Source organism: Talpa occidentalis, unplaced genomic scaffold (assembly GCF_014898055.3).
Source record: "Talpa occidentalis isolate TD23 unplaced genomic scaffold, MPIMG_talOcc4v2.1 talOcc4.12, whole genome shotgun sequence".
NCBI classification, from domain to species: Eukaryota; Metazoa; Chordata; class Mammalia; order Eulipotyphla; family Talpidae; genus Talpa; species Talpa occidentalis.
In genome coordinates, this window is record NW_023601212.1 from 44,109,055 (window position 1) to 44,181,143 (window position 72,089).

A 72,089-nucleotide genomic window follows, 5' to 3' on the forward strand; every position below is an offset into this window, starting at 1 on the left:
GGCCCCGGGCTGTGTGCTGGTGCTGGTCTCCTCCCCGGGGGCGGGGTCTCTCTTCAATGGCGCCCGGAGCCGTTCGCTCACCTCCGTGGCGGATCCTGCGGGTTCTCCACAGCTCCCGTTCACGGGGTGTGGTGGCTGCAATAGTTCCTTTCCACTCACAGTCCCGCTTGCTGCGTCCTTTGTTCTTGTTGGTTGTTTTGGTTTGTTGTTTTCCTCCTCTCTGCCGGTCGGAGAGTGCCGCCTCTGTGGGCGGGGGAGGGGAGCAGGGTTCTCCTGAGATTAGGTTATAAAAGTCTATAGTTTCTATATTGCGTGTAGTTGTACAAATGGTCAAAGATCATACCTATGTACTGGTTCCCATGTTATTTATTTCTTCACAGCAGGATAGGGCCACTAGCTTGATGCCCATGGGTGCCAAACTCAAATTCTTTTACAACCAACTGCTTATATATAACCCCAAATAAGCCTATGTTTACTTATTTTGAGCCTGTCTGCTTTGCATACCCCAAGAAAATATCCATAAGACAAACCCTACAGCTATAAACATTTCAAATTATGCTGCATTTTAGAACTCACTGATCCAACAACTCCCACCTTGACTGAATACATCACCTAGACACGCAAGCCCCTTTACCTGTCCCCTAAGAGCTATCTTTTTCACTTCCTCTTCTAAATGGTGGTCTCATGCTGTCTCTGGAAGGCCTCAGGCTCTTAGGGACTCCCATCACTTTGCAAACCAGTCCCTATGAAAATTGCTGTGAAATTCTGCCATCTCAATATTTTGATTTTTACTTGATTGGACTGAAGGACCCTCATCTCAGATGCGTGATAAGCATGGTCCCAGGGTAGAAAGCAGGAAAACACAGGTGATGGGAATAATGACTGGTAAGTTCCTGCCTCTTTTAGTTCATGTCTAAACATGAGATTAAATTGTAAAATCTGGTGATTAAAATTGATCTTCTTTCCCAATGAACTTGAAAACATGTGGACATTTCAATTCTGAAAATGTAAGAGAAATCGACCTTGCTATGTTTAGTATACAGCTCTCTGTATCTGTGTCCCACATAGGGAGAATATGTAGTAACAGTTCTAGAGACTTTTTACTTTATTTTATTTTTAATGTAGGGGATACATTTAAGTAAAGCTCCTTAGTAAAATAGCGCTTCATGTGTCACATCAGATAAATTAACAGAAGGAATACATTGTGAGAAAAGCATTACTGGGTGATTTTGTCCCTGTCTGATGTTATAGACTGTAATCACACAAACCTAGATGGCATAGCCTGCCACACATCTATGTATTATAGCCTATTAGGACCACCATCGAATGTGCAGTCTGTTGTTCACCAAAACATTGTTAAGCAACACATGACTGTATATATACAACAGAATATTATTCTGCCATGAAAAAGAAGTGAATATAGCCTTGTGACAACATGGATGGCCGTTGTGGGCATTAGGTTAAGTAATATAAAAAAAAGGCAAAAACAAATACTGTATGATATCACTTATATGTAGAATATAAAAAAGCCAAACTCATTAAAACAAAGAGTACAATGGTGGTTATTAGAGGCTTGGGCTGAGGACATGTGGGGTGGCATTGGAGAGATGTTATTTAAAGTAATAAACTTGTAACTATTAGCTCAATAGGTCCTGGAGATCTAACACACAGCTTAGTGGTGATATTCAACAATATTGAATTAACTTCAAAATTGCTAAGAGGCTAGATCTTAATTGTTCTAACCACAAAAAAGAAATAAATATGTGATATAATAGAAGTGTTAGCCCTATTGTGCTATGGTGGTAATTATATTGCAAGATTAAATACATCAAATCAACATAATGTATATCTAAAATTTATATGATGTTATTATGTCTCAATTTAGGGTAAGTGGTTTTCAGGCTTTTCTACCCTCTGGCCATTAGGATTGCCCTGCCTGATGGGCACCTGCATTTTGTTACACTTATGTATTCAGTTGCACTGTTTACTTCTGTGGGCCATGGCTGCAGTATTGATGTATTCACCAAGAGAAGCAGAGGCAGGAGAGAACAGGAGAGGAAAGGAGAAAGAATGCTAGAGAGCCCAGAGTGAAGACTTGCTGGGGCTTGGAGGCCTGCTGGCCTCCTGGCCCCCCAGTACCCCTGCCTACTATGTATCTGTTTGCTGCACTACGTGTAAAAGTTCAATAAAAGCCTGAAAAAGCCACCGAGGGCTCTAGGACTCTCCTTTACCCCGCATAGGGTAAATAATTGTCAGGCTTTTCTGCCCTCCTGCCATTAGGATTGATGATGGATCCCTGTGGTCCTGAATGCATGCCTGATGACAGGACCCTGGAGTAGGGTATGGGCATATGTAGGTGGGTATAGCTGGTCTAATACTGGGCTTATAAGGGCAGCGTCACAGGGACACCAACAGAGCAAAAGAGTGAAAGAGAAGACCTGCAGAGCAGCAGAGGCCACCAGAGAACGCCAGAGAACCCAGAAACAGTGATGACTTGCCGGGGGCTGGGAGACCAGCCTGCCTACTGGCGGCATCCCCGCCCCCCACCTCTGCCAGCCATGTACCTGGTAAATCCCAATAAAAGCCTGCGAAAGCCACTGAGGACTCCAGGACTCCTCCTTCACCCGTCTGTTTGAATCATAGAGATCCTGCTCAGTGCTCATCCTGCCTCTACTCTTGGTCTGCTCGTATCAGAGAGAACCCAGCTCTGTGCCCATCTTGACACTACGTCAATATAAAAGTTTTTCATAGAGGACATTGTAAAGATGTTTTTACCTTTGAGGGCCTATGATAAATCTAGACTTTTGGTTAAGCAAGGTTGGCACTTTACTAGCATTCATTAATTGCAAGTTACTTTTGGAAGAAAAAGAGAATACAGACTAGGTCCATTTATTGTAACATGAGAGAAAATAAACTTGATTCCTGAAAGGAGGTGAGGAAGAAATTAATACCCTCACTCTTTTTTTTTTTTACCAATTCTATTCGTTGCATTACTATTGAAAGATTATATTTAAATCAAGAGCATGAAAAGACTAACATTTATATAATACTATTATTGCCAAGTACTTTTTCATTGTCTCATAGCTAATCCTCCCTGTCATGTAAGGTTGGTATATTATTATCCCTGTTTCACAGGTGGGGAATTAAAATCTATAATGGTTAATAATTTACATAAGACCACATAACTGGTTCTAGTAAGATACCACCGTATACTGGTTTATTTCAACTTTTAAAACCATCTATTGGTTTGTAAATCCAATTGTTAACAAAATTTATTTTCTTATATTCATTAAACATTGTCCTCCCCTAAGTTGTCATTTTTAAAACCCTGAAGTTCATATATGTCCTTCATAAAATCCTGTCTGCAGCCTTTAGAATATATATACCAGTGAATGAAAATTACTCTAAAGAATCTATCAGCTGCTATGAGAGTTGTCTACTTCAGGTTTCTTCAATCATATTTAATTCAGCATCTGGAAATCTTAACTAGACTGGGTAGAGAGGACTGGAGTCTGAATCTAGTTACTTTGGCACCAAAAATGGCACAGAAAAAGAATATATTAATGACTAAAATCTATTTTAAAAGGTTTCATATTCTTTAGCAATTTGTCTACTAATGGGATGGCAATTCTTCTGAATTAGGTTGAATTTCAGGTCTCAATGTTTTTTATCCAGGTGTGAACTTAGCTTTAACTGCCTTTTGAATGGTTTTGCCTGAATCAGCTGCACATACCAGACAACGTTAAATTGCAGGATATATTTTTACTCAAGAACTTATATATGTGTATATATATATTTTTACAAGTACGTTGTTAAAGCATACACCTAGAATAAGTTACATCAGTTTTTTTATTAGACAATTTCTTTTTTTTTAAGATTTATTTATTTATTTATTTTATAATAAATTTTTTTTATATTCCCCCATACAATTGCAAACGCCCCATTCTGACCCCAATCCTTCCCCTCCCACCCCCACCCCCCAAAAGTGTCTCTGGTTCATAGTTTTTTGTTGATTTTGATTTTCACTTTCTTATATTCATTTTCCTGGTCCCTTATTTAAGTTTTCTAGATTCCTGCTATGAGTGAGACCATCCGGTATTTTTCTTTTTCTTTTTGGCTTATTTCGCTGAGCATGATCCCTTCCAGCGCCATCCATGTGGCTGCAAATTGCATGTGTTTATCTTTTTTGAATGCTGAGTAATATTCCATGGTATATATGTACCACATCTTCTTGATCCAGTCATCTACTTTTGGGCATTTGGGTTGTTTCCAAAGCTTAGCTATTGTAAACAGTGCTGCTATAAACATAGGGGTGCAGGTGCTCTTTGGAATTGATGTTTCTGTGTCCTTTGGGTAAATACCTAGGAGTGGAATTGCTGGAGCATATGGAAGCTCTATGTTTAGTAGGTCCAGAAATCTCCACACAGCTCTCCATAGTGGTTGGACCAGTGTGCACTCCCACCAACAGTGCAGAAGAGTTCCTTTTTCTCCACATCCTCGCCAACATTTGTTGTTGCTAGTTTTTTGAATATGTGCCATTCTCACTGGTGTGAGATGGTATCTCATGGTAGTTTTGATTTGCATTTCCCTGATGACAAGTGATGTTGAACATTTTTTCATATGTCTGTTGGCCATTTGCATTTCCTCTTCAGAGAAGTTTCTTTTTAGCTCTTCTGCCCATTTTTTGACTGGATTATTTTCTTTGTTGTTGCTGAGTCTCATCAGCTCTTTGCAGATTTTTGTGATCAGTCCTTTATCATTAGTGTTGGGTGCAAAAATGTTCTCCCAGTTGGTGGGGTTTCTCTTTGTTTTTGTTATTGTCTCTTTTGCTGTGCAGAAGCTCTTTAATTTGATGTAGTCCCAGCTGTTTATCTTTGCCTTCACTATCACTGCTTTGGGTGATGTGTCTGTAAAGATGTCTTTGATGTGCAAATCCCGTAGTGTTTCGCCTATATTTCCTTCTATGTATTTTATGGTTTCAGACAATTTCTTTATAATATATTTCTATATGTGCTTGGGAAATCTAACATTTGCATTCAAAAATTTTATCTCCAGTTATTTTTGCAAACAATTTTTTAATTAAAAGTGCATATTTTACAGCACAAGGTATCCCTAAGAGCCTCTGTTATTCTGAATGCTTGCTTAATTAGCATATTTTTGTTTCCACCAGGGTATGTCAATTAAGAGGATTCTATCACATTATCATCTTGTTTATATTCTATATATTATTTCTATAATCAACTCATAAGCATTCTTGATTTCCTAACTTTCAGAAGATTCTTGTCTATATAAGGATATTAGCTCATTGACATATATTTCCTCCTAGTGGAATTTTTTCTCTCCATTATAGTTTTTTTAATGTAGTTGCCTTCTCTCTTAGGTAAATTGAAGTGATAGAATGGAGTGCCAATATATTTTGAGGTCTGGTATCTTCTAAGTTACCACACAAATGATAGCACATAAATTGAAGAAAATCTCAATTATAAACAGGTGAAAATATTTGATTAGGGTCTAAGTGTTTTTTATTTGTAGCCTTTGTTCTATAATTGACTTACTCTGTGATTTAATTTCAATTTCCTTATGCTTCTGGGGCATTACTAATCCCAATCATTCATTGCCTCCTTGGAGAGAATTTTGTTTTTCTCTAACTACCCTGTGTATGAGACTCTTGGAACCTTGGCAAGAATGCCTATTTCCCTCAATTAAAATGTTATGTTTATAATTTTAATATTAGCAGCCTAAGTGGGACCTTCACTAAGAAGAAAATAACATTGACTGAGCAGCTCCTGTGAGCCAAGTCTGAACCAGTAAAATTTATGTTTATTAACTCATTATGAATTGGACAAAAGACATTTGAAGTGAAGCAATGAACAAAAGGAGGTTAAAGTGACATTAACAAAATAAATCTTGGTGACAAATGACAGAAGAATATTAAAGTTGGTTTTTTTTAAATAACTATAACTGAATTTAGCAGTCATGCTTGTGGGGATAGTAATAATGTGTGAATGTTCAATTCACATAGAAATGGGGAAGAGGGACATAGCTCACCCATGGAGAACTTTGGAGCAGGTAGGAATACAGGATTTTTTTTAACTTTTCTAAATATATTTAATTTCAGGCTTATTGCTTGTTTTTTGTGACTCCAGGTTAAGGAAAGAAATTTCTATTTTGCTGGCTAAGTGATCATCACCATAACTTCAGTAAGACGGTGTGCTCTAAACCAGGAGAGCATACAGGGTATAATCTTGGCTCAAGAAAAAAGTACGTGAACAATTCACAAATCATCCAATTTGTTCAATGTCATTATATCTCAATTCAGTCATTTATTTAATATATTGTCCTTTTGATGAAGAAAAACCCTAAATATACAAAAGTAATCACACTAATGCATAAAACTACTCTTAGGCTAAAACCTCTTTATAAATATGAATAATGATTTGTATTTATAGTGAATCTTTATGACTTCATATTCAAGATATAGATATATATCATATATATGACTATAAATAAATATATATATATGATTATAAATAAAAGACAGCATTTCTGCCACCTGAGCCCATAGTCCTCCACCAACGTTCATTGTCACACTAGAATTTAAGGCAAACAAATGAAATGGTGTCAAATGAGAATTTTCCTTAAAAAAGAAAAAAATGGATTTTGAAGTCATGCTCTTTATAAATATGTATTAGCTCTTCATAATACATTAAGTAATCTGACAGAACCATGGGGTAAATGTAAATTAGAAATTGTAATTGGAACTTTTAATAAACTCCTCTTAGTAACAGGGAGATCAATCAGTCAAATAGACAATTCTATAACAATACTTTTCAACAAAAAGAGGAAGTCCTGACTGAATTGCTTCCCTCAAATAATTTTGAGGTAGACTTTCCTGTTCATTCAAAAAATACTCCAACATCTGCTTGTTCATTCAAACACTTAAGGAATAGTTTATTGAAAAGTGAAAAAAAATTCTGCCACAAGGAAGCAATTTCATCTTTTGCTTGGACAGGAATTCTTGCCTAAATTCAAAAAGTGGGGATCAGCAGCTCCATTGAAATTAATTTCTCACTGAAAAATCCAAACCTATTCCTGAATCTTTGGCTTCAATTTGACAATTTTTCTATGAATAACAACTCACATACATATTTTTCTTTGCCCAAACAGCAAAATCAGTGTTACCAAGCTTTGCAGATGTTCCATTTCTGAACAGAGTATCAAGAATTTCCTTTCGGTTAAAAATTTTAATGGCAGAGGAAATTCAGTGCATTTTGAGGATTCTAAAAGGAGTTCTCCAAATGCTTTTTTTTATGTCATCCAAGTGCATGTAAGCTGAAAGAGAGAAGTTGACTGCACAGAGATTTCAGTAGTTTCATGTTGCTGCATGCTTATGAGGAAAGGCCACATCACTAATTCTTCATGACCTTCTGTGATATATTGGACAACTAATAAGTGTTTCTAGAGTGGATAGTATCATTTACCATAGTACCAATGAACAATAATCTACAAGCCAGCTTATCCATTGCATGGGCTCATGGTTGTATCAAGGTCTCTTTAATTGTGAGTAGCTCTGTTACATCATTGGGAATGGAATGTGCAGTCTTGTAAGAAGCTTCAAAAGAAGGGCCTGTTTCAGGACAGCTTTATAGAAGGATCTTTAAAACACACCATCATCTCATGAGAGATACCAATTCTGTGTGATATAGTCTTTGGTTGGACACTTCTGAGCAGCATTTTCTGGCTCAATGACAAAAAAAGTTGGCCATTCTATAAACTGGTGGGTTTTTTTTAAATTAATTAACTGAATTTTTTTTATTACATCATTGTAGTACCCATAGTTCTCCTGCCACTGTATAATCAATCTATGAACCATTACCCCACACAGAAGTAGTGGTTCAGTATGTCTATAAAATATATTCACGGTCTCTTTACAAATAAAATTCTCTATAGTCTTAAGATTTGAAAATATTGCCTTACATTTCTGTGATGGGTCTTAATTAGGTAAGAATGATAAGGAATAATTTTCTCTGAGATCCCATGGTTGCATTAGGTCCCAGTTGGTGGACATTTCTTTTTGACTTGAATCACATTGTGCAACTACAACAAATTATCTGAGAATTTATCACAACAAACAGTTTATTGCACAGTTTTTAAAAAATGACTACAGTCCTTTGTGTTCATCCCTCCCCTGCTTTACTCTCCCTTCTACCCCCTCCTTTGCTCTATGCCTCAATTCTATGATCAGCTTGTTATAAACTGGTGTTTTATGACTAATCAGCTTTTTTGTTTAATATTTTTTTATGCATACAAGAGCTGGGGTGTAGGCCAGGGGTATGGTGTGTGAAAAGATTCACCAGAGGCAGAATGGGGAGCAGAACAGGTGGATTGATTTCTATTGTTTTATCTATTCCATAATGAGATAATATAAAAATTCAAACTATGGTAATCAATTATCAGATTGAAGGAGTTATAGGTTACATTTCCACTGCTGAGGGGGGCAGTGGACCAGACAGGAGAGGTCTGCTGAGCCATGTGGGTAACCTCCCTGGCCTGGGAACAAACTTGTGCTGCAATGGTTGGTGATAGCTTGATAGTGCTGTGTCTTTAACCTCTGTGCCACCAGGGCGGCCTGAGAAAATTACTTTTTAAAAAGTGTAAGTGATCTAAAGGATGTTTAACTTATTAAGATTTTTAATCTAATAAACTGGATCAGCTGTTCGCAAGTCTCCAAAACCTAATGTTTTTTTTCTTTACAGTTAATATCATGATTCCATTTTACAGATTCTTTTATATACTGTCAGGTGCTGCATAATCTTGTCCAGCTGATTAAACAAAGGCATCCTTGAAAAGCTTAATTTAGGTCACACAAGAACACCTGTTCACATCTCTGTTCCATATTCATTGTAAGTTCTATGCACTAGAGCTCACATATCAAAGGAAAATAATTAAAAAAACTAATCACACTAAAATTAAATACGTGAACTAATATGTATTGCAGCTCAGGGTGTAAATTTATAGATACTTTCTGGAATAGAGTTTTGCAATATATTTTCAAACTTTTAAAAATCATATATAGTTTTATCCAGTAATTAAATTTGCAAAGTTGTAAATATGTGGAGGAAAGCACAATGTTGTCACTCTCCCACCATCTTGCAGATTCCACATTTGTCCTTGATTATTTTGAATGGAGCAGTTTATAATAGATGTCATGATTATCAATACAAGGGTTAGGTTTTAATATGATTATAGTGCTATGAAATTTAAAATGTTGTGGTCATGTTGTAAATCACTTTCCAAAATTATTCACTAGAAATAATATATTTCATTATAAGCCCAGGGCTTTTGAAATGAAAGGCAACCATCATTCTTTAGCAAAACTGATTACTTTGTCATCTTATTTTAGTGTGTTTATTTATTAAAGCCAAAGTTTAATTAGCAAATTCACTGAGTTTCTTATATCTGTTGTAAAGTAAAACCTTTCCTTAGCAACTTTGTTATTAAAATAGTAAGTCAGAGAAGCTCTCGGCTTGTCAAAATTCTACAATCTATGCTTGAGAAATGTAAGCATAATTTCCTCTACTATCTGAAATGTTGACTAATAATAACAGGATCTCATTTCAAACAAATAATTAAAGTCTATAATAAGAGAGTAAACATAACCCTAATTAGTGACTTTGCTGATGGCTATTGCTTGTTTAAGGCATTAATCCAAGTTCATTGTTTAGTCTGTCATACTACTAACCTATATGGAATAAGAATTCATTGATTCAATTTTAAGGTTCTTTGTGATAATGTTTTACTGGATCTTTGAGGACGTAACTGATGATTCTGTTCTGCATTCTGGCTGCATCTTCTGTAATTTCATCTTTGGCTGGTGCTGGGAAAACTGGGTCGCTACATGCAAAAGAATGAAGCTTGACCACTACCTCACACCATACACAAAAATCAACTCAAAATGGATTAAAGAACTAGACATAAGACCTGAAACCATAAAATACATAGAAGGAAATATAGGCGAAACACTACGGGATTTGCACATCAAAGACATCTTTACAGACACATCACCCAAAGCAGTGATAGTGAAGACAAAAATAAACAGCTGGGACTACATCAAATGAAAGAGCTTCTGCACAGCAAAAGAGACAATAACAAAAACAAAGAGAAACCCCACCAACTGGGAGGACATTTTTGCACCCAACACTAATGATAAAGGACTGATCACAAAAATCTGCAAAGAGCTGATGAGACTCAGCAACAACAAAGAAAATAATCCAGTCAAAAAATGGGCAGAAGAGCTAAAAAGAAACTTCTCTGAAGAGGAAATGCAAATGGCCAACAGACATATGAAAAAATGTTCAACATCACTTGTCATCAGGGAAATGCAAATTCAAACTACCATGAGATACCATCTCACACCAGTGAGAATGGCACATATTAAAAAAACTAGCAACAACAAATGTTGGCGAGGGTGTGGAGAAAAAGGAACTCTTCTGCACTGTTGGTGGGAGTGCAAACTGGTCCAACCACTATGGAGAGCTGTGTGGAGATTTCTGGACCTACTAAACATAGAGCTTCCATATGATCCAGCAATTCCACTCCTTGGTATTTACCCAAAGGACACAGAAACATCAATTCCAAAGAACACCTGCACCCTTATGTTTATAGCAGCACTGTTTACAATAGCTAAGCTTTGGAAACAACCCAAATGCCCAAAAATAGATGACTGGATCAAGAAGATGTGGTACATATATACCATGGAATATTACTCAGCATTCAAAAAAGATAAACACATGCAATTTGCAGCAACATGGATGGCGCTGGAAGGGATCATGCTCAGCGAAATAAGCCAAAAAGAAAAAGAAAAATACCGGATGGTCTCACTCATAGCAGGAATCTAGAAAACTTAAATAAGGGACCCGGAAAATGAATATAAGAAAGTGAAAATCAAAATCAACAAAAAACTATGAACCAGAGACACTTTTTGGGGGGTGGGGGGCGGGAAGGGAAGGATTGGGGTCAGAATGGGGCTTTTGCATTTGTATGGGGGAATATAAAAATAAAATTTATTATTTAAAAAAAATGTGAAAATGTCTCTGAGAACAAAAGGAAATAAATTAAAAGGTAAAGAGATTCAGGCAAAAAAAATTCATGTAGGATGCAGGAATAATGGTTCATTGTAAAAATTATTTGATCCCTTGTAAAAGCAAAAATAATGGAGTAGACGCAATATTTAAAAGTGACTGTATAATTGCTTACTGAAAAGAAGTGACTAAATTTAAATACTGAAAAAGATCACCATGTACTTGGGGAAAACATCCTGAAACACATGATGCTATACAAAGTAATACAATTATTAGACATTAAACTTAAAAAAAAAAGACTAAGTTATGAAAGAAAGAACGCTGTACACTCCTCAATTTCTCAATAACACATTAAAAGCAATTTAAAGAGGTGCCAAGCATTTTATCGTAAGCTAAGTTCTTAAAGTATCAAGTATATAGGAAAACAGTATTAAATATACAAGAAATCAGGGAATACTGTACTCAAGAGGTATTCCAATGTTAGGGGAGAAACTTTATCAAAAGAAGAAATTGGTAAATGCTACAATAAGAAAAACAAGTAAGCTTGGGCACATGAGGATACAATTTTAGTGTAAGCTTCTTAATTTTTAACATAAAAATGATAAATTAATAAATGTTTTTTGTTTAAACTGTTTTTTCCACAATACTAGAAATTAATTCTAAAATTTAAACTAAAAATATGAAAAAAATAGAATGCCAGTACAACACAGAAGAAACTGGGTGGGGGTAGTATTGAAGGGGCTTTAGCACTACTAGACTTTGAACATATTGTAAATAATCAATTTAAAAACATGTACAATGGCCACATGGGTACACAGAGATCCTTGGGATGCAAAAGTAAGTTTAGACAGAGAGCTCGTTGAAACACATTTAGTGTTTTTTTAAAAGGTTTATTTATTTATGCATACCAAAACTGGGGTACAAGCCAGAGGTGTGGGAGGGTGGAGGATTCACCAGAGAGAGTGTGGAACAGAACAGGCAGACTGAAATACACTGCTGAGGGGAGCAAGGGGCAAGATAGAGGTCTGCTGTCCCGTGTAGGTTGCTCCCTGGCCTGCGGGGGATTGAACTTGCCCTGCATTAGCTGCAGATAGCTTCATAGGTGCGTCTTAACCCCTTGTGCCACCAGGGAGGCCCCAGACATTTAGTGTTTGTGAAGAAAAATATTCAAAACACTAGAGAAAAGATATACTTTTAAATAAATCACCAGCAGTACTCTGGGTAACTATTTAGAAAAAGAAAAAAAAGTAGCTGTACCTCACATAAACAGTTAAAAATAGACTCAAAATGGATAGCATGTCAAAATGTGAAAATGAAATAACACCAATCCTTGAAGAAAATATGCATGATTTCTTTTATAACCTGGGCATGCAATAAAGAAAAGCAATAAATTTGACTAACAAAAAAAAATGCCTGGAAAAACACAGTAAAATAAATAAATGGCAAATTGAAAATATGTATGTGCAATGTAGAAAAGTTTAAGCTTTCAATTAAAATCAAAACTCAAATCACAGGTACAAATGACTCTCATACGACCAACCAACCAACCAAAAAACAAACAAAAACAAAACCTACACTCAGTTCCTCTTAAAACAAGAGAAAAACAAAATTACAATATGATAATCTTTCTATCAATTAGCTTGAGAACATATTGAAACACACTTTATGTGACCTTGTGAGTAAACAGGGATCCTCTTATGCTGCTGGGATATTAAAATGGTATTCTTCTTTGTACCAAGTATATATGTATTTTTCCATTCACTCAATAATTCTTTCAGTAAGTAAATTCTATCAGTTTAAGTCATCAAATAACAACAAGAAACTAAAACAAGGCAAAAACAACAAAAGTTATGCATAATGTGAACTTCTTTGAAATTATTTATAATGACAAATACTGGCAGTATCATTATTTCTTATACAAAGTTTGGTTGACTAATTTATGGTACATCCCCTTCCCAATGGATTAATATGTATCTTTTAAAAAGCAAAAGAAACATTGTTAATTGTGTGTGTGTAGAGAGAGAGAAAAATAACTTACTGCTATAGGAGTGAAAAATTATGAGACTGGCATATGAGATATGATAATTGATATAGATGATAAAAAAGGTAGATAGGCATGTGGATAAATGGATATATACATTTGTATCTACATTTATTTTTATAGCTAGAAAAGGGTGAACAAATGAGTTGTTGATATTTATGCATTTTAAACTATAAAAATAATAATTTCATGTGGTTCAAAATAAATATAAAGAGCACTCCTATACCCATCTCCTAGTACACTGATATTTTGTAAGTCAAAAAGTCAATTATTGATAGTCTTATATGTTTTCACCTGTGTCATTCATTCAACTTTTCTGAAGGTATGAATTTTTTTTCTAATAAAATATTTATCAATATAATAAGAACAAAATACATTTTTCTCAAAAATATTCTTAAATATAAAGTAAGGAAATAAAGAGGGAAGAAGAAATAACATTTTTTAAGTATCCACTGTGTCCCAGGAGCTCTCATTACATGTAAGGAAATGGATTCAGAGGAATTAAGAGACTCTTGAAAGTTTCCATAGTTTGAAAGTTCATGCAGTTATTATGTCACAGGAAACTTTCCATAGTCATGAAATAAAACTATCCTTTAATAATCTTTTTAATGCAGACTGGAAATTAAAGTGCTTGATGATAAAAGCATAAAAATGAAGTCACCTTAGGGAATTTCTGCACTGTCATCTAAAACCTAATGCATATTAGCTATAGAATATCTTTTTAAATGTTTTTTGAAATTCTTTCATGCAATTCATTTTTTAAAGGATGATATTAATTGGTATTCAATATATTTTTAACATTTAAAACAATGCTTAACATTTATGAGATGACTATTTATTATTACTTCATCAATAAAGTCCTTTACTGATGAACTTTCCTCTGTGAAATGTCCTGTGTGCTTATGCATATAGTCTGCCTTCCCAGCCCTTTCTCTCCTCATACCTACGACACTCAAAGTACATTTTGTTGGCTTCCAGTCAGAAAGGCAATCTGCTGATGGCACAGTATTATTTACTATCTGGCTATTCTTCCAAGACTTAAGAGAGTTGTTTCTTTGCTATTTTCAAATACAGTTTTATAACATCAAAACAGGATCTTCTAGTAATAAAAAAAAAGGCTGCTATTCATGTAGAATCTAAGGTGTCAAACAGAATATAATGCCGGATTATTTACTACCAGTATATATATTTAAGGTTCTAGAAAGCCCTCTCTTTGTGTACATGTGACTCACACATGGATGTGTAATAGGAAATAACACAGAAAGAAGGAAGCAGGTTATACCAGCCTGAACCAGACATAGGCTTTTCAGCACTTCTCCATTCTTGGTGTTAACAGACTCTACTGAAATTGTCTAAGTTAATAAAAAGTGTAAATTATGTAAAGTGATCCCTTTTTTAAAAGGTGTTTATATAAAAGCAACAAATGCAATAAGAGATCTATTTTGAATGGGGTAAACTTCATGCTAATTTTGATTCCTTAAATAGAAAATAATGAACATAATGAAAATTTGAAATTTGAGTGATAATGTAAACTAGGTCGATATGGAAACACATGATGCAGAAAGGCAGAAGAATGTCAAGATTGAAAAGAAATACCTGTGCATGAAATGTTAAAGGAATGACTCTGTAAACATGGAGAAAGTGAGGCACAGAAATCTTGAAGTTTTATCTGCTTGAAAGGAAAACCTCAATATTTCTTTTGGTAGAAGGAATGAAGGAGAATGTATCTGAATTGAAAGCACTAGGATAATAGCACAAATAACAATATTTGACATATCAAGCCGTTCTAAAAAAACAATTAAGTTATTTCAGGATTAATAAAAATACAACCATTTAGTTTCATTCAATTGGCTTTGTTCAAGAAGCACTTGCCTGTGCAGTCCATTCTGTTATTAAAACTCTTCTGTTTTACAACACTGATACTTCTAGAGTGGCCTTGGGGGAAACCTGGTTAGTTTCACTAATCTCTCCTTTGTTGGAGATTTTGGAGATTTTTTTGAATTCTGTTATATTTTTGTTTTTGTTTGTTTTGTTGCTTTGATGGACTGATCCAGAATTGTCTTACAGGGCCTATTTTAAAATTTTAAATATTCCCTTGCATTATTCACTTTGTCTGCAGCATCTAAGTCATTCTTATTTGTAAGGGATATTCTTCCCACTCCAGACTTTCAATGGTGATGACTCAATCCTAGAATAATAATATGCAAGGCTTCCTAAATTCTAAGATTGATTGATTGATTGATTGTTTTTTTATTTATGCAATAGCAGGAGTATAGGCCACAGGTGAAAGAAGGTGAGAGGATTCACCAGAGACAGAGTGGGGAGTAGAACAGGCAGAAGGACGGAAGCATATTGCTGAGGGGAGCAGCGGGCGAGGCAGGAGAGGTCTGTGCTGTGTGGGAATCTCCATGGCTGGCCGGGAATTGAACCAGCGCTGCAGAGGCTGTGGACAGCTTCACAGCGCTGAGCTTAACCTGCTGCGCCACCGGGGAGGCCCGGCTTCCTAAATTCTAATGTAATTAATTATTACAAGAAGCAATTCTTTTTTCCTAAAAGAAATGTCAGAAATAATGCAGGTTTTGTTTTTCCTCATTAGCTTCCATCCAGTACTAGGGGATCAGTTCTAGGGAGATAGCAGATACCTGAGGCATTCAATAAAATCTGACAAGGCTCCAGTTTTGGTTTCTGATGAAGCAGGATCTGTGTAAGCCATCTCTTTTTTTTTTTTTTTAATAATAAATTTTATTGTTATATTCCCCATACAATTGCAGCCCCCCCATTCTGACCCCAATCCCTCCCCTCCCGCCCCCGCCCCCCAAAAAAGTGTCTCTGGTTCATAGTTTTTTGTTGATTTTGATTTTCACTTTCTTATAGTTATTCATTTTCCTGGTCCCTTATTAAAGTTTTTTAATGAAATGATCAACAATTCTATTTGATTTCTAGGCACACTTTTTTATTCTTTCTTTCATAGTCTCTGTTTCCCCTCTTTTGCCATTAATTTGCCTTCCATGAGTTGTGTAATCTTGACTCTTAAATATTTATTCTTTATCTCTTTCAAGTAAGAACTCTGTACCCATTGTTTCAATAAATTCTCTTTGCTGACAGCTACACAGGAAACTGGAGCTCAGATATTGCTCCTTTTTGCTATTATACACATCTGTCTACATATATCTGTTTAAAAACAAGACAGGATTTTAGCAAAAATATACCCAAGAATATAAACATTCTACAGAACTTATCGTCTGAATTAATATGATTTGTTATCAGCATAATTTGACTTTTGAAAAATATACTTGACTAAGAAGAGAAATTTTATTGTTCATTCCAGGAAACTTTTGGAAGACCTATCAGCTCTTCAGTAGAAAGCTCGGAGAGCAGATTATTCCTCAAAACTCTGAATCTCTGTTGCAATATCCTCATTTTGCTATGTTTACCAATCACTACTAAATTATGATTTTTATCCAGTTCTAACTAAGTCTTGAGTTCTTCCACCCACATCTTAATCCTTGAATTGACTTACTTTAAAACTATTTAAAAAAATCTCATAAACATACCAGCTTTGCCTTTTTTCCCTAAGATGCTACTTAGGCCCTGAGATACTGCTCTCCTTGAGCATAGTAAGCAATAAATTTAGCTTTGTACCATAACATGTTGTTTTCATGCTATATGGAGGATACATATATCATTAGAAAATATCAATGGAAGAGTATTTCTCCTCTGAGAAGCTTCTGCTCCTTTTCATTCTTTATTACAGTTCTACCAATGGAAGATTTCAATTCAATTTAAGATTACCCAGCTTGCTTCATGAATTTGAAGTAATGTACTAATTGATATGTTCATATATATATTATTTATATATAATTTATAGATATATATATCTATAAATAATTCCAGATCACAGTAATTAAAATCGTACTCTTCCATTATAGAGCTAAGAATTTTACCTTGCTTAAATTATTTAAATATTTAATCATTAATCTTTATTTTCTTTTAAACTGTCATGCTGTTTAAACTGTCAGAGCTTCCTATTTGTCTTCTATTAATTAATGATACTGGTGTTAACATTCACCAATAGCTGGATGGAAGAGAAACCATTTTTGCCCACTACTTTCCCTATCTATATCCACACAATCTTCAGCTCCTGTCACTTCCTTTTTAAGAAACATAATTTTGACCTTTTTCCAATTTTACAGTAGCTTCTATAAATTTTATCCCATCTAGTTATAATAAATCCTTAGTTTCTCCTCCCTTGCTTTAGAAATTATTTTCAGTAAAATTAATGCCATTAATAAGAAACAAAATTTAATGTTAATTTAAATATATAAAAATCAAATATTTTACTGTTTAAAAGGTTAATAAGAACAAGCATACAATTTGATTAGGAATAACACAATAGATTTAGATGCTGGTGGTATCAATAATATGTATGGACAGATCCTGGTACATATAAAAAGTTAAAAAATGTTGCGGATTAAATACATAAAATTACTTAGTGAAAGTCAAGAATTGAAGCTGTATTGCACATTTTTATCCAACTATATTTTTATTTATTTATGCATACCAGAGCTGGGGTATAGGCCAGCAGTGTGTGTATATGGGGTGGGAGGGGCAGGTAGAGAGGATTCACTAGAGACAGAGTGGGGAGCAGAAAAGGCAGATTGATTGAAATACACTGCTGAGGGGAGCAGCAGTGAGACAGGAGAGGTCTGCTGCATCATTTGGTTTAGCTCCCTGGCCAAAGATCGAACTCATGCTGCAGTGCCTGCATATAGCTTCATACTGTTGAGACTTCATCCCTTGGGCCACCAGGCAGGCCCTGTCTACTCAAATGTTTACAATCTTTTTCCTCCTTATTAAGAAAGCCCAGATTTTTTTGTGTGTTAACAAATATTGACTTGGAATAAAGGTGTTCCTTTGAAGTTAGTTCTTGGCCGTGGGACTAAATTTCTTTCTTCCTTTTTTTTTAATTGAGGTAACATTCGTTTACATCACTGAATATGATTAAAAAGCACAGGTTCACATCTCTTCAGTTGTATGCTATCATACCAAGTCCATCACCAAAGTACAAACAACACTCTATCATGAGTCACTGGGCCGTCTTCACCCTTCCTGTCATCGTCACCTCTTTAGTCTCAGCACTGCACTTAGAAGCCAACGGTTTGTTTTGGTTTAGTTTTGTCTGTTCTTTTGCTTTTCTTCTTTATATTTTGCATATAAATGAAATCATACATTATTTGTCTTTCTCTTTCTGAATGTTTTCTTAGCATAATCCTGTCCAATCCCATCCATGTTGTTGCAAATGGCAATATTTTATTTTTTTATAGCTCAGTTAATGTCCCATTGTGTGTGTGTGTGTATACATATATACATATACATATATACCACATCTTCTTCATCCACTTGCCAGTCATTGAGCACTTAAGTTGTTACCATATCTTGGCTATTAAAAAGTGCTGCAATGAACATAGGTATGCATATACCTTTTTGGATTAGTTTTTCATATTCTTTGGATAAGTGCCCAACTATTGAATTCCTAGGTACTTACAATTTGGAATTTTTTTTATTCAGAAGATATTCAATAAATATTTGTCTAATTTCTTTGCAGCATATAAATAACTATTTTCATTTTGTTCTTGACATTTTCTAGCTATTTACTTATCTGATAAATATGTTTATTTTGAAAACTTCTGTCCCTGAAATTCAGATAACTTCCTTCTAGACAGTTCATAAGTTTTGCCATCAGTTAATTCAAACATCATTTAAGCTAGATTAGAGTATATGTGCTATTGTGGAAATCATGTTTTTCATGATAATAATACAACTATATCAATACTTGAAATGAGATTCCATGCTGAGCATGAAATTAGCTTATACCACAAAGGAATGATTCAGCAAATGTTCAATATCAAAAATCTGAAAGCATAAAAAGTAATATAAATTTCTCCCAGGTAAGAGAGAAAAACATTTTCATTTTGTGGAAATCTACTTATAATTTGGACTCCATCTGTATACTTATTTTGAATGATTAATATGATCACTTCTTTTACTGTTGGTTAAAACAATCTTGCAAGTAACATTTTCTAAGGTATTCAGTCCCCATGAAATTGCTGTTACTGTATGTAAAAATGTACCTTACAAAAAAAATCAGTAAATTTTCTTCTTTTTAATTATACTTTTTCTTTTGGAATCTAAAGAAAGGTCATGATACAATGGAAATAGAAGCAGATGGTGGAAGTCCAGCAAGGGTAGAAGTTCCAAACAAATTAACTACTTTGCACATTATTTCCCATATCTATAAAATCATAGGATTAGAGTAGATAATACCAAACTTCCCTTCTATGTCTAAAATTATGTAATTCTAACTTAAATATTTAAGATTATTAGGAAATCTTTGAAAAATACAGAAACACACTACGTTCTATAAAAATAGGTAATCAATCGGGAAGCCATTTTTATAGTTCAGTCTTTTTTAAAGACAACTTTAAAATATTAACAAAACTTAATTAAGGTACAATTGATACACTGTAAAATACTCATATCTTAAGTCTTCAGAATGATGAAAGTGGACAAATGTATGCCTCTTATATTATTAACATAACCCCCTAAGTCATTCCAAGCAACCCCCCAAAAAATCTCTGATGCTTTTCTCCAATCTCTCCTTCTACCTACCAATCCAGAGGCAACAACCATTCCATTGTTCTGATTACTACCACCATTTGTTAGTTTTGCCTGCTTGTAAACTTTGTTTGTATGAAATAATAAGTATTTGGCTCATTACAACACTCTAACATTAATTCATGCTACTAAATGTATTAGTGTATTGTTCTTTTGTGTTAATGAATAGTTACCCATTTTATGAATTTACATGGTTTGTAAATTCAATTTACAGATTGAGGTATTTGAGTTATTTCCAGTGTTAAGCTATTATGATTAAGTTGTTATAGAAATTCATTTAAAAGTCTTTTTGTGGACAAGAACACTTATTTTCTTTGGTTATATACCTCAGTAGAATCACTGAGTAAAAAGAGAGGCTTATTTACCTTTGAAACTGCCAAAAAGCTTTTACAAAACACTGAACAATTTTACATTTCCTCCAGCAGTGTATGAAAAATGCAGTTGCTCTGCCACCTCACCAATTTTAAATTTTATCCATGTGGATGCTTTGGAGTTTTAAATTGCATGGCCATGCTGATTAATATTAATCATCTTTTCTCATTTGATGGTCATCCATTCATATTCATGCATTCATGCATACACATGTTCAGGTTTTTTTGTTTATTTATCGATAAATTTGAGTATTTAAAAATTTTACTAATGAAAGATGAATTAAGCAAATGAAAGGACAAATCACAGAAGAAAGCATTTGCAATACATACATTACATATAGCAATATGTATATATCTATATAAATTTTCTTCTCTAGAATATATAAATAATCCCTACAAATTAATATGAATATGTAATTGGTTATATATAATATAACCAAATTAATATGAAAGTAATATACATTAAATGGGCAAAGTAGTCTTTTAAGATATCATTTTGGATAGGCCTTCACTAAAAAGAGGTTTTCAGTGATTAAAAAGTTAGTTGAAAAATAGAAAGATGCTGGGCCTCCCTGGTGGCACAAGGGGTTAAGACGCAACCTATGAAGCTATCCGCAGCCACTGCAGCACCAGTTCGATCCCTGGTCAGGGAGCAACCCACGTGGTGAGGCAGATCTCTCCTGGCTTTCCTGCTCCTCTCCTCAGCATTGTATATCAGTTCTGCTCCCCACTCTGTCTCTGGTGAATCCTCTCACACCCCATACTTCTGGCAGGTACCCCAGTTCTTGTATGCATAAATAAATCTTTAAAAAAGAAAAATAGAAAGATGCTTAGCTTATTTCTATGATTGATATATTTAGTCTCCACTTTACCTCCATTTCATCTTTCATATGTTATCTAAAAATTAACAGATATCAAAAAATTCCCATACATGCTTCTTACCTTTCATTTTGCATTGCATCTTTCACAGAGCAAAATATTTTAGTGAAGTCCAACTTATCAATACTTTTCTTTTTTCTTAAAGATTTATTTATGCATACAAGAACTGGGGTACAGATCAGAGGCACCAGGAAGAGTGAAAGAATTCACCAGAGACAGTGTGGGGATCAGAACAAGCAGATGGACAAACACACTGCTGAGGGGAGCAGCAGGCAGGGTAGGAGAGGTTTGCCACGCCATGTGGGTTTCTCCCTGGCAGGCCTGGGAATCGAACCCACACTGCAGAGGCTGTGGACAGCTTCACAGCACAGTGCTCAACCAACTGCGCCACTGGGGAGGCCCTCAATATTTTCCTTTTATAAAGTGTGTAAGCAAGTTTCATCTACTTCAGGGTAGTATTTATTTTACATTATTTTAAAAAAATTATTTATTTATTTATTTATTTATTTATTTGTTTATTTATGCAAACAAGAGCTGGGGTACAGGCCAGAGATGAGGGTGTGAGATGTTTCACCAGAGACAGAGTGGGGAACAAAACAGGCAGACTGGCTGAAATACACTGCTGAGGGGAGCAGCGAGCAAGATAGGAGAGGTCTGCTGTGCCATGTGGGTTGCTCCCTAGCTGGCCGGGGATCGAACTGGTGCTGCAGAGGCTGCAGATTGCTTCATAGTGTGGTGCTTAACCCCTTGCGCTACCAGGGTGGCCCTCATTTTACATTTTTCCAAAATGTTTTACAGATTTATTTTTTAATTTGTACCTATGATCTATGTATCTCTTATTTCTAAGTATTTTCATTTTGCTTTTATAAATGTTATTTTTAAATATCATGTTATAATTGCTTTCAACAGAATGTAAAAATAAAATGGAATTTGTTTCTATCAAACTTGTATTCTGCAACCTTGCTAAATTTAACTATTAGTGTTTCATGATTTTTTAATAAATCATCATAGTTTTGCAAATGTACACGTCTTATTTTAATACAATAACTATGCTTTTTTGTTCCATTATGGTATTATCTACATCTTCAAATCAAATATGATATGCCTGAATATCTATTTTTCTTGTGAAGCTGTCTGCAGCCTCTGCAGTACCGGTTGGATAAGAAAACACATTTGCATAATTTTACTTCACAGAGTTCTTGATAGTCAGAATAATATTACTTCAAAGTGGTGATTTGAGGAAACTAATACACTAATACAACAGAAAATTAATATAGATTTTCAAACCTGAAATTGGAGTGGTGCTATAACACATACCTAAAATGTGGAAGTCACTTTGAGCAGAAACTAAAAGACTTAAAAAACATTATAGAAAAAGCCTAGATTGCCTTGAATAAACCACTAATAGACTATTAATAGAAATAGAGTTTCCTTTGAAGTGTGGCTTCGGTAGCAAATCTCTGTAAATCATATTCAATTCTAGCTTTCTTTTCTATTTTCAACTTTTTATTCTGCAAAATCTTACACAAATAATTGAAACTAGTTTAATAAATTCCATACTTGCATCGCCCAACCTGAACAATTATTAACAGAGGGCCAATTTTGCTTTATCAATATGTACCCCATGGTCCCTGCTACACATCCTAGGCCTAGATCATTTCATCCATGATACTTTAGTATGCACTATAAAGATGGGAATTTTTTCGTCGCATGCCTGTCATCACACCTAAAATAATTTGTACTTATTATCTAAATATGATAAATCAGTATATGTTATACCATTCCAGATTACAGCACAGTGGGTTTTATATAAAAAGCAATCAAGGTTATTAGAAAGAAAAGACTTGTTAAATTTTAAAACTTGTTATATGACTATATTATATTTAAAACCATGGGGTTAATATTATAACCTCCAAATATACTTTCTTGTTATAAGACAAGGTTTACATTTTAAAATCAATTGACAATCAATTTTGAAGCTGAAGTCATATCAATTCATGTTCAGACTACGTATTAACGAGTTTTTCAAAATATCTATTTCCTTTGTGTCTTGGTAAAGAATATGTAGTTGATTTCATTCTGCAGATAAGAAAACTGAAGTTCAGAGAAATATTTGAGATGAGTCATAAATGTGTGCGCCCTGACATCAGCGCCCTTTCTAGGTCACTGTGATAGGTTTTTTCCTATGCAACTGTGATGTGAATTTTAATCCAGTGTTTCAACTACATATATCATGGTGCCAAATACCACCAGAGAGAAATAAACAATTGCTATAATTTCAAAATCAATTATTCTGAGGTGAAAACAAGATTCTTCATTTTATTCCTTCCCTTCTAGCATTTTTTTCTCAAAAATAAAAAATAAGGAGATGCTACCTAAGTCTCCTATCATCTAGAATTGTGACATTTCCACCTAGTCTGCAGTAAGTACTGTGTGGATGAGTTTGTCCTTCTCTTCACCATGAAGTATTTTTTTTCAAAAATTTATTTATTTATTCATGCATACAAGAACCAGGGCACAGGCCAGATGTGCAGGAAGGTGAGAGGATTCACCAGAGACAGAGCAGGGAACAGAACAGGCAGACTGACTGAAATACACTGCTGAGGGTTGCTGCGGGCGAGAGAGGAGAGGTTTGCTGCACCATGTGAGTATATCCCTGGCCTGCCAGGATAGAACCTGTGCTGCAGAAGCTGCAGGCAGCTTCACAGCGCTGCGCTTAACTGCCTGCGCCACCAGGGAGGCCCACCATGGAGTGTTTTTGCTGACAGAATTAGCTCTGATGTACTATCAAGGAGTTGTCATATTCTCTCAATTATATTTCTTCAATATCTTACCTACACAACCCCTATGTCACCGAATTTATTCTCTCTCTATACATAAACAAATATGCAAAAGAAAGCATTAATTGTTATGTAGTATATAAAAGTGATTCACTGTCCATGAGATTTTGAAAAGAAAGTATAAATGTGCATAAATTATTACAAAAGAAAACAATGAAAAAAGAAATTGGAATTAAAAGGTTTCTAATAAATATTCCAGGAAGGAATATACCAGGGGTAGAAGTGTAGAGACATCTCTTGTGAGCATTGGCAAGTGAATACAAGGGGAGATTAGAATTTAAGTGGTAGATTATAGACATATAAAAATATATATATATATATACAATCTTCTTTCTCTTATCCTTATCCTGGTTATGCCATGTTTGTATCTTTACTTCCTCTGCTAGATCTTTGACATTGAAATCATATGATTTAGAGTCATGCTAATAACTGATATCAAATGACAATTTTGAAACAGGAAGGGTTCTAAAGAAGGGACAGGGCAGGACTCAGGACAAAATTTTCCAGTTCCCACAGACTGGTAAATAAGAGGATAAACAAACCTGATGATGAATCTAGACCTGGATACCAGCTGCTGTATATTTCCTTGGCTCATTGATTTTACTACTAAATTTCCCCAGCCTCAGCATTGCTGAGCATTCTCTTACAATTTAATAAAGTTGGCTGCTATGAAAGAAAAGAGTTGCAGATGTTGAGGCTACACCAGTTCAATAATAAATGGGCATTAGTAAAGTCCACTTTCCTTGCTTTTTAAGACAATGAAGTTCAATTCCTTTGTTCTCAAACCCTAGTCCTAAAACCTATACAGACCCCTAAGACAGTCTCTCATGCCTAGGCAGGTCTCCCTGGAGGTCTCTTTCTTACTCTTTCGATAATCAATAAACATTGACTCCTTCCCTGCCCCCTCCAGTGTCAGTGGAATTTTCTCTTAAATCTTAACCAGAGAGTCTCAAGAGCCCTTTCTTGCCTTGGGAACAGGTCTCCTCAATCCATCTCCAATTTCCAGCTGTGAAGTGGACAATTACTGGGTCACTCCCAGCTCATCCACCTGTGTTGTTGCAGAGTGGAATGGGGTTGGGGACCCTGGATGCTCTCTCTTGTCCTATAACACTGTTAACCTATTATATTTTATTCTTGGCACCGAGTATAAGTTTGTTGATCAGAGTTCACAACAGCAAGAGCTATTTTCTACTAGCTGTTTTCTACTACATTCATTTTCTACTATATTTAGCGCTATATAGCTGTCTTTCTCTGTTATAACTACGAAGTCAACCCCTTATTCATAAAATACTTCAATGTACATTAAAATTCAAATAACTTCACCAAGTTCAGTGTTTATTTTTAGCACATTCTTTGACAATTGTGGAGAGAATTGTTTAACGCAGTCTTTGTTTCTAGATTAATTAATGGATCTATAAGCCACTATACCATATGCCAAAAACTTTTCTCAAATTTGGAGAGGGAGAAAATAGATTATATAAATAATATACATTCCTTGCAGAAAGCCTATAGTCTGGCATTCTCAGAAATTTTCAGCTCTAGTGCAATGCAATTCTTTAACTTTCACAGCACAATGTGAGCACTTATTCTATCTTTGCTTCTCCATTTTGATAACAATTTAAGTAAAAATATGCCAACATGCATGCCATTTACAATAGACACAATATGAACACATAGAACAAGGTAACAAAATATAAAACTGAAACTTATAAATAGATTTATGTAACTTCATCTAACATAAATCTTTTTTAGAATCTATTATTTAAGGTTCAGTTTTTTTTTTGTTTTTTGAAGTTTTATTTATTTATACAAGAACTGGGATACAGGCCAGAGCTGCGGGAGGGTGAGAAGATTCAACAGAGACAGAGCGGGGAGTAGAACAGGCAGATGGACTGAAAACTGTTGAGGGGAGCAGTGGGCAAGACAGGAGAGGTCTGAAGTGCCATGTGGGCATCTCCCTTGCTGGCTGGGAATCGAACCCGTGCTGCAGAGGCTGCAGCCAGCTTTACAGTGCTGTGCTCTACCCGCAGCGCCACAGGGGAGGCCCTATTGAAGGTTCAGTTTTTTTTTTTTTAAGATTTATTTATTCATTTATACAAGCACTGGGCACAGTCAGAAGCGCGGGAAGGCGAGAGAACTCACTAGAGCCAGAGCGGGGAGCAGAGCAGGCAGAAGGACCGAAGTACACTGTTGAGAGGAGCAGCGGGCGGCAGGAGAGGTCTGCGCGCCATGCGGGATCCTCCTCCGGTGGCCTGGGAGCAGCTGGGGATTGAACCGGCGCTGCAGAGGCTGTGGGCAGCTTCGCTAACCCAGCGCTCAACCGCTGCGCCACGGGGGAGGCCCTTGAAGGTTCAGTTTTAACGAGATTAATATTTAAAGGGAGTAGTTTTATGCTAATTCCTAGGCAAATAAAACATTCACTTCTTTGTAGAGTTAATTTTAATTTGTTTAACCTAATAGTTTCATCGTGTGTTGTCTGATGGAATAACCAGTGATGAATATTAAGACTATGACACTTTTAAATGGATGATAAATCTTCAATTTAAGAATTACAAAAATGCAGTTTAGTATTCATAATATGGGATTAATTCAGATTTCATGTTATAAAGACAGATGAATATTTTGTGTATAATCAGTTAATTTCAAGGATTTTTTGTTTGATTCTATTAAACAGTATTAGTTACTTACAACTTTAATTACAAAGACAGCTTTGATTTTTCTTCGTTGGAAATTCAAATGGCAGGCTACAAGGGTCATTATTAAACAATTGTTCCATAAACGATGATTCTCATAGCACTGACCTTGGTAACCTAGAGACATATCAAATCAGACAACTTATGATGGAGTCACTTTATTTGACCTAAGTTTAAAAACTGTCTTCTGCACCAGAAGGGAAGTGAAATATTATTAGAATAATAAAGAATGTTAAAAAATAAAGTTCCCTCTTAAAATTATGTCTATTAGTAAGCTTTCCACATGAATATACCTGAAAAATTAGGACTCTGTGTTGAGAAGGTGAAGACTTGAGGGTGGATAGTATCATTTGAACAATGGATCTGGGATTTGAGAATAATTTTGATTCCCCCTCCCAAACCCCATATTATCATTAGAATGCTAAATTAGAACTAAATTTAAAAAGAAGTCAAACAATAATTTTTATGTTAATAAAGGGTATTACTTCAAGGCAAACAATAAAATTTTTCTAAGGAAAATAAAAAATTCAAAGGTCAATTTTAATGGTTTACAGCTGGTTGGAAAAGAGGATTAGGAATATCAAAATAACCTGACAAATGCTTTCTGAACCATAATTTTTTCTTAAGTTCTTTTTTCATACACTATTTTTTCTTAAGTTCTTTCTCTCCACTTGAGAATCATTGCCCCAGTCCTACCATCTAATTTTTAATTTTCTTTATGTAACACCTGCTAAAATATAACTTTCTTCTCATTAGCCATCTATTGACAAAAAAATACTTTTAGTCAAATTTCAATATATCAAAAAGCTTTTCCTAATGAGAAACTGAAATCTTACCTCAGTTCCTTCTGTCCTTGATCCTAATTCAGTCATGTATACCCCTAGAATTATTCCACTGCTATTCCATTACTGTTATGTTTGAAAGCATTTACCTGTTCTTTACAGCTTCTCAATGAAAACTCTACTTTGGATTCATATTCAAGAGGTGGTTGACAAATCATTAATATCCAGTATAAGGACAATTTGAATGCTTATTTTTTTAGGTAAGGCTATTCACCTATTGATGTGAAGAAGATAAAATCAGGTATCTTTTAATGACAATTTCAGAATCTAAATTGCATCCTGAGTGAATCATCAGTGTAACAGTAAGAACTTTCATATATCTTTAAACAAATACATTATGGGATATTAAAATACTAGGCAAGCATCTGATATAGAATTAAACTGCAAAGAGCTATCAGTTATACTTAATTATCAATGAAATGGCTGAGGTAGTTACGTCATTCACAATGAGTTGGTACAAAAGAATAATCTCCTTGTAGAGCAATGGCTACTTTGTCAGCAGGAAGATTTTTCAGAAATGCCCAATTTCCCCATATCAAACAAGGAAAATGTACAACCTATGAAACATATAAGTAATATATAATACATAATAATATATGATATTCAATGTTCTTTAAAGTGTTTTGATATCTAGTACTAGATATTAAAAATATAAATCTAAAATATTATAAACATATCTTGGGAAAAATAAGCATTCCATTGTATAAAAATACAAATTTAATTAAAAATATGTAAACACAGAAATAATAATTATTTATGTGTGTATATGACTGAAAAATGTTACTTTTGTCAAAAAAGAAAACAGAAAAGAAGAATAATGGTTGCCTTTCCCACCATCTAAAACTTGTACTATAGCATGTAAAGCATTCTGTAATTAACTCGCAAATCACTTTTTCAGCTTCATCTCCACGTTTGAGACACAGTTCATAATGTCTCTTCTTTTGTGAAAGTTTTTACAAAGTTCCCCAAGCATCAGAAGTCCTACTCTTCTATGATCTCATAGATTCCATTATTCATAGCATAATTTTTTTTCCCATGAGGCTGAGATTACCTCAAAAGCAGGGAATATATATCATTTATCTGTTTTGCAGTGTAATACACGCTGCCTGATACATGTTAGGACCTGGACTTAGAGATTTTTATGTTGACACATCATTTTACCATTGTCTTTAAAATAACTCTTACTCTTGACCAAGTCCTTTACCCTTTATGGACACGCTCATTCAAGCAATAAGAAGACAGTAAGATAAAAATGATTTAGATTTTGGAATAAGAGTGTATTAGTGTATTCGCTTGTTAACTTAATAAATTCTCTGTTATCTCTGACACCTGTAGTGTAAAGAGATTAATAGTAAATACACCGTGAGTTTGTGTTACGAGATAATGAAGCACATATAGAACATTACAAAGTAACATAGCTTTGACTAGCTTCTGAAATACTATGGACTCTTAAAATGAGAGGTTAGAGAAAGACTTTAGAAACATCTCTACTAAAAAAAGTAATTAGATTCTCACAGTTAAGGGTTTATCAAATGGAAAGGTATTTAAATTAAAGCTTGTCAAACAGAGCAGTCAAAATTATGAACTGCCAAAGAAAATGGCTTCCTGAGGAAGAGTTGAATGTACTAAGAGGAGTTGCAACTAACTGGGACATAGAGAGGATGTTATTATTAAACAGATGAAAGAGTTTAGAAGACATAAATAGGTAAAGATCAGCAGAATTCATTAAAAACTTTATATTTGAATATGAACTATAGGTCAAAAGAAATTTAGAAGAAATCACTGTGGTGTGAGAATTAACATTATAGATTAGAAGTAGGATTGCCAGGTGATCCCAGATTGCAGCAGAAAATCAAGGAAAAAAATAACTTTTTTGGAGAGCCATATTTTTTAGCCACTGTTATAGAAGACAAGACCCTGATTTTAAAATATAATACATTGAGGCATGAATTATAAATTCATTTATTTAGATTAAATAATATTGATTATAGAATGTAGTGCATTATTTATAAATTTTCCAAATGACACTAAAAAATCAGCAACTTGGTCTGAAAATAAAATTTTTCAATTTTCACTTTTTTAAAAAGGATCAATGTATTCTACTGGCCATAATTTTGTTTCCATTATAAACTAATATTTGATGTTTATGAAATTCTTTCTAAAAGTAATCATTTAACAGTAGTGATTATAGTGGCTTTCTCTGTTGAAATTTGTTAAAGATTAAAGAGATTGTTTTTTGTATTCATATAAAAATTCATACACATTTCATTCCACATTTTATGGTGACAAGACCTGTGAGGGTATATACATGCTTTCATGTGTGTATATGTTTAAACAACCCCTCCTCCAGGGACCCTCTCTGGTGGCCTACGGCCTTTGTCTCAGCACAATCACCATGATTACTTGAGTGTGATCCCTGGCCAGGGAGCTAACCCACATATGGCGCAGCAGATCTCTAACTGCCCCTCATATCTCTGGCCTCTACCCCAGTTATTTTTTTCTTAAAGATTTATTTATGCATACAAGAACTGGGGTACAGGCCAGAAGTGTGAGGGGCGGTGAGACGATTCATCAGAGACAGAGTGGGGAGCAGAACAGGCAGATTGAGTGAAATACACTGTTGAGGGGAATAGCGGGCGAGTCAGGGGAGAGGTCAGGAGAGGTTTGCTGCGCCATATGGTCACCTCCCTGGCCAGGGATGGAACTTGTGCTGCAGTGGTTGCTGATAGCTTCATAGTGCTATGTCTTAACCCCTTGCGCCAACAGGGAGGCCCTATACACCAGTTCTTCTAAATAAACAAACAAATAAATAAATAAATAAATAAATAAATAAATAAATAAACAACCTCTGCAACCTACACAAACACACACATTTTATTTCACTACCAAATATATTATGGTGTTAAGCAATCTGGCCACTGAAAGACAGTGATGAATTATTCATTTCAGCTGTCTTATCTACTGAACGTGCATAATAGAGAGCTATTCAACTACAAGATGACGACTAAGTTCACAACTGAATTAGTTTCCTTTATTTCCTTTAGGACTCCCACCAAATTCCAGAGTTACCAAGTCAAAGAATAACTGTACGGATTTCTACATAATGAAGTAATTTAAAAATTGAGAATTTAATGCAGTCATCCTAATGACTTTTGCTCAGAGAAATAGTGAACTTACAAAACTTCTTTCCCTTTGGGGTGATACAGAATCTGACAAGGCTCAGGATGCATGCATTTCTTTAAAAAACACTGTGGTATTTTTAAACTTTTTTTTTAACTCTTTGGGACTTAATTTGCAAAGAAGTTGCCACTATAAAGACTACTAACCTTTTTGACAACTCATTTAAAAGAATGCATGTTAAGGTCTTGAAAAGCATAAGATTCTAGACAAAGAGCTCCTTTACCACGAGCAGCCTATAACAACAGAGAGAACACTGATGGCTCACTGTGTTCTGTTTTTCAGTTGATCATAAAGTGCCCACATGATTTTAAATGCAAGCTTGAACTTTCCCTGAGGCTTTCACTTCTCCTTAATCCAACAATAAAGTAATACCTATCTAACCTTCTTTCTAGAGGTATGGAGAAAGAAAATGCTTAAGAGGTACATTATTCTAGGTTTTACTATCATAAAGAGAAACATAACCTACATTATGGAAAGCACCTTAGTTTACTGTTAAGCATTCAATCCAGAAATAAGAGATGTGAGTTCTAGTTATGGCTCTTGGATTAATTAGTTGACCTTGGAAAATTTACAAAATTTGTATGAGTTCCCCATAGTTTTGCAAAAAATAAACAAGAAGACATTACCTTAGTCATAGAAGAGAATTGGAAAGATTCTAACAGTTTATTCAGGTGAAAGTCCCATATTTTAACAATAAAATTTTCATTCTAGGAATTCTTACAGATAGCAGATAATGAATTCTTAACAGCAACAATAATAATAGTTTATTCTTATAATATTAATTAAAAATCTGAGCCCTTACAACATCTGATAAGTGGTCTACATGTGCTATTTGCTTTTATTTTCACAAAAATCCTCTGAGCAATACTATTACTACCATTTTACCATGAACAAAATTGAACTTTGAAGACTACATTACATCATGAACGGAGATTAAGACCAGTACCAAGGCTGATATTTAAACCCAGTTGATTCTAAAGTCTAGGTTTTTGACCATCATACTCCAACCTTCTCAATATAACATTCTTTCAGTATTAATAAGAAATGGCAGTTTGAATCTGTTAAAGGTAAGCAGTATACACAACATGTGTGTGTGTTTGTGTATATGTATGCACATATCTGACATAAACTATTTTTTAAAGATTTTTATTTATTTATTTATGCAAGAACTGGGGTACAGGCCAGATGCATGGGAAGGTGAGAGGATTCACCAGAGACAGAGTGGGGAACAGAAAAGGCAGACTGAAGAAATACACTGCTGAGGGGAGCAGTGGGTGAGACAGGAGAGGTCTGCTGCACCATAGAAACAATTTAGTCTATGCTTATAAGTTACAATTGTTGTTACCTACTAGGTGATATTTCCCTGTCTTTACACTTTACTCTGTGCTCCAGACTACAGGAGATGGATTTCATACTTAAAATAAGGTTATCACACACAGTTATATGATTTGGTAGAATTGCTCTAAACGCCCACTCATCTCACTTGGGAGTTATGGACATCAATGCCAAAATAATCATTTTTGTTATAAAATGTATATCACAAACATCAGGCCTGAAATTGTGCTAAGCTTCTAAGCTGAGAATCTTGTCCCTGAGAATTTTAAGCAAGTAAGGGTCTACTCCTCCAGGTACTAGAAAACTTTTTAGCTTCCATTCTAAGGCAAATCTAATGAAATATATTTATTGTTTTTTTCAGTGTTCCTTAATTGGAAGGATAATTAAATTTTAATCTAAAACCTGTAGCAGATTATACTTTCCAAATATAGCCACAGCAATATCTCATTCTTCATGGTCGCTGCAATATAATCTTGTTTCTTGCAAAATGTTAAGGGCAGAAAAACTGTTATGGACCTGAAGCATTCTTTGTCATTCTTTTCAGGAAGCATTATTTCCATACCCATTTTTCTATAGTCAGTAATCATTTACTTTGAAATACAAGCAATAGATAACTCTCTGAAGGTCTGAAGTTTCCCAAGACATTTTTATCCCCAAATTTGGATACTTGTATTTTAATTGAAGAGAGGGATATTTTTTAAAAATAAATCTTTTCCTTGGGCTTTTTTTTTTTCTTTTTAGCACCTCAAAAAAAAAAAAAGCAGTGTTATTTAGCATATAAAAGGCTAAATTTTTTCTCATACACAGTTTATCTCCCACAAAAGCAATATATCACCTGTACAAGAAGGCCATCATTTTGACAAATGGCTTGACCAAAGGAAATGTTATAGGGCAAGTCCTCTCAGCACTCAGAATTCACCTCATTTACAGACACATAAACGAGTAAGTCTAATATGTGTTCTCTCTCTCTCTCTCTCTCTCTCTCTCTCTCTCTCTCTCTCCCTCCCATAAAACCAACCATTATTAGGAAAGTTAGGCACTTATTTGGGGAGTTATGTATTCCTTTTGTTTTTAGAAATCCTTGAAAACTTAACTGAGTCTTTTTCTGCAGGTGTCTATTTTTAAAAATGTATTACAACATTTAGGAATCCTAAGTTCCGTGTTTTTTCCCCTAAAGTTATCAACAGAGAATAATGCTTGCTAAAATGATTCTACTCCCAGATGAAGAAAGATGGAATATTATGGAAAGATGATGCTTTGCACATCCATCAATCAAAAACTCTCCTTCAGCTTGAAAATTTCACAGTATCTAATTTCAATAGAGCAGTGTTACTGAGGTGTGCAGATTTGTGATTTTTAAATTGAAGAAGACACTAGACACTCAGAGCTAAAAAACAATTTCAGTGTTATTCTGGAATACATGAGCATTTCAATGACTCAAAGATAGTTTTCTTCTGCTCTTCCCTTGAAAATTACATGGTATATGTTGAATAGATTTTTTTAAGACCTCATATTTACTTCCTTTTCATAATGTTAGCATTCACATAATTTTAGGTAGTATAAAAACTTGTATATGAACTTTCAATTCTTTTAATTTACTGTTATTGCAGTTATTGCAGTTCTGATAATTTCTTCTCTATGGATAATACCTATCTTAATTGAATCTTTGACTAGCAAATTATTGAACCTAGGGACTAGGATGTGGGAATCTCTGGTTTATGGCTGATTGGTCAGAGGCACAGATGACAATCTGGGCTATGAGTGGCGACTGAAGGGGATGCTGATTTGTGGGACAAAGCCTTGAACCCTGTGGGATCTGACACTATCTCCAAGCAGATACTATCAGAATTCAATTGAATAGCTGGACAGCCAACTGGTGTCACAGAGTTGCTTGGTATGGGGAAAAACTTTACACATTTGGTGACTAAAAGTGTCACAAATGAAATGGTCTGTAAGGAGACACAAAAGGTGGGGGAAATCAAGGATTTTCCTTGAAGGGAGTATGTGTTTCCCTCCAGCCTCAGCTCCCTCAACATCTGACCTCAGTTTTGTGAATCCCTGACCAGAGAGCCTCTCCAGGCAGTGCTAGGCTTTTGTCTTATAGTCCTGGGAGTTAATGAATAGTATAAACAGCTAATTTTATAGCAATTTGTTAGCAATAAAAGCCAAACAATTTCATGTACAGTGCTGTAAACCAATGCCATTTCAATTAAAAAAAATAGTAGAATTAACTGTGTTTTTGCCTATCACTGAGGCAATTTTCAAGCCTCTTTGTCATTTTCTGTATTCTAATTCAGCTTCAAGGGCCTGTGTTGACAGTGCATCTGTAATCCATGTCAAAGTTTTCCCCTGGGAATAAATACATAACCAATAGAATGGGGGAAAAGAAATATAAAAATTGAGAAGGGAAACTGTTAGAGCTCAAGTCAAATTAATTCTCACATTTTATTGGTCAAATCCCATGATCTGAGTATTGAATTAGTAGCTTAAATAACATTATATTTCAGTCACTGAACATTACTCTTATTTTGCTCCTTTTAACTGTTTACTAATTCAAATACTATACATTTAAATTAAAAATACTCCACATACCAGTTTTTTATTTTACAATTGTAAATTCTGAATTCCTACACTGGAACTTTCTAACATATAAAATGGGAATTACAACACAAGGATATTTTAATAAATAATTGGAAAATTAGTCATTATACACTATTTATAGTATTTCCTAGGCAATGATTTGGTTACTCCTCATTGCATTCTAATGAAACTAACATTATTTTTTGCATTTTAAAGTTGATGATATAAAAATGCAGAAAGATGAGCCATGGATATGAGACCATCTAAGTAACAACTTAAAACCAATGGTTTTATCATCACTAAAATGGCACCAATAATCCATACCATTTATAGTCCATGTTCTAGAATACAACTTGTCAACTTATGATCAATTGAATATTTTTTTTCTTTTTCCTTCTTTAAGATGGGTAGGGGTGTTTTTGTCCCATTTTGCAAGCCTGCCCTGCTGTTCTTACAAGACAAGGAGAAGTAGCAGAAATAGCAAATGACCATCATGATACCATAGATTCAACACCTTTCAACATTGCTTCACTTTGTGTATCTGGAAGGATTTGGTCTGAAAATTAATCATCTGAAAATATTTCAAAAAGTAAGAAATTTTAAAATGAATCAGTACCTGCAAAATCAGATGAAAGATGGGGAAATCTGCAATTAGTTTTATAGCTTGCTGCCTGCTTTCAAGGAATCAGGAAACTGTAGGCATTTTGGAACAGCTCTACTTCCTGCATGCTTGAGCACAGTGGTATCCAGAAGAATACCCCCCAAAGCTGCACAATCTCAGGTCTGCTGGAGCTCTGATACTGCCTAAAAGATGGCCCACATTTCCTTCTTCCTTTTATCCTCTCCCTGTTCATTCACAATCAAACATAAACATATATCTTTCTAGCAAGAAACTATGCAAATAAAAGCATTTCCATGGAATGGGGAAGACCCAGAAGAGTCTTCACTGTCCTCAAATGACATCTTATTTCTTGGACTGAATATAGCAATGAAAAACAGAACTAGGATTCCTGAGTCATGGTTGGATAGACAATATTTGGGGCAAAGTGTCCTCAGTTTGTTGCAGTTCTAGAACCAAATTCCAATGGCACCATGATCTAGGAGAAAACAACCAATTAGACTCAACCAACGTGCATTTTTATGTTTGGCTTTCTGTCCTATGAGTACTGCCGAAGCCCTATCCTCAGGGATATTGATTTGAGAACTTTACATCTAAGGTTCCTGCCAGGTGACTTCAGATTTAACTGGTTCTTTTCTCAAAAGCAGGTGGCCTGTTTTGGTTTCTCTGTCATTGGATAACAGCCCCACATTTGACAACAAAGCCACAGGATCCTTTCTTTTCTTCTATTAAAAGGTACAATTTATTAAAAGGTATATTTTATTAAAAGTATATTTCTTTTTATTAAAATGTATATTTGACATAAAATATTACATTAGTTTCAGGGGTGCCACATAATACATTGACATTTGTATGTATTGCAAAACAGTCACCACAAGAAGTCTTGTTAACATCAATCCCACTACAAACTTAGAAACATTTTTTTCTGTGAGGAGGGCTTCAGGACCTACTAATGTCTCAGTTAATTTCAAATATGCAGTACAGAATTAACTATAGTCACCATGCTGTGCATTGTAGCCCCACAACTTATTTACAACTATAAGTTTGTACTTATTCACCTCCTTAACTTACCTCCCTTGCCTGCCTCATTCAACCACCCATCTATTCTCTGAATAATAAGCATGTATGAACTTGAGTTTTTTTGTTTGTCTTAGGTGCCATTGCTTTTACAAATCGATGCATCTTGTCTGGACCCCACATGGTCCCCAGGCTTCTTTTTAATGTTCAAGTTTCAATTAAAATATTTATTTAAAATTTATCTCTGTCTTCTGATTTGAAGCCTAGGATTCCCAAAGTATTATGTTCCTTAAACCTGGTTTTTCCTAGTGATCCAAAGCACTTACTTTCCTGACTATATGTAACACAATTTTACCTCTTAACCATGTCAGATTAATTACACAGATATGTATTTAATATCCATCAGACAAAATGCCAATGCCCTTCAGTCCATCCAATTTCTAATATATTTTATGAATAGTCATTTATAACTTTTGATATTTAGGATCTCATAAACCAGTCTGAATCGAGCACATAGGTGATAATGTATTAGCAATGTAAGATCTGGGATCATTTCTGCTATTGAAAAGTTGAGGCACCATTTGAGTTATTGATCCTGAAAAAATGATTGTTGGTGGTTTTGCAACTTTCTTGAAGTTTACTTTATTGTGATACCCTGGGAATCCAAATCCCCAAATAGCTTTTTAAAATAGCTTCTTCTGAAAGAAAAGGGAGATATGAATCATAAAAACCTCTTCCTTGTAAAAGTTACAGTTTCTCCTATTGATCTTTCTGAGTACTTTCAACTAAGTGTAAGGAGTTGAAAATGAGTCCTGGGAAGATGTAGTGCACCCCAGCATAAACTGTCCCAAAACAGACATTTGCGTAAAGATGAAACAAATCAATACTAAGCTAAAGAACAGCAAAGGCAACAACCACCAAAGCCAGCAGCACTAGAAATAATAGATGTTCACAGAAATAATAGTTATTCAACAGATTTTTCCCTCCTTACCAAATTAGTACATGGATCAATTTCAAATGTCTCTACTTACAAGTTCAAACTGCATTTTCCTAATTACTGGATTAAAAAATTTAAAAAAGAACTAAAATATTGGGATAATAGTATTGACTTAATAAAATATCCTTCTATTATAGGAAGTTTTTATGATATTTGTTGTAAAACTGTATTTCTTATTTGACATTTACAAGTTACAACTAGAAGAACAAATCTATTTTAAGTTACAGTCCACATTGACTATGCCTAAAATCTGACAATACCGTGTAATCACATGTCCTTGTGCAATCTGCAAAGAATGCAATTTTTGTGTGAATAATTATTATGGAATAACTTTGTAATGCATTTTTATTTCTTTTATGCACAGCAATCATGAAATGGGCATTGATACATGTACTTATATGGGCTATAGATAAAAGGAGTTTGAGAGGTGGATGAAAAGCTAGTTAAAAACATGAAAACCCATGTACCTCTATGGTACAGGGGTACCACAGAGGGAGACGTTTCTACCACCAATATTACATTAGTAATGATATTTATTACTATGACTAGTAATGATAGTACTCTAACCAAAAACTGTAAAATAATAGTAGTAGAATAAAACTTTCACTAAAATTATTCATTCACATATTTATTGAATATGCAGTGTTTAGTAATCCAGTCCAAAAAATATACATTGCTATAAAACTGTATATAAATGATATATTGTATTATTCTGTATACAAGTGATATATCTTTATATTTGTAGAACATTTAAGGATAGACATAAGTTTAAAAACATGTATTTCAGCATCATTTAGACCATAACTTTGAAAGAGTTAGATTTCCTTTTTCTAAAAGAAGATGGTATAACTGTACTTTTTTTGAAACTACCATATTGGCATGGTATTTATATATAATTATTCAGTAAAGTTTTATTGACTCAAAAGTATCATGGCATATCTCTCAATCATATTGACCTGAAAACATAATGAAGATATATATCTAATGTTCACTTTTACACATATGAACGACAAACCTAATATTTTTTACAGCTTTCTAAATGTAATTAATGTAAAATAAACATTTAGGAAGTGTCTCTGGGCACCCATAAATTTAACTAGTAATAATTGGTTGAAAAGTTGGTAGGTATAAATTAATCCATCAAAATAATTATTTTGAAGGGAAAATAGGAAAAGCAGCTCATTAAAGCCTTGGGCACCAGAAAACAAATATTTCAACAAAGGTCAGGGAATTCCCTGCAGATGTGACATTGTAGAGTAACTAATTACATGTTGGGCTCACCATTCCCTCACTCCCGTATCTACTTTGGGACTTTTAAAGATACTAGAGAAATAGAGGAGAGATGACATTTTAGGCCTTAGTAATTAGCATTATTAATAAATGAAAGTTAAATAGAATGTAAAATCAACTTTCCATGAGACCCACAATATCATGGGACTTAGGTGATATTTAGATTTATTATTAATATCTAGTTTCTTTGTAAATTAACTTCTACACAACCATGCTATGTAACAAACTGCCAATTCAATGTTTATAAAAATAAACATTTATTTTTGTTGCTGGATTACCTGATGGATTACCTAATGTTGCTACTGAGCTGATCCAGGCTTCATTTAACTTGGCTAATCTCTTGTCTGTGGGCTCCTTGTAGATCTACTGAGCATCTGATAATCTAGAATGTGCTTCATGATCTCACATTCTTAACAGTCCAGCCCAAGTTTTCATCATGTCACAGACAAGGTTGAATAGAAAAAAAATGAAAGTATGTGAGTCCTTTCTAAGCCACATTCATAAATGGTACACCATCACTTCTGCTTCAAGCTTAAGTCAAAGTAACAGCCTCCCAAGATTCTAAATATGAGACATAGGGGAGAGAGAAATCATTTTTTCCTATCACTCTTCTAGGTTTTCTGGCTACATATATGTTTTTTTTTTAAATATATATATATTTTTTTATAGAGGCATGTTTTATTTTATTATTTATTTATTTATTTTATTTGTTTGTTTTTGTTTATACATGCACTGGGTACAGTCAGAAGCGCGGGAGGGTGAGAGAATTCACCAGAGCCAGAGCGGGGAGCAGAGCAGGCAGAAGGACCGAAGTACACTGCTGAGGGGAGCAGCGGGCGGCAGGAGAGGTCTGCGCGCCATGTGGGACCCTCCTATGGTGGCCGGGGAGCAGCCGGGGATCGAACCAGTGCCGCAGAGGCCACGGGCAGCCCCGCAACCCAGCGCTCAACCGCTGCGCCACCAGGGAGGCCCAGTGGCTACATATATGTTAATTAGACTGACATACAAATTTGTTTAATATAAGTTTTATGACACACAAGAGATTTCACAAAGAAATGAAGACCTGAAAAAATAACTAAACAAGGGCATTTTTGTACTAGGTATGTTGAAAATGGAAAGCTATGGAAAAATATGCTAGGCCTACAGTATTAACTAAGGGTAATAAACTGTGAAACAGCAAACTCTGTTAATTTTAATTCCTTTCACTCCCTCCATCTTCAGAGATAAATATGCTTTTATCCTCTTTGTGTATAGAAGGCTTCTTTCATGAGAGGGTTGTATGACCTGCTTTAGAGGAAAAGAGAGAGACAGGAAGTCCATTTTGTGCCTGCTATTTCTCAAAATCCTAGATAATAATAATAAGGCAACATATTTTAGGTAGTGTGTTCTAAGTCCCATCAGAGGTTATTAAAAGTTGTAAGGCAAATGTTAAATGCATGAAGGTCATTAACTAGAACCATCATTATAATCAATCTACAGAAAGTACAAAAATGTAGATACACCGAAGTCTCATAATATATAACCAGAAGATTGAGTCTATTATTGTGATTCATTGCCATCTGGAGAAGTCCAGCTATATATTATATTCTATTGAAGCCAATATTTAAAACTTTTTAAAGGAAAAATTTCTAGGACTTTTGGCACCTTAAAGATGTTACCTGAATTCACTGTCTGTAGTAAATGGCAAGAGGAAACCACAACTCTTCCTCTTGGAAATACACCAGGCAGTCCAGATAAGCAGCAGGGCAAGGAGAGACTCAAACAGATGTTAATGGAGAAGAGATGCACATTTTGCAAGGAATTCAAGCACAGAAAATTCCTCCCACACCAGGTAAAGAAAGATAAGAGCTGCAGTTTAGAGGAGACAGCCGATTCCTAGGAGGAATGAGTCATGTGCTTTTGGAACTAAAGCCAAAAATCATAAATAAGAGAAGGATTCTGTAATAAACGTCAGTTCATTTTTATTTATTAACCACTATTATTTACCCAAGTTAAAATTCTTGTGAAGGAGCTCTTATTTCCTTTCTGCAGTTGATCTGAGAACACATAAAAATGTGGGAGAGGGGGAGAAATGAAAGATATTATCTACCCCGTCCATCCTACAAAAATAAATCTCCTTTTAAATCCATGTCAGCAAAACCATTGGATAAATCCATCACTTGACATGTCATTTTCATTAACATTACATCAATGAATAATAACAATAAATATATGTTGTGTACAGAGAAAAAGTTGACCACCCAGTAAGCTCTTCCCACATACACACAAATAGAAAGCAGTAGAATTAAAAAAAAAACCTACCACCTAAATTAATTCAAAGTTTAATGATTTTCAAAAATGCTTTGTCACATGTCTTTAAATTCCACATCTTATTTGAGTGTTAACTTCTTAAAGAGAGAGTTTTATTTGTAATAGTTTAACAGTCACTTGAAACCTTGCTCTCTTTGGCTCCAATATTTCCTTAGCACACTTCATATTCCTGGTTTCATCCTTGGATTCTGCTTAAATTTTGTCTATAGTTAGTGGTAATGATTTGATACCTTAATATCTGCACATAATGCCTTCCGATAATAAAAGGCTTTTCCCCATCATATAAATGTCTGCTCAATATTCATAGAGGTTGGTAAGAACAGTTGGGATTTCACCAGAAATAAACCATTACCATTTCAATTTCGCTAATTGTAATTGGTCTGTTTAGGTGTTCTATTTCTTCTTTATCTAGCTTTGGGTGATTGTAGAGTTGTAGGAATTTGTCCATCTCCTCTAGATTGTTAAACTTGTTTCCATATAACTGTTCATAGTAGTTACTGATTATTCTTTTGATTTCTGCTGTGTCCGTTGTGATTTCTCCTCTTTCATTGATGATCCTGTTTATTTGTGCTTTCTCCCTTTTTTCCTTTGTGAGCCTGGCTAGGGGTTTGTCTATTTTATTGATTTTTTCAAAGAACCAGCTCTTGCTTTCATTGATCTTTTGGATTGTTTTTTTAGTTTCAATTTCATTTATTTCTGCTTTGGTTTTTATTATTTCTTTTCTTCTACTGGTTTTGGGTTTTTTTTGTTGTTCTTTTTCTAGATCTTTGAGCTTCAAGATTAGGTTGTTTCTTTGAGTTCTTTCTTGTTTCTTGATGTGAGCTTCTATTGCTATATATTTTCCTCTTATTACTGCTTTTGCTGCATCCCATACATTTAGGATATTGGTGTCCTCCTTGTCATTCAATTCAAAAAATTTTTTAATTTCTTCTTTGATCTCCTCATTAGTCCAGTGGTCTTCCAGTAGTGTGGTTTTTAATCTCCATGAGGTAGGAAAGTTCCTTGCCTTCTTTTTATGGTTTATTTCTAGTTTGATGCCTTCATGGTCAGAAAAGATGGTTGATATGATTTCAATCTTGGTGTATCTGTTGATGTTTGTCTTGTGCCCCAGTATGTGATCGATCCTGGAGAATGATCCGTATGCGCTTGAGAAAAATGTGTACTCCGTTTTTTTGGGGTTTAGTGTTCTATAGATGTCTGTTAAGCCCAATTGCTCTAGGTCCTTATTTAGAGCTTTGGTTTCTTTACTTATTTTTTGTCTTGTTGATCTATCCATTGTTGATAGTGGTGTGTTGAAGTCTCCCACTACGTATTTGTTTTCTCTGATGTCTGTTTTCAGAGAGGAAAACAGTTGTCTGATATATTTTGGTGCTCCTTCGTTTGGTGAGTATATGTTAATGAGTGTTATTTCTTCTTGAAGTATTGTCCCCTTGATCATAATGTAGTGACCATTGGGGTCTCTTTTTATCTTTTTGAGTTTGAAATCTGTTTTATCTGATATAAGTATAGCTGTTCCTGCTTTCTTTTTTGGTCCATTTGCTTGTAGGATTGTTTTCCATCCTTTGACTTTGAGCCTATTTTTATCTTTTGTAGCTAAATGTGTTTCCTGGAGACAGCAAAAGGTTGGGTTTTGTTTCTTAATCCAGGCTGCAACTCTGTGTCTTTTTATTGAAGAGTTTAGTCCATTTACATTTAGAGTTAATATTGATATGTTAGCATCTGTATTTGCCATTGTGTTTGTCTTTCCTTTGATTTTATTTATTTATTCTTTTAATAACTTTTTTTTTTGGCCTTCTTTCATTGTTATTCGTCCCTCTGAGGTTCTGGCTTTAGGACTCCTTGTAGTATTTTTTGGAGTGGGGGTTTAGTTGCAATGAAATTCCGGAGTTTCTGTTTGTCTGGGAAAGTCCATATTCTTTCTTCAAATAGGAAGGAGAGCTTTGCGGGATAGAGTATTCTTGGTTGGCATCTGTTTTCTTGGAGTCTGTTGACTATGTCCCTCCACTCTCTCCTTGCCCGTAGTGTTTCTTCGGAGAAGTCTGATGTCAGCCTGATTGGCTTTCCTTTGAATGTTATCTGTTTCTTCCCTCTTGCCAGCTTCATTATTTTTTCCTTGTCCTGGATTCTCGGGAGCTTTACTATTATGTGTCTTGCTGTATTTTTCCTTTCGTCGTGGAAGTTTGGTGTTCTTCTTGCTTCTTGTATATCAATTTTCAGCTCCTCCTTCACATTTGGGAAATTCTCTTCAATTATCTCTTTGAATATTTTCTCTGTTCCTACTTCTCTCTCCTCTCCTTCTGGTATTCCTATAACTCTTATATTTCCTTTCCTCATGGAGTCAGATAGTTCCCGAAGTCTTTCTTCATTCTTTTTCCTTCGTACTTCTCTTTCCTTTTCTGTTTTGGTTCTTTTTATTTCTGTGTCTTCAAGAGTACTTATTCGTTCTTCCATTTCATCAATTCTGCTTTCATTGCTTTTCCCAGAATTCTTTAGTTCTTCCATTAATTCTTTGATCTCCTGCATTTCTTTTACTTCCCTCTTTAGGGACTCAATTTCATTCTTCTGATCGTTGATTATTTTTCCCTTATCATTGTTTTCCTTTATGACTTCTGTCAGTTTTTTAATCATGGCAATTTTAAATTCTCTTTCTGGAAGGCTCAGAAGTTCTTCCAAGTTACTGTCGTTGCCATCTGGGGGCTGGTTTTCCTTTTGTGGTGTGCTTTTTCTCTGGAGAGTTGCTAGGTTGCGTGTGGTTCTTCTCCCTACTGTCTGTTTTCTAATTTGCCATATGCGTTGGGACACTGTGTAGTTGGGACTGGCCGGCATCTTGGGTGGGCTTCTCTGCTCCCCTCTGGTTCCTCCAGGAGTCATCTGTCAGTTTCAAGCAGTCTTTACTGGAGAAAGGTCCCTGTTCTAAAATTCCGATGTGGGGACACACTCCCCTGTGGGCCTGGTCTGCCCCGGCGGTGGGTTCCTGCTCCCCCTCTGGGCTTGGACTGCAGGCCAGAGGGGGTCTGGCGTGGGCGAACTTCCCCCGCTCACCTCTGGCTCCTGAGGAAGCCTTCTGCAGGTATTTACTGAAGAAATGTCCCTATTCTATAATGGTGATGCGGGACACACTCCCTGCGCGTCCGGTCTCAGGCACACTCTTCTGCGCGCTTGGTCTGCCCCGGCTGTGGGTGCTCGCTCTCCCTGTGGGCTCAGACTACTTGTTCGGAAGGGGCCCGGCGTGGGCTCACTCCCCAGCTGGCCACTAGCTCCTTCAGGAGCCTGTGCTGGCTTCAAGTCGCTAGGTGGCGCCAGAGATCTCTCCTAGAGCCCTTGGGGAGCTGATTTTCCACCCAGTGGGACAGGGAGCAGAGCAGGGATGGTAGGGTACACCTCAACGGCTTTGGGGTGCTGTGTCTGCCTTGTGCCCCACCGTCGTGGGGAACCCACGCCCCTAATTTCGTGCCCCGGGTCTCAGTTCCAAAGTCCTCAGTTCCAGGACGCGGGCTGTAGCCCAGATCAGTGGCGCGGGAATGGCGCCTTTTGAATCCCGCTCCCCTGCCTGGGCGCCTGGTTCCTGCTCTCTCCGGGAGGGCCTCCGCGCGTCTCCCCGCAAGCCGAGGTCGCAGGCGCGGGGACCTGGGCAGCTGCGATCCGATCCGCGCAATCCGCGCCGCTTTCCCCGCGCAATCCCGCTTCGCGTCTGTTTTTCCGGCGCGCCGCTTTTCCGCGCAGGCTTACCGGGCGGCTGGGGCTGTGTGCTGGTGCTGGTCTCCTCCTGGGCGGGGCTCTCTTCAATGGCGCTGGAGCTCACCTCTGCAGCGGATTCTGCGGGGGTTCTCCACAGCTCCCGTTCACAGGGTGTGGTGGCTGCAATAGTTCCTTTCCACTCACAGTCCCGCTTGCTGCGTCCTTTGTTCTTGTTGGCAGTTTTAGTTTGTTGTTTTCCTCCTCTCTGCCAGGCGGAGAGTGCCGCCTCTGTGGGCGGGGGAGGGGAGCAGGGTTCTGCGCTTCCCTGCCTTCTGGTCCTCTTTTATGGCAACTTTCTTCTTCGGGCAGTTTGCTGGAGTCGTCCGTTTATCTTCCGTGTCCCGGTTCTCACTGGGACCTGCCGCTTTTCCTCCCTATTAACTTTTTTTAATGGGAGATCTTACTCGCAGCGTCTCCTCGCCGCCATTTTGCTCCGCCCCTCGATTATTGATATTTAATCAAAAAAGAACACTAACAAAAATTGGACTTAAAATAAGATGAGCCAGATTCATTTGGATCTGCGCCTGGCCTCCATCTTGCATATTTTCTCCCCTACTCAAACTAGCTATGAAAGCCTATGTGTAAGATCATTCACAGAATTATTTTTTTTGTTTTCCTCTATTATTTATTTGGATATTATTTTCATCATTGTTCTATTAGAAATTAGTTTCTATGGTTTGTAAAATATAGGGTATAGTTACTAAAATACTTATTATGGAATCTTATAAAACCCTAGTGGACACATGTTTATGTGAGTCAAACCTAGTCTATGGCCTTGATTGATTTCCATGATATGTAAATTATAATAAAAAATAAAACTAAACAAAATAGCAATAAAACAAACAATAACAAGAAAAGCCTTCAGATTCTTCAAAAAAAATATTTCTTCCTTTAACTTATCCCAGGAATTTATAATGACAGACTTACCAAAAAATGGGGGAAATAATTCTTGGCAGTTTTTACTATGACCATTTACATTTGCATGACCTACGAATTTGTTGCTTTTACACAAAGATCCACCCTTAATTTGCTTAATCAGTTCCTCTCCTGCATTTGAAACTGGGTCCAATTTCAATGTTACATAAAATATTACGTTTTTTTCATCTACATGTGCCAAAATTTATCAACACCTACATTAGATAAGAGGTTAAATTTCCAAGAACTCTAATGATTCATTGTCTCTAGACTTAGGAAAGAAAAAAAATTAGAAGTTGATCTGGACAATGTACTACTTGGGTGAAAAAACTCAAATTACTTATGAGAAGAAAATCATATTCCTGTTAATATGAATAAGTAATTTCTCATGAACAATGAGACTGAATCTCGTTCTGAGAAAGCAACAACCCATCCACTAAGAGGACTGTCAATCAGAGCCTAATAACTCAACTAGATATTTTCTTTATTGTCTACTCTCCTGATAATCATTCTGAAAATCTATTCCCATAAATATTCCTGCCAATATAGAAATATTTAAATTAGTCTGTTAGTGTTGTTTTTGCTTGCAGAAAGATTATAATAACACTTTGATGTGTACTTTAAAGTATTCAAAAAAGCTATTTTAAAAATATATAGGATCAGACTTCCCTGGTGGTACAGGGGTTAAATCTCAGTGCTATCATTTCTACAGCCTGAGTTAGAACCTTCAATCCCCAAACAGGGCGCAACCCACATGGCACAGCAGACCTTTCCTGTCTCGCCGGTAGCTCCCCTCAGCAGTGTATTTCAGAAGAGTCTCCTGTTCTGCTCCCCACTCTGACTCTGGTGAATCCTCTTGCTCACCATATCTCTGGCCTACACCCCAGTTCTTTTATGCAAAAAAAAGTTTAGGGCCTCCCTGGTGGCACAGGCGGTTGAGCATCGCACTGTGAAGCTGTCCACAGCCTCTGCAGTGCAGGTTCGATCCCCGCCGGCCAGTGAGAATCCCACATGGCAAAACAGACCTCTCCTGTCTCGCCTGCTGCTCCCCTCAGCAGTGTATATCATCAGTCTGCCTGTTCTATTCCCCACTCTGTCTCTGGTGAATCCTCTCACCCTCCCACTCATCTGGCCTGTACCCCGGTTTTTGCATAAAAATAAATAAATCTTTAAAAAAAGAGTTTAAAAATATATAGGATCTAATGCAAACAATACTGAAAAAGACTAATATTAACACCATTTAGTCCTCACTGACAGTGCACTTTTAGAGAGTAACTGAAAACAGCTCATTTTTCTTTGGAAGGATCAATCAACAAGATTTTTAAAACAAATAATGGAATAAAATATGATTTTTTTCATAACTGGACAATCATAACTAACTTTTACCACTTGTTAATTATTAGTCATGAAATTATTTCACTCATCTATTGGAAAGATTTGACAGCTAGTGAGACACAGTGCTTTACTGTAAAGAAACCTACTCATTTGCAGGATAACAGGAAGGTGGGAGATATTTGTTGAATACACAGAAAGCATACTCTGGGATTTTGCTTCTCAATTATTCTCAATAGACCTGTTAAACCATCTGCCTTTACTATCCGAAGTCATATACCGCTGAGATATTACACCACAAGGAAATCAAAATCTTCGAAGGTGAGTCTCCCATTCTCTATGTACAGACTCAGATGCGTGACCCCAATGCTTATTCTTCAGTCTTTACTAGAACTTTGTTCCTATAGTAAACATCTCTCTAGCAACAGTATTTTTTAAGAATTCTCCACCAAGTTAGCCAATATTGACTCTATTTTTCCAATCGAATCAATAATGCTAGTCAAGGTATATGCATTTTTAATGTAAATTACCCCTCAATCTAAAAATGCATTAAAAACTACAGTACCATTATATTGACCAATATTGATGTTCAAGATTCATTAGCATTTCTTTTCACATTTAAAATACATCTCATTAAAGGAGGTATAATCAGAGTATTGTGTTTGAAACTTACTTGTGAAAACCATTATTTCTCTAGGATAATGTTGATTTTGTATACAGTCAGTTCATTTGTTGCTCCTTGTAGTCAATTTAAGATTCACTTTATTGCTTGATTTAGCTTTATTTTTTTCAAATAGCACTACAGTTACATGTTTTCAAAGTACAAATTATATAAAAAGGTGTATATATATATATATACATATATATATATATACTCAGGGAATTCTTTCATCCTTGTGACTCTTCACTTCTTTCCCATCTACCCTAAGGTAATAATTTCAACTATTTCTTATTGATTCTTCCTATGTTTCTTTTTTTAAACACACATATTGTTAATTTTTTTTTTGCACAACAGTAGTATTCATATATATTCCTAGCACTTACATATCACCTTTCACATTTAGCATATCTTGGAACTCAATCACTCTCAGTTGCGAGATCCTTCTCATTTTTTTCTTATGCTGTTCGGTTCTGCTCAATCTTACAGCTCTAACCCTGGTATTCCAACTTGTTTCCCTTGAGGGACATTTGGGATGTTTTAAAATTGAGGATAGTTGGAGGAGTCCTCAAGAAGACTTGCCTGCCAGAATGGGCCATGAGCGAGACATCAGTGGGCAATTGGAGCCTTCTCACCTCCTTCCCTTGGAATGTGACTTCTAGCGTTGTCCTTTGAAATGTCCTTTCCCCATCATTAGAATCAGTTCCAAAGATACCAATTTGGGAGAAGTAGTGTGTTACAAAGATTACTTGAAATGTGTACATGAATGAATAACTTAAGGTCTTTATAAAACATTTGCGATTCAGTAGAGTGATAAGGAAGAGAAGATGGTATGGCTCTGAAAAGCACTTGCTTTGAGGCCACCCAAGACAAGCATTCTAAGTAAATTTTCTTGTTCAAATGACCTACCTCAAATTTGTTCTTTCTCTACCCTCCTATATGGGAACCAGATTCAGATTATAGTTAGGACATTTTTTTTAAGATTTATTTATCTATGCATACAAGAACTGGGGTTCAGGCCAGAGGTGTGGGGAGTGAGAGGATTCACCAGAGGCAGAGCAAGGAACAGAACAGGAGGATTGACTGAAGTACACTGCTGAGGAGAGCAGCGGGCAAGCCAGAGAGGACTGCTGTGCCATGTGGGTAGCTCCCTAGCCAGTCTGGGAATCGAACTTGTACTGCAGAGGCTGGGGATTGCTTCATAGTGCTGTGCTTAACCTCTTGCACCACCAGGGAGGCCCAGTTAGGATATTCTTAAGGTTGCTACCCTGATAGATGATAGGAATAGAGGCAGGAGATAAAATATGACAGGAGGGAAAGCCAGAAGGAAGGAAGGAAATGGGAATATGATAGGAGGGAGGGAGGAAACAATGGAGGGAGAAGGAGGAAGCAAGGAAGGGAGGGAGGGAGGGAAGGGATTGTTTCCATTTAATTGTCTTATTTGTATAATCATACATCTACTTTCACCATCAGTAAAGGTAACTTTTTAAATCCCTTTCTACACCAATACCATTTTAACTTCAAGCATGATCTTCAGTTTTTTTTTTCCTATAGACTCTAATTCTCCCAGTCATTCTACCTCTTGTCCGCCTGGCTTCAAAATCAATCAGTTTATATTGCAGTCTCCTTTTATTAATTTTTCCAAATTGTTAGCTTCCATTTTTCTTTGCTTCAAATTCTTCTCTCACTTGTCTTCACAGCGACACTATCTCATTAGAGTCTTATCACCCTAATCACTGAGGTGATTCCTCTGCTTCCGATCATGCCCTGCCAATCTGCTCTGCTCCACGTTTCCTCTACAACCTTTTTTTCAGCATCCTATTTGAAAACCCATTCTATGCTAATTTCTGTTAGGATCCTTAGCTGGATATTCAGGTCCTCTACAGTTTCCTCTGATTTACTTTTCCATACCCACCTCTCAATACTTACCCCCCATAATACTGCTTTTCTCATTATTTCTCATATTCAATATGCCTTTTTAGTTCCTGCCTCTGAGCCTAAGCTCACAACATTTTCCTTGTTTTATTCTACTTCAGTTGTGCAATTTCATTTACTTCTCTGTTTCCATCACAACAGCATAGACAATTTAAGAAGTGGCATTAAAATGAAATCCAGGTTTCTGGCTATTTTCAAATCATAATCAAGTAGTCCTTCCAAGGTGGTGACTTACAATAAAAAATGCTTTTTTGTTGTTGTTTAGAGTATTTTATTCTTTATCCTCAAGATTTTATTAGAGTCAAAAATAGCTTATACAATTCATTGTCTATAAAATCCACAAACATTTTACATGTTTAACAAATTCATACGTAATATAATTTTGTAGAGATTCAGAATTCACATGACATTTATTTAAAGCAGATGCTTTTTTAAAAAAATGAATTGCTATTGGTTTCCAATCCTCCACAAATTTCAGGAGTTTAGCTGCTTACCTCAATAACATATATACCACATTAAACCCACCGTCATAGTTCTAGAACCCTTCTTCACTATCAAATTGATCCTCCCTGCTCATTTTTTCTTTCCCTCTCCCCTTCCCTTCTGGTAACCACTATTTTGATGTTAGAATCTAAGCTATTTCTGTTGTATTTTGTTATTTTACTTTGTTTCTTTACATTCCACATGAGTGAAATTATCTGATATTTCTTTCTCTTTCTGACTTATTCAATTTAACATAATCAACTCAAAGTTCCATCTACATTACTGTAAAAAGACAAGATTTATTACAACTGTGTAGTATTCCATTGAGTATGTAGATCACATTTTCTTTATCTAGTCATTAATCAGTGGGCATTTAAATTGCTTTCATGTCTTAACTATAGTTATCAGCATTGCTCTGATTATAGAGGTTCATGAATCTTTTCAAATTAGTATTTTTGCAGTATTTGGGCAAAAACCTAGAAGTAAAATTGCTAATTCACGTGGTAGTTCTACTTTTAATTTTGGGAGAAAATCTCCATACTGTTTTCCATAGAAGCTGCGCCAAATTGCATTCCCATCGACAGGGTACAAAAGTTGCTTTTTCTCTATACAATAGCCGACACTTGTTTCTAGCCATGCTCACAAGTATGAGGTGATATCTAAGTGTGGTTTTGATTAGCATTTGTCTGATAAGTGATGATGAGCATTTTTTCATATGCCTATTGGCCATCTGTATGTCTTTTTTTTTTTTTTAACAGAAGTGTATATTGAGACCATCTACCCAGTGGATGGGTTAACCATTTGTAGAAATGTGATGTGCAAATATTTTTTTCCTGGTCAGTGGATTGTGTTTTCATTTTTTGTGATGGTTTAATTTAGAAGGCATCAAATAAGGACAAAGAGAAAATGAGGAACTTTCTCCAGGGAGCAGAATAGGGAGATCTACTGGGATACACTGCTAGGGGGAGCAGCGGGCAAGACAGGAGAAAGGTTTGCTGCACCATATGGGGGTTAGCTCCCTAGCCAGGGATTGAACTCATGCCACAGCAGTGACAACAGGATAGCGCTGAGGCTTAACCCCTCTGCCACCAGGGAGGCCCCCTTACTTACTGGTTTTTACCCATATATTACCTGTAATATGGTTGTTTCTTAAGTTATTTAGGCCCTTTTCTTTTTGATAGTGTTATGGGCAGTTTTATTCCTTGACTATTACAAAAAATGCTGCAAACTAAATTTGTACTTACGTCATTTTGAATTTGTACAATCACATATGTAGATTAAAACCTATAATCAGGGTTATTTGATCAAAGGTACATGTGTTTAAAATTTTGGTAGCCTTGCTACATTTTTGATTAAAGGGATTGTACTAGTTTATGTTCCCACCAGCAATGTATTAAGGTCTCTGATTCCTTGCCAAGAGTGTGCTATCAAACAGGAATATTTACAAATCTGATAAGTGAATAACAGCATCTCAGTATAGCATAGGTTTGCATTATTCTTATCATAAGAGAGCTTGCGCATAACTCCCAATAATGCAGTTAATCTTTATCTTTTGGTTCCTGGACATGTGCTTAGCAAGTCAGCCCTGAATTAGGCTTTGCTCCAATTCATTTCTTTTTTCCTTGTATTGTTGCTATTATTCTAAATACCTCTGGCTCTTATTTCTAATTTCCATTTCTATTGTTTTCTTCCTTTGGCTTAGTGCTCTGTTGATGAAATTGCATGTAACTATCCTTATAGGGAGATATTTTGCAAGAAATCAGTCTTTCACAAAATGAAGAAACACATTGGTTTACTTTCCAATAAGATTTCTAAATATGAAACTCCAGAAGTATCAGGCTTATATGTGGAGAGAAGAAAGGAAAGGGGATCATAGAAAAAAATGCTTGCTAGAACCAAGAGAAATATCTACTTTAAAAAAAAATATAAGTAGGACTGGCTTTACTTTTTACTTTTTATTCAACTGACCTCCTATCCAGACCTGAAGTCTCTCCTCTCTTTCTCTTTCTTCTTGCTCTCTCCTCTTTCCTTCCTTACTTCCCTGTTCTTACACCACAATGTTCCTCACACAAAATTAAGAAACATAGAGACTGGAGAAACTTAGCTGAGTGCAATCTTTCTGAAGCAGCAAATTTAATGTAGTAATTGAAAAAAATGAAACAGCATTTATAAGCAGCAGTCTTGTAACTGAATTTTTGTTTTGTTTTTGCAAATTTTATCATGGTTATTATCTTACAATCAAATATCCTGGTTTCATATTTGTTTGTCAATAATTCCTGGCTAAGAACCTTATTAAATATAACAAACTAGTTATTTCTGGGATAAATAGTTCTTTATCAGATTGAATTATGAACAGATGAAATAGTCTCTAAAAGATAAAAACTTACGCTTAGATTTTCTTCATAGCTGTTAAAGTCAATATTCAGGTAACTGAAAGCCCCTGTGAGTAGCATTCTGAGGTCTACAAAGCTACTCTGATCTACACAAATATTTTTCAATTTGATTTCGCTAATGCAGATCAGCAGGAAACCGTGTCTTTTCCCTTTATCAATGCTATATTTTATCTAGATTAGTAGAAATAGTTTGTCAGTCAAGAAGCTATGTATTCATCCATCCTCCAATTCAGTTTTCATCACAGACTCTGACAGAATGTAAAAATACTTTTGTCAGAAAACATATCATTTAAAAAAAGTATAAAATTTTTAATGTTAATATTCATAAAATAAGAAGGCATTTTTTATTTTTTTTTCATTTATGCATATAAGAACTGGGTGTAGACCAGTGGTGCGGGGGTGAGAGGATTCACCAGATACAGAGTGGGGAGCAGAACAGGCAGAAATACTGAAATACACTGCTGAGGAGAGCAGTAGGTGAGACAGGAGAGCTCTGCTGTGCCATGTGGGTTAGTTCCCTGGCCAGCAGGGGATTGAACTCGTGCTCCAGTGGCTGACAGTAGCTTGATAGTGCTGTGTCTTTAACCCCTGCACCAACAGGGAGGCCCCCAAATCTATCTTTAAGTCAGAAATGTGTAATATTAGGAGACCCTTCAAAGCTCTAAGCATGTCAGATACAAGCTGAGTATTTTAACTTAAGTCTAGCTATGAAGGGGAAAAGCAGTGACTTTGTTATCTGGCAAAAGGATCAGAATCTCCCTCACCCCTTCTGTGTCCAGTCACCCATCACCACAAATGCAAGTAAAAGGGTCTCTGATACAGCAAATAGTCTACATATTTTAACAAGCAGGGTAGAAGGAGAGGGAGAACTAGCAGGGGACAGAAAGAGGGAGAAAGTTCAGTTACAAGTAGATAGCACAAGGAGGAGCTGCAGGCTGAGTGCAAATTACAGCAGACATCCCACCTGTGCTGTCCTTTTTAGAGACTCATAAAAATGACTGCTCAGCTCATAAACAAGACTTCCCAGCAGTACCCTCCCTCCGGACCTCAGGATCTGAATGCAAACCTGGGCACTATTAAGCTTAGTCCTCTACCTCCTAGGTGGTATCCAGAGGTCAGGTGGCGGAGTTTCACCCTTCCTCTGCTGCCCAGCAGCTCCAACAATTTTGCATGTTTTCCTTTCATTTAATCTGGTTCCTTTTCTGGCTGCTATCACACACTTTAAGGAGACAATACAAGAATATATTTTCTTCTGCAAGTTATCTGAAGCTTCTGCTCCTTTCCTAATTTTGAAATGGCAATGATTGCTATCAGCACAGGCTTCCCTTCTAAAGGAGCTCTGCTTGTCTTTGATGTAGTTTCCAAATATACCCTCAAGAAGGGCAATTGTTCTTATCACTGCCGAAGTGACAGAGAATGAGGACCCCCACCTAGCCTGGAGCTGCTTCATAAGTGCACAGTGTGTTTGGTCCTTAGATGCTTTTATCAAATTTTCATATCATAGATATTTTTATACTTGACTTAATAAACTTTTGAAGAAAATATTTGATTATCTCCTCAAAATCTGGTATGTATTGTTTTAAAATATATAAGAAATAAATCAGTTTTTAAGTCAACTAATGCTTCTACATTTGGTTGACAAAACCTTGATTTTCAACTGAATAGTGAGCCACATATTGATAATTATATAAATTTACATCTTTATGCCAAATTTCAATCATTTAAGAATTGTTGATTACCAAATTTTTATATTTGCCCATGATGTAATATTAGCCTCTAAGAAGTACGTATTACATATATGTTTAATATTAACATGGTTAATATTTAAAAATAAATACATATGTACTGGAGGTATATATATATATTTTTTATTAAAATAATAACAGAACCACATTAAAATGATTATGCTACTTAGAAATTACTGCCCTAAAATATAAAACATTGTGAGAGTAGGACTTGACATTGTAGAAGAAAATGATTTTAGAGGAATATTCAAGTAATGCTTAGATTTTTATATCTACTTCAGTCTGTGTTTCTTGAAACAATAAAAGGTAAAAGACTTGAGTCTGAAATTCTAAACAGAAGGGAATATTGCCTTTCAATTGCTTGTAATTTCATTCTTTTTCCCTAGTGAACACCTTCTTTTTACTCATTACAGAAAAAACAAATGAAGAAATGGTGATATAAGGCATATAAGGTAAAGTCAGGAATCAAAACAAGAACATCTACTCAAGACATTATATGCATTATTATGGTAGAAAGAACACATGAAAACCAAAGGTGGATGAAGAAAAATAGCATCTCCTATGGACACAGAAGGATTTTTTTGATGATTAAATGGAAATGGAAATATAAAACATGAAGGAAACTGAGGTTTTTTTTAAAAATGCATTTTTCCTAGAATTTGGGATTAGTGTAAAAATATTTAACAGTACAGTAGAGAATTCATGTGAATGAATCACACAAAACAGAAAACATTTTTATAGCAATCTTTAGATATAGTCCCAGTCTTATTTATTTTGAAAACATCTCCTTAATAAATATTCAATAATTTAATATTCAGTAAAATAATTGAGATGGTTGACCTAAGATACTACTGTTTTCTTTTTTGTACATTTTCTTTGTTCATTTGGTTTCCATTTCCTGCCAAGAATAGTGCATGACACATAGTTGGCATTCAACTCAAATATTCCCTTTTCTAAACAACCACTAATTCCTTCAAATACAACTAAGTCTGTAAAATTAGGCTATTTCTCTCAACTATTTTATCATTTCATTATTCATAATTCCAGTTTGTACTTTGTTTCAATACTAGATTTTTTTTTTTTCCCAAACAACAGTAGGGTTTATTTAACAAGCAGGAAGTTGGGTAAAAAGAAAGAATCCAAGGCCACAAGTCCCTGGCTGTTTCAACAGTAGAGTTTTGATTTCTTGCACCCACATTTTCCAAAACTCATCCTTAGGTAAGCAGAATAATCTAAAATGCCAGTTTGCACATGATATCTTCATATATAATCATAATGGCTAAAGATTACCACACCAGTTTTGGAAAAACCTGAATTACTTTAGAACTCGAAAGTTCTCCCTCCTACAGTCTTCCCACATCTTACAAATACACTAAAATGCAGCAACCAATACACAAACTACATGATATTCTTCAAATAAACTGTGTTATTTCTCTGCTTTGAGTCTGAGATTGCCTTTATTATCCTTGAAATCAAAAATAGAAAGCATTTGATGTAACATTTTCCAAAATCAGTTTCCAAAACAGAGATAATCACTCTCCTTTGTTACAAATCCTTTGCTTCTACAGATGTCTGTTTTAACATGCCAGGTTGAATCACAATGGCTTATCTGATCCTTTTCTAAATAATGGAATTGTTCAAGTCTTAGAAATGAATTTTATACATAAAACTCTTGAAACATAATAAGCACTGTGTAAATGTTAGCTATTGTTGTTGTTATTTCCTGACTCTAACAAAAGCATAACACCTAGTAGACAGGAGGAACTCATTGATATGTAAAACAAATGTTTCCATGCGTGCAGAAATCAGTAAAGAGTGAATAAGCTAAAATCCGAAGATAAGCTCTTGAAAAGAACACTGTACCAGGTGGAAACACATATTTTACTTCATCTTTTGGAATCTTAGAGGTGATATTGTTGCCAGCATGCAATAATGAAATTTTTTCTTCTTTTATTCATTTATTTAGTGTAAATAAATTTTTATTTGTGATTTTTCTTATTTCCCTAGTGAGGAAATACTGTGAACTCACCTTTGTGCGTCACTTTGCTGCATCCATTAGATTCTGGTAACTTGTCTTCATTTTCAATTGCCACGGATATTTTGTTAATGTGATTTACTTTTTGACCCAATAGTTGTTCAGTAGCATACTGTTTCTTCTCCATATATTTGTGATTTCTCTTTCTTTCTCTTTTTGACTGATTTCTACTTTCATGCCACTGTTATCTCAAAAAGGTGTTTGACATGATTTCAATATTCACAAATTTCAAAATTTGTTTTGTGTCCCAACTAATGGTCCATCCTTAAGAATGCATACTCTGCTGTTTTGGGGTGAAATGTTCTGTATATGTCTATTAATTTTATCTGATCTAATTTGTCCTTTAAGGCAGTTATTTTCTTGTTGATATTTTTTCTGAATGATTTGTCCATTTATGCAACTGGAGCATATAGGCCTGTACTATTATTGTGTTACTGTCAGTGTCTCCCTTTTTGTCTATTAATGCTAGCTTTGGTTCTCCTATTTTGTGTGCATGTATACTAATAAATATTCCTTCCTCTTGATTTATTAACCCCAATTATAATCATATAAAATGCATCTTTGCCTCTTGTTACTTTTTTTTTTGGCTGGAAGTCTGTTTCATCTGATATCAGTATAGTTGTACCAGTCTCTTTGAGCTTTCTATTGGCTTCGATATTACTTTTCCTTAATCCAAAATCAGTCTTTTTCATTATAGCTTAAATGAGCCTCTTATAGGCACATTTGCCTTTAAATAATGAATATATTCTGAAATAAAATATAATTTTAAATTTAGGAATTTTACAACCCAAAATCCAGATACAAAGAAAAAAAAAAGAAATGAGGCATCAGTGAAAGCAGTGATAAGGAATGTTTCCTTTAAAACAAATAAAACAAACTCTTGGATTAAGAGTACAACAGTGTGGTTACTGTAGAGGAAGACTGGAGGAGGTTGGTAAATCTGGTCAAGGGAATCAATTTATGGTGGTGGTGGTGGAAACTAGAGTTTTTGGTGGTGATCATGACATAGTTCATATAGATGTCAAGATGCTATACACCTGAAACTTACATAATGTTAAAACAATATAATTTCAATAAGTTTTTAAAAAGGAAATAGACACAAAGTTTAAAAAAAAATTCAGTGCATTAATTTATCTTTTCCTTGTGGGGATTGAAATGCTGAGGAGAGAAGTAAAATAAAGTAGAGACAAGGGCAAATGCTGCCCACATATACTATAGCAGTGCTTGTAGGCCAGTTTGATTTATGTACAGACACATGAAATACTAAACTGGAAAACAATCAATGCTTCATCTGTCTTGTATTCACAGACACTTTCAGTGGGATTTTGAACACTGAGATTTTTAACACTACTTGAGTTAACAATCCAATGAGCAATATATTCATCCTTAACTTACCTGTCTCACATAATGGAAATATATACTCCTCTGGCAGTAGCTCTTTCTTCATTTTAAGATTTGCGCTTTCTAAAATTGGTAAAAGATAAATAATTTATTAGAGTCTAATATATATTTGAAAATATTTTAGTAGATTCAATTCTCACATATATTTGACTATACCTGACCACAAATTATCAAGAGAACTATGTCAAAGTTAAAAAAGAAGGTTCTACATTCTCCACTTTCTTTTTGTAGTATATATATATATATATGTATATACATATATATATAAATACTTTTACATATATACACTTTTATATGTGTAAAGTATATATGTGTATACTGTTATGTATGTGTATGTCACCATATATACATATATATACTTTTACAATCAGTAATTTGAAGTAATCACTCCAATGTTTATGAAGATTTCTTATTATTTAAACAAAGAATTACTGTTTTTCTAAGATACAGTAACACCTTCATTTGCTTAGTTTTTACTATTTTTCTTACTAAAAACAAATTACTGTCAAATTATTTTAAAGGATATTAATGATATGTTTCTGTAACCTACAATATAGCTATTATATAATCTGTTAGTGGGTAATTAAATTTTTTCCTGCTGTTCCATAGCCAACAAAATGTATTTTACAAATATGTGAAATGCTTAACATAATGTTTGATATGCCTTAGGAATCAATATGTGGGTTTGATTCAGATGCCAGGTTGAATAATAAAGTAAATTAATATTTATTTTCAATGGAAAATCAAATTACTTCTAGAAAGCTCTTATTTTTTAACAAACCAAAATTTTGAACATGTTCCAGTGAAAAAGGAATTTGCTTAGATATGCATTTACAATAATATAAAGTGTTACTATGGTGCCAAGTCAGTAAGAAATCTAAAGACAGAGAAAATAAAGGAATGAAGAAAATGCATTAAAGTGTACACCCTGAAAATACTTTAGAGATTTTTTTTCAAAATGTCAAAGTAGCCAAACTGAAGACATTTTCTGTATTTTAATAAGTCTCTCATACATTTTCCCCTTTTTTTGTTCCATGTTTAGAATAGTACTTCTCATATACATAACGGTGACATACACAGGCACCAGGTATCAGAAACTTTCTAAAGAAACAAGTGGCATGGATTTTACTTTTGTATTCCTCAAATATACCTCCACTCTGTTGCTTAGAAGGGTACTAGGAATTTAAATTAAGTTATGGAAGCATGATAGAGCAACAAGGTTAAAATATGAAGAGGATTCATTTTCTGGGGTTATAACTTAATATTCTTTTTTTTTAAGATTTATTTATTTATTTATACAAGCACTGGGTACAGTCAGAAGCACCGGAGGGTGAGAGAATTCACCAGCGCCAGAGCAGGGAGCAGAGCAGGCAGAAGGACCGAAGTACACTGCTGAGGGGAGCAGCGGGCGGCAGGAGAGGTCTGCGCGCCATGTGGGACCCTCACCGGCGGCTGGGGATCGAACCGGCACTGTAGAGGCTGCGGGTAGCTTCGCAGCCCAGCACTCAACCGCCGCTCCACCAGGGAGGCACTAATATACTTTTTTTTTTTAAGATTTATTTATTTTATACATACAACAGCAGGGATACAGGCCAGAGGCACAGGGGGCTGAGAGAATTCACCAGAGACAGAGCAGAGAGCAGAACAGGCAGAAAGACCGAAATACACTGCTGAGGGGAGCAGAGGGCGAGACAGGAGAGGTCTGCTGTCTAAGACATGTGGCAATCTCCCTGGCCAGCAGGGAATTGAACCGGTGCTGCAGAGGCTGCGGACAGCTTCACAGGGCTGCACTCAACCTGCCGCACCACTGGGGAGGGCCCATATATAACTTAATATTTTATAAATTATTTTCTTTCATGAACAAGTATATCAGCAGAAATTCCTTGTGTGGAAGATGATATAGAATAAAAATTTTTTAAAAATAGCCATCCATTAATAGATGCAAAAAAGATCACATATAAAAATTTTGATTTTACAAATAAAATGCAATAGAATTTATAAATTAAAGACATCCTCAGTCAACTGGGGAATACAGAGATGGCATATTATTTGACTGAACTTTCAACAGAATAATTAATTTGAGGCCTATTTAGTCAGAATTTGTGATAATTTGAATGCAATTCATCATTAACTAGTGAAATGGCTTTATTTCAAAATTGAAAATATAAACATAGTTAACAGAATTTGATGCACCTTTTTATCTGTAAACAAAGATATCCTAATTTCAAATCTCTTGCATCTGCTAACAGCAAGTCCCTGGACACCTAATTTAGGCAACGTTTATTTATGCTTGAGTTCTTGTGTGACCTGGATAAGAATACTCTGTTTCTGATCAACTATTCCCTCTGAAAATATTTAGCAGCTTTGAAAAGTTTCGTTTTAAACAGGACACACAAACAGAAAACATTACCAGAGATTTGAGCTACTTTTCTCACAACATATTAGAACAAATAAAGTGTAACATAAGAGAGTTCCAACCCCATTCAGTAGGTACTTGCAAAAGAGTTGGAAGTGCTGGCCAGAGGGACACTGCTAGGGATTGAGCTGAAGCTTCTGCTTTTCATTCTTTGTTTAATAATTGAAAGAAGAACTTAAAATGCTATAGGACACCCTCAAGGAAACAGTGACCTAGGTATGAGTACTCACCTGTGAGACAAGATCCAAAAGTAACATGAAGAGGGGAATTTAAATAAAAGTTTTATTTACAAAAGAATGAGAATAGATGGGGTTGATGTGGGGGATGCAGTATGTGGAAGGAGGGAAAGAGTTGATTAACATATCGTCAAATACTGTCTCTCTTACTAACAAGCAGTACCAAGGCACAATTCAGGCCACAGAAGCATGAGAGCTCTAGGATCTCAGGTGTTCAGTTACATACCATGATCGACCATGCCCCTTGTTCCCCTGCTTTGGAATTCCAGCCTATGCACTCTATGGTCCAAAATGGTTTCATGTAAGTGGGGGCAGGGAACATGACACCTCTCCTTCACAGTGGTGTATCTGTAACAAAAATAATCTTGCCTGTTACCATCAAAAATACAAATGCATTAAACCATAGACCAAATAATTCCACTCAAACATATCTGCTGCAGATATTGTTGCATATATTTGAAATGTAATTGAAAGTCTATTAATTGTTTTACATAATTCCAGAGAATTGGTGACAACCTGCTGTTCATCAGCGTGGGACTGATTAAGACAATGATTAAATATCCACACAACAGAGTGCTGTGCAACTGTTGAAATTTGGAGAAAAGAAGAAAACAGAAATTCGCCATGTGCTAATGTGGATGGATTCCCAAGATATGAAGTTGGGACATAAAACTGGTGAGATAAATATAATAGTATTTGGTAATTTTGTGTGGTTCAAATTACTAAATACAAAACAAATAAGAAACAAAGAGGTACAGACAACACATATATTATGTTAACTTTTCTGACAAGATGGAAGAAATTTACGATTATAAATGACCACATATGTAAATACATATGGTCATATTTCCTTGACCACAGACATGTTAATAAAATTAGGTATTAATAAGTGATGGCAATGGAGAATTTCACTAAAAATATTTGTATATTATTTCATTTTCTAACCAGGTGTGTGCATTACTGAGTTTTTTAAAAACATTTTATTTTTGCCTATAGTACACATGATGAATGTTAGCTGAGACCTCTAGATTCTTTTTTAGAAGAATTTGTGCTACGAACCCTAAATAAATAAGATAAAAGAATAACTGATTTATTTGTTGCTTTCCAAATGCCTGTCTAATAAATTCTCATTAATAAACATTTTAAAAATTACAGAATGGGGCCTCCCCGGTGGCACAGCGGTTGAGCTCTGGGTTGCGAAGCTGCCTGCAGCCTCTGCGGCGCCGGTTCAATCCCCGGCTGCTCCCCCGCCACCGGAGGAGGGTCCCACATGGCGCGCAGACCTCTCCTGCCGCCCGCTGCTCCCCTCAACAGTGTGCTTCGGTCCTTCTGCCTGCTCTGCTCCCTGTTCTGGCTCTGGTGAATTCTCTCACCCTCCTGCATTTCTGACTGTACCCAGTGCATGTATAAGCAAAATGAACAAACAAACAAACAAATTAAAAAAAAAAATAACATGCCTCTATAAAAAGAAAAAAAAAAAAAAAAAAAAAAAGAAAAATTACAGAATGCCTAAAAGTAAATTCAATTTCGTGCTTCAAAGTAGGTTTATGTGAGACACCTTTTAAGATTCATACTTGAAAAATTAAAACACTTTATTGTAGCATTAATGTTGCTTGAGAAATTGAAATATTTTACTATAGCATTCATTTTTTTTTTCATAGCCTTATGAGTCTCTCCAGCAAACCAGTTATGTTAGTTTTTTTTTTGTGGGCCAGTGTTTTTGATGAAACATTTACCAGCTACTTATTATAATTAGCATCATTAGGCCTTTTAAACTGCTGTTCCTAAAAGAAGAAAAAACATTTTCTTAACCCACTTTGTAAGTATTTATAATGCCTGCTGATTTTCAGCTGTGAAGGGATCATTTATTATATTCATAGGTTTTTATGGAGAAAGAGGCTGGATGAGCTTTCCTACTAACATTTTTTTCCCATTTGATTATATCATTCTACACCTAGTGCTTACAGAGAATTTGAATTCATTCAGCTGAATATGCCTCCCTTTTGGTCCTAAACACACATTTTGTGAGTCATCTGGATGCCTAAATTTTTCTTATCTAGATGGAGAATAAATGGATGTAATGGGGAATAGTGTGAAAGATGTGAAAAGTGATTGCTGCTCCTAAGCATTAAGCAAATAAGCCACAGCATTTTGTACTTATATAATACTTTGCCCTCTAAATAGTTATATTAAATATAACAGAAAGATATCTAAGGTGTTTATGAAGCACCTACTCCTATTTGTTCCATTATAAATAAAGAGGAAACTGAGAGCAACAATAATGTGTTCAGGAACACACAGTATTATAGTGTAGGAATCAGAAGTGAGCCCAGGAATTTAGATCCAGAATCTATGCTCTTAATCCTTTGGATATGAAGAATTAATCAGCCCATGGATGATTCACTATTTTGATTGATACATGAAGGAATGAATCAATGGTTAAATGAATGAGTAAATAACAGTTTAAGGTAGTAGAATACCAATACTACAACACAGATTTAATAGTTCCAAGATAAGTTCAATTCATTTTCCAACTCTAAGGTTTCTCATCTTCACAATTAGACTATTGGGCTATTAAATACTCCCATTTGTAGCTACAAAAATTCTGTGATTCCACAGATGATCACAAAATATTTTTTTTTCTCAGACTCACATCAGTTTCCTATTTACCAGTATTACTGGAGAGATAAAAAATATCCATTTCTTTATTAAAGTAATCATTATAGGATACCCACTATGGTTCAGGAATGGACAGTGTCAAAGGACTGGCAATTAACAAGGCATATTCTCTGCATTCTAAGAAATTTTCATAAGCATGGATCTCTGAACTACAAGATGGGGCTCTCTATTCTTATATTCTGGGAACTTTTCTAAACAGTCTGAGGAGTGGATGGTGTAGAATATTTCCCTGAACAAGTATTCTTGACTGAATTTTGAAATATGTAGAGAGAAAACCATAAAGAAGAGAGTAGACACAGTGCAGGGAGTTAGATAAGCAAGTGCAAGGTTGTCCAGAGGCAAAAGAAATTGGGCGCATTCAGGGCACCACTTTAATTCAAAAATAGCATTCAAGATTGGATGTGGGTGTACGAGAAATTAGATTGGAAAGACCTGTTAGGCTATACTTAATGATTTTAATTGTAACCTGACTGCACTGCTGAGCTACTGAAGAATTTTAATATGGAGAATGTTATTTCATTTTGTTATTTGATTCAATGAATAATTATTTAGTTCCTAACATGTACCAGGTATTGTTCTTGACTCAGGATAATTACATTTGCTGTTTAGAAATGTTTGGGGCCAGCATATTGATTGTGAGGATGAAAAATAGGACACAGAGACATCAGTTTGGAAGCTGATACTAAAACATAATACGGTAAAAGATCTGAGCTAAGAAAGTAGTATATGATATAAATAAGCAGAAAATATTGTACAAATTTGAAAGGCTTTGTAAAGTAGAATCAACACAACTTGAGGATTTATTTAATGTGAGACAAATTGAGGAAATTTTAGGACAAATTAAGCACTTTCTTCTCTAGCTTCTCCTCACGTAATATAAACTACCTAGCCTAACTGTGTTAGAGCAACATGAAGGTGAGTTCAATTTGAAAAATAGATATAACTCTAAAGGAGATATTATGATGACAACATAGAATATTCTGCAAAAAGATGGCAAGATCACATTTGAACACATGTGGCATGTGAAAATAAAGCATATCCAATAACTAACAGCTCTAAGGTTGAGGATCAATATGGACTCTGTAAGAAAACATGAGTTCAGGGCCTCCCTGGTGGCGCAGCGGTTGAGCGCTGGGTTGCGAAGCTGCCCGCAGCCTCTGCAGTGCCGGTTCCATCCCAGGTTGCCGGGCAAGTGTCCCACAGGGTGCGCAGACCTCTCCTGCCACCCGCTGCTCCCCTCAGCGGTGTACTTCATCAGTCTGCCTGTTCTACTCCCCACTCTGGCTCTGGTGAATTCTCTCACCCTCCAGGCTTCTGACTGTACCCAGTGCTTGTATAAATAAATAAATAAATCTTAAAAAAAAAAAAAAAAAGACTAGTGATTACAGAAATGAGGATATGGAGGAAAGAGAAACTTGTGCCCTGGTGCTGGGGTTGCCATCAGGAGCTACCACTATAGAAAACAAAATGGAGGATTCTTAAAAATTTAAAAGCAGAACTACCATATGATCCAGCAATTTATCATCTGGGGGACATATCCAAAGGGAACAAAAGCATCAAATCAATCTGCAGGGGGCCTCCGTGGTGGCTCAGGTGGTTGAGCACAGTGCTGTGAGCCTGTCAGCAGCCTCTGCAGCATGGGTTCCATCCCTGCCGGCCTTGGAGCAACCCACATGGCGCAGCAGACCTCTCCTGTCTCACCCACTGCTCCCCTCAGCAGTGTATTTAGTCGGACTGCCTGTTCTGTTCCCTGCTCTGTCTCTGGTGAATCCTCCTGCGCATCTGGACCCTAACCGCAGCTATTGAATAAATAAAAACAAAATCTTAAAAAAAATCAATCTGTACCCCCATATTAATAACAGTGGTATTTATAATAATCAAGATATAGTTACAAAAGCAAGTATCCATTGATGGATGATAGATAAAGAATTTGATGTATGTATAATGTCAGAGTACAGAGGAAATCATGCTGTGTCCCTCTGGGTTCCACTAAGTTGGCAAATAATCAAACAAGCATAAATCAATCAATAAGAGAAAAAAGTCAAAAAGAAGTGTAGTAATATCAGATATACTTTCTATGTACAGACCAGCATGACCAAGTGACTTGCTACATGGTTTTAAATGTCATCTTAATAGTTAAACCAAGACAAATGAATATTATGATTTATAATAAATACACATATATGTATATGTATGTGTGTGTGTGTATATATATATATATATATATATATATATATATATATATATATATATATATATATATATAATCATCCAGAGAGCCAAAATATTTTTCTCCTATGTATTTGGTCTTCAGTCACACTTTCTCGTAGATCCAAAAACATGGAATTTCCTGAGTCACAAGGACAATGGGAGACTCTTCTTTTATATTACAATTTCCCCAAACCCTGGGAATTTCCAGAATGATCAAAAAAAGCAGGGGGGAGCATTTTTTTGTCATGATATTTGATCTCTTGTCCTTAGTTTTTGAGAAACTTCAAAGTCATGAAGTTTTAAATAGGTTTCTTTTTATTCTTAAAAGGTCTTTGTTAATGAAAGCAACTTTTGAAAAAGTTGCTGAGTATGGGGCTTGGTTGCCAGCAAAACCAATCTGAGCAGAAGGTGAGAGTCCCATCCTTTGATTTCCTGGGAGGAGAAAGGGGTTAGAACTGGAATTCAATTTCAAAAGACCAAATGATTTAATCAATCAAGTGTTTGTGTCATGAAGCCTGGACAAAAGCCCAAACAAGAGGGGCTTCAGAGAACTTCCCAGTTGGTAAACCTGAAGATTTGGGGGAGAATGATGAGACTGGAGAGGAAGTGGAGGTGCCTTTTCCCCATACCTTGGCCTATGCTTTGCTTTCAATAAATCAGTCATCTAATGAGCAAATTGTTTTCCTGGGTTATGTGAACCATTATAGCAAACTAATGGAATCTGAGGAAGGTGTCCTGGAAATCTCTGATTGTAAGCATTGATTGGAACCATAGTTAACTGCCAGGAGCTTGCCTGGGGTTTGTTTCCAGAGATTGAAAAGAAGGGCATTCTTGGAAGACTGAACCTTTCACCTGTGGAATCTGATGTTATTCCCCTGTAGATAATAGCATTGAATTGAATTCTAGGTCACCCTCCTGGTGTCTGAGAATTGCTTGTTTGGTGTGGTAAAGTTCCAGGCACTCAGGGGAATTGTGTCCCCGCAACCCAACACAAGGGGTAACCACTGTAATAAATTGCATGCATATGATGAACATTATATTTTAAACTTCAAATGTTGATAGTATACACACAAAAAAATAAATAAAACCATAATTAAGATAATGAACGTATTTATCACAACCAAGTTTCCTCCTGCCACATTATAATCCCCTTTCCTGCCCTTCCCACCTATAGGCAGCAAATGAATCCCTCCTTCTCTGTATCAATTGGTTTTATATACAGACTCATAATCACACAGGATCCTCTTTTTTATCTTTCTTATTTCTTCTTTCAATTAGCATAGTTATTTTGAGATTCATTCACTTTTTTGCATGTATCCATAGTTCATTAATTTTTTTTTTGCTGAGTATTACTCCATTTTAGTGCTATATCACAGTTTGTTTAAACTATCACTTATTGATAATCCTTTGGTTTATTCCAGTTTGAGACTATTATAAATAAAACTGCTCTGAGCTTTCATGTAAAAATATGTCTAATGACATATGTTTTGGATTTTTTTGGTAAATATCTATAAACAGTATATCTTAAACACATGTAGATACAGTTTTTGTCTTTTAAGAAATGTCCAATGTGATTGCATCATCTTATATTTCCAGCAGGAATGTATCATATTTCCAGTTCCTCTACATCATTGTCAACACTTATATTTTGTTTAGTTGCTTCAACTGTAGTCACTTTAATGAGGTGGGCAGTGATAGCTCACAGTAGTATTAGTTTGCATTTCCATAATGACTAATGATATTAAACATCTTCTCATGTGCTTATATGTCATCACTTTTAGTATAATGATTAAATATTTTGCCTATTTTTATTTTTTTTAAAGATGTGTTTTTATTTTTTATTTATTTATTTGTTTGTTTGTTTATACAAGCACTGGGTACAGTCAGAAGCGCGGGAGGGTGAGAGAATTCCCCAGAGCCAGAGCGGGGAGAAGAGCAGGCAGAAGGACCGAAGTACACTGCTGAGGGGAGCAGCGGGCGGCAGGAGAGGTCTCCGCGCCATGTGGGGCCCTCCTCCAGTGGCCGGGGAGCAGCTGGGGATTGAACCAGCGCTGCAGAGGCTGCGGGCAGCTTCGCAACCCAGCGCTCAACCGCTGCGCCACCGGGGAGGCCCTATTTTGCCTATTTTTAATTGCATTGTTTGGTTTCTTATTAATGAGTTTTGAAGATAGATATATGTATATGCATGCATTAATTTTAAGAATATATAATATGCATAGCATTGCACTGGAGGTTCTCTTAAATGTCATCAGGTAAAAATGAAAAATAGGGCCTCCCCGGTGGCGCAGCGGTTGAGCGCTGGGTTGCGAAGCTGCCCGCAGCCTCTACAGTGCCGGTTCGATCCCCGGCTGCTCCCCGGCCACCGGAGGAGGGTCCCACATGGCGCGCAGACCTCTCCTGCCGCCCGCTGCTCCCCTCAGCAGTGTCCTTCGGTCCTTCTGCCTGCTCTGCTCCCCGCTCTGGCTCTGGTGAATTCTCTCACCCTCCCGCACTTCTGACTGTACCCAGTGCTTGTATAAATAAATAAAAATAAATCCTTTAAAAAAAAATGAAAAATAAATGACATCCTGGTTGAAAGGAAGAAGTGAAATTGTCTTTATTTACAAAAATGTATGCATAGCTAATCTACAAAAGCAGCTCATAGAACTAATAAGCGAGTTTGTCAAAACACAAAATCAATATAAAATAAAAATAAAAGTGTGTTTTTATATACTAGCAACAATCAGCAACTGAAAATAAAAGCACAATCTGACACCATAATATATGAAATAATTATGTAGCAATCTGGCAAATATGTACAAGACATACAGTAAAAACTACAAGTTATTGCTTGGTGAAGTTAAAGAAGTCTTAAATAAATGGAGAAAAATATTTTGTTTATGAGTCAGAAGAATCAATATTATTGTAATATGAATTCCCCCAAACTGATGTATAGATTGAACAAAATACCAATCAAAATTCTCATAGGCCTTTTTTCATCGTAGAAATCAGCAACCTGATTCTAAAATTTATATGGAAATAATAAGTGTCTGAACTAGTTGAAACAAAACTATCTTTTTGCTGAAAAAGAACAGAATTGGAGGGTTAACACTCTCTGATTCCTTCAATAGTGCCATGATTTTTATAAAGCTACAGTGATCAAAGGAATCTAGTATTGGCACAAAGGTACTGAAACAGATCAAAGGAACAGAATAGAGAGTCCAAATATAGACCCGCATTTATGGACAATTAATATCTGACAAATGTACAAAGTCAATCAATTCAGTACAAAAGATTTTTTCAAGTAATTGGATATTCATATACAAAACAAAGCATGAACTTTGTTGCATCTTAACACCATAAAAAAATCGTTCAAAATGGCTCAAAGATCTATATATAAAACTAAAATTATGCAGCTTCTAGAAGATAAAACAAAATTTTGATACATTTAATTAAATAATGATTTCTTAGATGCTGCACTCTAAAGAACAATTGGGTCAACTGGGCTTCATCAAATTAAAAAAAATTGCTTGTCTTCAAAAAGAAAACGGTATTGAGGGAATCAAAAGCCAAATCACCGGCTGGGACATTACTTGTCTAATACATATCTGAAATTATTATTTTTGTTGTTTGTTATCTGTTGTATCAGCTGCTTGAGGGCCAATATTTTGTTTATACTTTTTTAAAAGATTTATTTATTTATGCATACGAGAACTGGGGTACAGGCCAGAGGTGTCAGGGGTGAGAGGATTCACCAGAGACAGAGCGGGGAACAGAATAGGCAGATTGACTGAAACACATTGCTGAGAGGAGCAGCGGGCCAGTCAGGAGAGGTCTGCTGCACCATGTGGGTAGCTCTCTGGCCGGGAATCGAACTTGTGCTGCAGTGGCTGTGGATAGCTTCATAGGCTGCTTCTTGACCCTTGCACCACCAGGGAGGCCCTTGTTTATACTTCACATCTAGAATAAAGCTCTCTATATAATAGATCCTAAAAAAAAATCTTCCTAATGAAGTAATGACTGATTGAACTAACCAAAAATTCAGAATATAGATGGGAATTGAAACTTTGGAAGACTTGAAAGAAGCTGAAGGTGTTACAGAATGCATCTCAGTGAAAGGAGAAAACATCATAGCACAGTGAACAGGTGACCATACTCCCATCTCCGTTTGTATGCAGCTTCCTTGAACAATTCCTAGGATGCTATGCTAAATAGGGGACACCTGGGAAGGAGCAAGATGAATATACATAGGAGGAAGAATTAAGGAGGAAGGGAGACACATGAAAAAGGGAAATGTGAAGGAGAGACACTTAAAAGGGGAGATGTGGAGACGTCAGCATTTGGCAGAGGTAATGGCAGCTTTTATCTTGATCTTGTGGTAGATTATATGGCACATTTTGAATTTTGCACCTTTCTTTCTGTCCTAGTTCTTTGAGCCTTCTCTAACCCATTTCTGAGTTTCCCTAACAAAAGATGCCTTAGACAACTGGAAAGCTCTCAGGCCTCAGCTACCCCTTTGGTGGAGCCTATTTGGCTGGGCAGATGCCTAAGAGGGAATAGGTAATTTTTGGAGTTTAATTAGGAGTATCTTTCTTCTCTTCTATCTCTTTATGCACAGAATTAAAGATTTTTTACACTAAGAGTATATTTTCTTTGCATTTGTGCTTGCAGGTGCCCCAATCCCTTAGAATATGTACCCCTTTATAACTTTCAGTCACTTGGTACCTCTCCATCACACAGTTACACAAGGATAAGCATGGATTGTCTGATTCTTAAGTTTTAGTAGGAAATGGAATCATTTTGGACTCTTGTGAAAATTCAGATTCTTATTCAAAAAGTTCTGAGATGGGACTTGAACCTGCACAATATATTTCGAACATGATCTAGGTGATGGTAATGCAGCTGGTCCCAGAACCATTCACTGACAGGCAATAGGAGAGAATATGATCTGGCTCATGCAAAGGTATATATGTAAAGGTTAAATCATAAGTGTGAAAATTAACATTATTTCTTTATGAAAGAATGGACAATTACTTCTCTGAATTACCCATGAAGTCAACTGCTAAGGGATAGTGTCATGGAAAACTAGAAGGATATTCAGAGGTGGGAAAGCCAAAGAAAATGAGATTTGTTTTTAAATGGAAAAAACAGGTGAAATAGTTTCAGTGGAATTTAACTGAAAATAATGTTTCAAAATTAGTTAGAGTTTATTAGACAACCAAAGTGAATATCTCAACCCAGGAAACAGCCCACAGATTTTACTGTTCCAATAAATAAAAGTTTGAATTTAGTTTAAGAGGTAACAATAGTGACTCATTGCTATTAAGAATGCTAATTTTTCACAGAAAGGGTTTCTAAGTTTAAGTCTTTATGTCCTGACATAAAGACATGCTGATGCCAAAGGAAGGCCTTACTGGATTCAAATCCTTCCTTCTTGAAGAATGTACTGCAGAGAAACAAAGACTGGATACTCATTGTTAAATGATTTAACTTGGTACTTAGTTGGGTGAAAAGGTTGGCTTCACCTTTAGGCAGCAGATTCCTACAAACATGACAAGATAAGGCCTGTCCACATTTTAAGTCTATGAATATAGATTTGTTCCCTTGCCTCCTAGACCAGCAAATGGGAAAAGGAGAATATATGCAAATGTAGACACTATTCTATGGATAGCCAATACTCAAGCAAAATCACCCTTTGAAAATATCATCTGCTTCTTTCCTGTTACTATCCCCCTCCCACACCATTCTTGCTTAAACCAAATAAACAAAGAAGTTATGAAATGTAAATCAGTTTGGTAGACCTGCTTGTTAACAACTTCAGGATGATTTTGATAAGGGAAGAAGGTTGGAATTTAATTGTTCAAATGAGATTTGGGGATTTGCTCTAGATTTCATTACTGTGCTATACCTACCTTCCGTTTCTACAGGGAATAGAGTGTTGAGAGTAATGAGCCCATATTTGATATTCAGAGTTAAGAAAAAAAATCAAAACTGTCACCAAAGCATACATTTTACACACTGTTAAATTTTATTTAACTTGCAACATGTTTTATTGAGAAGACAAAACATTTCAGGAATGAGGCTCTCCCAATCATATAATAAGAAACTCATTATGGGGCCTCCTCTGGTGGCACAGGCGGTTGAGCGCTGGGCTGTGAGGCTGCCCGCAGCCTCTGCAACGCCGGTTGGATGTATCATTAAATGAATGCTCAAAAAAAAAGTTCTGAGGAGAGGAAGGCCTATGATGAGAAATATTTGAGAAAAAAAATGTCTCATTGGGAACTAATATATACAGAAAAAATTGTAGGAAATGAATTCTAAGAAACTAATATCAGAGGAGAAAAATCTGAAAGAAATGAGCTATCAGGACTCAGAACAAAAACCTGAGAAGAAATATGTGAGGAGAAATAGCATTTTAGGAAGTAGATTCTAAGAAGGAGAGGTCAGTGGGGAGAAATATCTGAGGAGAAATATTCTTGGGAAATATTCTGAAAAGAGAAAAATCTGAGGTAAAAGACTCCTAAGGAAAAAGATACAGAGGAGAAGAGAGGTATGTGAGAAAATAATCAAATGAGAAATGAATATTGGAACGAGTGTATGAAGAGAAAATTCTGAGGAGAAAGGACACTTCAGGAACTGGTGAATGAGGAGAAAAATCTGAGGAGAAATGACACTTGGGAACTAGTGTCTAAGGAGAACAATCTGAAGAGGAATGACCCTATAGGAAGTAGATTCTGAGGAGAAGATGGGTCTATGAGGAGAAAAATCTGAGGAGAAATGACACTTGGGAACTAATGTGAGGAGAAAATTCTGAGGAGAAATGACCCTTTTAGGACCTAGATTGTGAGGAAAAGACGGGTCTGTGAGGAGAAAAATCTGAGGAGAAACAACATTTGGGAACTAGATTGTGAGATGAAAGGTCTGTCAAGAGAAAATCTGAGGAGAAATGACACTTGGCAACTAGTTTGAGGAGAATAATCTGAGGCTCAATGACTCCTTTGGAACTAAAATCTGAGTAGTAGGCAGGACTGTGTGGAGAATTTCTGAGTAGAAATTACTTTTAAGGAACTAGATTCCAAGTAAAAGATAGGTTTATTAGTATAAAAATCTAAGTAGAAATGACTCTTTATGAACAGTTTTCTGAGGGAATACAGGCCTGTGAGGACAGCAATCTGAGGAGAAA